The sequence below is a fragment of the Chlorocebus sabaeus genome, chromosome 1 (assembly GCF_047675955.1).
Source record: "Chlorocebus sabaeus isolate Y175 chromosome 1, mChlSab1.0.hap1, whole genome shotgun sequence".
Taxonomy (NCBI): domain Eukaryota; kingdom Metazoa; phylum Chordata; class Mammalia; order Primates; family Cercopithecidae; genus Chlorocebus; species Chlorocebus sabaeus.
This window is the reverse complement of record NC_132904.1, coordinates 12180973-12246138: the sequence shown is the minus strand read 5'-3', so window position 1 is coordinate 12246138 and position 65166 is coordinate 12180973. Positions and strand designations below refer to the sequence as shown.

The 65166-nt window shown below is 51.4% G+C and overlaps 1 long non-coding RNA gene and 2 pseudogenes across 2 annotated transcripts; all 3 read left to right on the top strand.

Moving 5' to 3' along the window:
• Positions 1 to 12911: 12911 nt before the first annotated feature.
• On the top strand, positions 12912 to 34506 carry LOC140711713 (uncharacterized). Of its 2 annotated transcripts, none has more exons than XR_012093004.1 (4): positions 12912 to 16848; positions 23749 to 23896; positions 26024 to 26161; positions 29790 to 34506. It is a non-coding gene; the product is annotated as an uncharacterized lncRNA (long non-coding RNA). The 2 variants fall into 2 exon arrangements; XR_012093006.1 differs by having other exon boundaries at positions 24832 to 26161.
• A 3072-nt stretch (positions 34507 to 37578) lies between these two features.
• LOC103234278 (large ribosomal subunit protein uL10 pseudogene) lies at positions 37579 to 39283 on the top strand (annotated as a pseudogene).
• A 14717-nt stretch (positions 39284 to 54000) lies between these two features.
• LOC119624509 (U2 spliceosomal RNA) lies at positions 54001 to 54138 on the top strand (annotated as a pseudogene).
• Positions 54139 to 65166: the final 11028 nt, after the last annotated feature.

Sequence of the window (65166 nt, the reverse complement as noted above, 5' to 3'; positions counted from 1 at the left end):
AGGTCTCAGTTTAGATGTTGCCTATTCCAGGAAGCCTTCCCTCATTTCCCCAGGGTTAGGTAGCACTGCTGTGTGCTCCCGCTGCTCCCAGGGCTTCCCCCATTAGGGCACAAATCACCTACTTTGTCATTGTATTTCTTCTCCTCAGACAGGGAGCTCTTTGAGGGTAAGGCTGTGCCTTATTAGCCTCTAATATCTATCCCCAGGCCCAGTGTGGAACTGAGTACAAAGCTGGCCCAAAGAGCTGTTTGTTGAATTGGTGAGTGACTGAATGGGCATCTATAGAGATCGACTATGTGCCAGGCCTGTGCAGGGGGTTCCAATGTAAAGGAGGCCAGAGCCCCATGGAGTACCCACCTGTGCAATGGCCCAGAATGCTGTCTGGACAGAACCTGGACAAGGCGAGGTGAGAGCTCAGAGAAGGAAAGGATAGCTTTGGAGTTGGGATACTGGGAAGCTCTGGGAGGAGGTCCAAGAGGCCTGGGATGACAAATTGTTTGGGGCAGGTTTAGGGCTGGGGGCTAGTTTAGTGACCTCAGAAGAGGCTGCTTTGTCCAGAGCCCAGGACTATGCCTAGGAACGGACCAGTGAGGGGGGCCGGCTGAACAGGGAAGCTGAGTCACGTTCTGGAGAGCCATTTCCAGGTGAAACCAGAAAGGGCAAGCGTCATGCTCAAGGCAACACAGATGGGCCACAGCTCCCAGCCAGGGCTCTGTGCCACCCATGCCCCACTCCTACCCCCTGGCAGCACCCTGGCTCTGAGTGAACAAGCTGCCCCAGTCCCTGAGGGTGCACGCAAACCAGGGGGAGGTGACAATGAGAACTTATCAAATGGCTTGTAGGAGGCAGCCACAAATTTCAGCGGCTACGTAATGTGGGTCTAATGTTCACTTAGCAGCTGAGTGAGAGTCTGAAAAGTCAGTGCCCGCGCTCTGACCCTGCTGCGGCCGAGGCTGTTGAAGCCACGGAAAGCGAGTCACTCAGCAGACATCAAGCTCTGCGCTGGGGCTGGTGTAGGTGGGGTGTGGGGCTGGAAGAAGTCTGAGTTTCCAGACGCCAGACCATGCTGTCGGCCCCAGCTGGCTGCTCCTGGGGGAGGAAAGGAAGCAACATTTTTGGTCTTGGAAAGGCCAAAAGCCCGGAGTCAGAGCTGCCCATCTACAGACGGGGAGGGGAGGAGGTGTAGCCCTGGGGAACCCACCCCTGAGTGACTCGAGTTTGGCTTTCCTCACAAGCCCCTGCTGTTTCTCTGAGTGCTCTGGGACCCCTAGTCGGGGGGCAGGAGGGGAGGGGTCCTTCCTTCAGCCAGCCCCCAACTACCTACCGTGGAAATGAGGCCCCACCTGGGCCACATGGGGAGGGACTGAGCTCAGGGCTTTCCTGAAGGTCAAAGCCTCTCCTTTCTGAAGGCCAAAGAGGCATCCTCACCTCTGAGCCCACACGCAGGGCCTGGGGTGTGCCTCTGCCCTATCTTCCTGTGCGACTCCAGGCAACTCCTCAGCCCTCTCTGGGTCTCAGTTTCCTCATCTGTTAAATGGCTGGAAAAGTCTCCAAGCTCTTGGCCTGCTATAGAATCTTGCAAATGATACATAAGGCAGCTGCCCACACTCTGGCCCTGCTCTGCTTTTCTGTCCTGCGCGGCATAGGGTCTTTGTTTTGTTCATGGCAGTACCTGTAGCCCTGGAGCAGTGCCTGTTGCATAGTAGGTGCTCAGTAAATACTGGTGGTTTCTAAACTCCCAAAAGCCACCCCACCTCCTCGCTGCAGGTCCCTTCCTCTTGGAAGGCTTTCTGATTCATCCCCTTCTCATCCTCCAGGTTCTGTTTTGTCCCCTCCTAGGCTGGGCTGCATTACAGACTCCTGTGCACGTGTTGGTATGCAAATCTGGAAACCTCCCCCCTGTTTCTATTCCACCTTCTCCTTTCCATCGTGGGTGCGTGGGAGCCATGTCTTCTTTTAGATCCCCCTGGCGCGGCTAGGATCAGTGCCAGGGCCTTGGTGGTACAGCCAGTGCTCTATAGAGCTGTTTACAGCCTGCCAATGATTCACCCACAACAACTGAGAGAAGGCTTTGCCCAGGCGGGGCCCAGGCCCAGGGGAAGCAAGGGAGACCATGTCTTCAAAGCCCACTGGGATCTGGAAACAGGGGCCTGAAAGACCTCTCAGAATAGCTTTAGCCTAGGAGAACAGGGATTGAGATTTGGGGGTCCAAGCTGGGCCAGGATTGAGAGAATTTGTTCTGGTTCAAGCCCACTGATTCATTCATGTCCAAGCCTTTGTCAGTAGCTCACTCTGGGCACCTTGGGTTGGGAGCTGGGGGATCTGCAATGAACCAACCCAGGTCTCGGGCTTCAGAAGCTTGCAGGTTGATGGAAAGGGGGCCGGGCATCATGAGCCACAATAGAGACAGCCGTGTGGGTACAGCCAAAGTTGTCATTCATTCAGTGGGCTGAGGCTTCGTCGAGGAAGGGCTGTCTTAGCAGAAGGAACAGCACATGCCAAGACACAGAGGCCACGCCCAGCAGTGAGTGGTTGGAGGTGAGGCCTGCCTTCCTGTTCTACATGGCTCTTGCCACCCCTCCCCTCTGGGGTCTCTGTTTTGTCATTTGTAAAAGTGGAGGTGGTAGCCAGGCGTGGTGGCTTACACCTGTAATGCCAGCACTTTGGGAGGCTGAGGCGGGTGGATCACCTGAGGTCGGGAGGCCGAGGTGGGCAGATCAGCTGAGGTCAGGTGTTCGAGACCAGCCTGGCCAACGTAGCGAAAACCCATCTCTACTAAAAATACTAAACTTAGCCAGGAGTGGTGGCATGTACCTGTAATCCCAGCTACTCGGGAGGCTGAGGCAGGAGAATCGCTTGAACCCAGGAGGTGGAGGTTGCAGTGAGCCAAGATCACTCCACTGGACTCTAACCTGGGCAACAGAGTGAGACTCTGTCTCAAAAAAAAAAAAAAAAAAGAAGTGGAGGTGATGTTGCTTGGGTAGGGGGTTAGAGGTTGTCCTAAAAGTTTCCCATCAGCCTCTCCAGCTCTGACACGGGTATTCTGTGGGAGTGAGAGGAGGTGAGTTGCTTACAGGGCAGGGATCTAGGTGACAATGAAGTTCTGGTGGCTGGGCAGGGAGGACAAACAGAGCTGTCTGTTTAGGCAAGGAGTGGAGCTGGGAGGAGGACACTGCCAGCCAATTGGACTGTCTCTCCAGGCCCAGTGTTTACTGATGGAATAAGGGAATCGGGTGTGTCAACAGTGGGGAACGAGGTGGCTCTGCACTACACACACATGGGCTGTCCCTGAACTAGGCCATCAAGAGGGCCATGTAGGGCACTGGCTGGTGGGAGCCCGTGGAGCCCAGTGCACTTGCCCATTGGGTGCTCAGATGGCTCAGCCCAGGCCTCGTCTCCAGGCCTCTTCCCCTGTCTCTCTGGCTCAGCTTGAGGAAAGGGGCGGGGCATAACCCAACCCACTCTGGGAGGGGAGAGAGCCCTCCACCTGCTCCTGACCTCTCCGGGCTTGCTCCCCTGGGGACATCCCACCACATGAGTTCTAGTCTTGACTCTGCCACCAACTTGATGAGTGGCCCTGGGAGTCCCTTCTCCCTCTCAACTTCAATTTCATTCTCTGAAAATGAGAGGCTGGGGAGAGGTTTATGGGACCCCACCTTTTTTTTTTTTTTTTTTTTGAGACGGAGTCTCACTCTGTCGCCCAGGCTGGAGTGCAGTGGCGCAATCTCCACTCACTACAAGCTCCGCCTCCCGAGTTCACGCCATACTCCTGCCTCAGCCTCCTGAGTAGCTGGGACTAAAGGCGCCCGTCACCATGCCTGGCTAATTTTTTGTATTTTTAGTAGAGATGGGGTTTCACCGTGTTAGCCAGGATGGTCTCGATCTCCTGACCTCGTGATCCACCTGCCTCGGCCTCCCAAAGTGCTGGGATTACAGGCGTGAGCCACCGCGCCTGGCGGGACCCCATCTTTGCTTCCACCAGAGCAGTTCCGATTTAAGCAGTTTGTCTAATGAGCTTTTTAGGCCCTAAGCAATTGCTGAGTGTCTACTGCATGCCAGGTGGGCACAAAGTCATGTGGGGCCGCCAGGCTTTCCAGTCTTAGTGTGTTCCTTCTTTAGAAGGGAAGTCTTCCGTCTCCAACTGTACACTGGGGCCACATGTGGCTCTGCGGTTTTGTGGGGAGACCCAGAGTCACATGCATTGTGGTTCATACCCCAGAGCTGCCATTTGCTAGTGGTGTGACCTTCTGTAACCCCTTTGTGCCTCAGGTCTCTCATCTGGGAACTGGGATGACAGCGCCAACCTAGCTGGATTGCTGTGACCGCCAGCACAATGTCTTCTAAGGGTTCAAGGTGGGTGCTCAGTAAGCCTTAGCTTCTATTGTGACTACCAAGGATCCTGATGGTCCTCCCAGTTCTAGGAAGGGGCAGCCATGCAGAACAAGTCTCAAAAGCCAGCAGGAGCAGGAGAGGGGGATTGAGAATCCCCAAATTGATGGACAGCCTGGGGCTGGGTGGGGCAAAAGGTACTAGGAGGCGATGCCTCTTCCTTTTCCCCTTCTACACCCCGTCCACACTCCATAGAAGTCAGCAGTTCAACTGTCCTCTAATGCACCCCACACCCCAACACACGACACACAGGCGCCCCAGCCCTCAGACGGGAAGAACACTGTCTGGCACTAGGTCTGGTTGGCTGGAGAAGTGGAGAGGGAGCCAGACAGCCCTTCCGTCATGCAGATGGAGAGACCTAGAGTCTCCGGCGTTGGGGAAACAAGTCATTTAACATCCATCAGGACCCAAGTCTCCTGAGCCCCCAGCCTGGACCCCTGCACCCCCTCTGGGGAGCAGAGTGAGACACAGAGCTCCCTAACACTACACCAGGTGTCCCTTAGCTCCACTCTTCTAGGAGGCTCCCTGAGCACACCCTCTGCGGAGCCTGACTCCCACAGGAGAAGCAGATGGTGCCAGAGTCTGCTGGGAACTGGCTGTCCTGGAGCCCAGCTGTTGCACAGATGTGAGGGGGGAGGGCGGAATGGGGGTTACGAAGGCAGGAACGCTTGGCAGCTCATGCCTGAGTCACCCGTCAGCTCCGGGAGTGGTAATGAGCAGATTAGGGTTATTATAGCCGAATGGCTCGGAGCGCACTTGCTCACCCGAGCAACCGTCGGCGAAGGGCTGATCGCCCACGGCTGCCATGGCCATCACGCCAGGCCCGCCTCTCCCTTGCCCTCTTATTGACTGCGCCACTGCCAAGGCAGCCTCTGTGGCCTTCACACACCTCATTAGAGCTGCCGGGGCGTGTCTACCAGCCCATGGCCCAGACATCACCCCACCTGCTCCTCTTCCCAGGTGTGTCGGGGACACAGGAGTCTGACTTGGGGCCTCGATAAGTGGACACAGTGATCCCTGACTAGGGAAACAGATGTATAGTTCCCCACCCACCTAGAATTGGGGCAAGGACAGGTGTGGCAGGGATTCAGCCTCCAGGGCCAGTCCTTGTCTGTCTGGTCACCTACCAGGGGTCTCAAACCAGTGAGATTCCTGTAGGTCTGGGCCAGGGACATGTCAACCTCCAGCGGGGGAGGCTCCTCCTTCCCCACTGGCCCATGTCGTCCCCTCTGCTCCCTCTCAGAGCAGGAAACAGAAACAATCTGTCCCAGCAGCCCAGGGCTGGAAGGCGGGGCTGAGTGTCGGGGTAGTAATGATATCGAGTACCGAATTGCAGAGACTGATGGGCGCTTACTATGTCCTAACAGGCACTGAGTGCTGGATGTGTGTCTATCCACTTTGTCTTCCCAACAGCCCCATGCGTGAACAGATTGAGCGTCCCGAACCCCCAAAGCTGAAATCCAAAATGCTCCAAAATTCAAAACTTTTCGAGTACCCACATGACTGATGCTAAAAGGACGTGCTCATTGGAGCCTTTTGGATTTCAGATTTGGGACGCTCAACAGATAAGAATAATATAAATATTCCAAAATCTGAAACCCAAAACTTGTTTTCGGTTTTTTTGTTTGTTTGTTTGTTTGTTTTTCTGAGATGGAGTTTTGCCATTATTGCCCAGGCTGGAGTGCAATGGTGCCATCTCAGCTCACTGCGACCTCTGCCTCCCAGATTCAAGCTTCAAGCAATTCTGCTGCCTCAGTCTCCCCAGTAGCTGGGATTACAGGCATGCACTGCCATGCCTGGCTAATTTTGTATTTTTAGTAAAGACAGAGTTTCTCCACGTTGGTCAGGCTGGTTTCGAACTCCTGACCTCAGGTGATCCATCTGCCTTGGCCTCCCAAAGTGCTGGGATTATAGGCATGAGTCACTGCACCTGGCCCGTTGTTTTGTTTTGTTTTGTTTTGTTTTGTTTTGTTTTGTGACGGAATCTCACTCTGTCGCCCAGGCTGGAGTGTAGTGGTGTGATCTCGGCTCACTGCAAGCTCTGCCTCCTGGATTCACGCCATTCTTCTGCCGCAGTCTCCTGAGTAGCTGGTACTACAGGCGCCTGCCACCACGCCCGGCTAATTTTTTGTATTTTTAGTAGACACGGGATTACACCGTATTAGCCAGGATGGTCTAGATCTCCTGATCTCGTGATCTGCCTGCCTCGGCCTCTCAAAGTGCTGGGATTATAGCCACGAGCCACCGTGCCCAGCCTGTTTGTTTTTTGAGACGGAGTCTGGCTTTGTTGCCCAGGCTGGAGTGCAGCGGCGCAATCTTGGCTCACTGCAACCTCTGCCTCCCGGGTTCAAGCAATTCTCCTGCCTCAGCCTCCCAAGGAGCTGGGATGACAGGTGCCTGTCACCAATCTGGCAAATTTTTGTATTTTTAATACAGATGGGGTTTCACCATGTTGGCCAAGCTGGTCTCGAATTCCTGACCTCAGGTGATCCACCCACCTTGGCCTCCCAAAATGCTGGGATTACAGGCGTGAGCCTGTTTTCTTTTTTCTTTTCTTTTTTTCTTTTTTTGAGACAGGGTATCACGCTGTCACCCAGGCTGGAGTGCAGAGGTACAATCATAACTCACTACAGCCTCAACCTTCTGGGTTGAAGTGATCCTCCTGCCTCAGCCTCCTGAGTAGCTGGGACTACAGGTGTGCACCACCACCCCCAGCTAATTTTTAAATTTTTGTAAAAGTGGGCTCCCACCTCAGCCTCTCAAAGTGTTGGGATGACAAGTATGAGCCATGATGCCCGGCTCTAAGTATTTCTGATAAGAGATATTCAACCTGTATTGTTGTCATCATTGTCATATCCATTTTATAGATGAGATGACTTAGTCCCAGATGGGTTAAGTAACTGGCCCAAGGTCACAGCGTTGGTAAGCAGCTGGGCTTCAATCCAAACATCCTGACTCCAGAAGCCTATTTGAACTACCACCTTCTGCACCTGCCCCGGGGCTTCTTCGCCTGAGCTGGTGCCTCGCTGCTGCCCTGCTCATCGTCTTCTGGGAAGACGCCTCTCATCTTGCCAGTCCTGCAGCCAGAAGCCTCGGGTGCTGCCCTAGGGCTCCCTGAATAGGCATCCCTCCTGGCATTCAAACGGCATCCTTCCTGACTAACCTTCCATTCCCCAAGGTGGCCCTCCACACTTTGGAGCCTCAGCTCACCTCTCACTCTCACGCTTCAGTTTCGCACTTCCCTGCCGAACGGTCCCACCTCTGTGCTTCTGCTTAAGCCGTGCACACTTCCCAGAGGGCTCTTTCCCCTATGTCTGCCTGGGCTCCAGTGCCCTATGCCTGAGCTGATCCATGGCATACAAGCACATGTGGAGGCCTGGGGGAAGGAGGCAGTGGTATGTGTGTCAGTGTGGGGAGGTCAGTGACGAGGTTTGGGGCTTTGGGGTCAGTTATGTGGCCTCAGGGCAAGTGCCCATCTCCTTGAGCCCCAGTTTCTGCAAAATGAAGATATCCATCCCAGCTTCTCCTGAGGTTTATAATGGTAATCTGTGAGGTTCGGCACACAATGAATCTATAACTACCTTTTGTGATAAGTTCCCCACTTGTGAAGTCAAGTGAAGGCCCCCGGTGTTGGCAGTGCAGGAAAACCTGTCTCCTGAGCCCCTTATCCCTAGGGAGAACCCTACCTTCAGTGCCTCCCGGAACAACAGGGCCAGGGAGGGGTCACTGTACACCAGTGGGTCCCTAGTGACCAGTCCTGGCAGAGGGCCTTTATCCCACTTCCAGTAGCCCAGCACCAACCATCCCCAGCTCCGGGAGGGGGTGGGCGGCACCCTCCTTCTTCCACATTGTTGCCACCTCAGAGAGTCAGAATCCAGGGAGACAGTCTCCTGGTAGCGGAGCTCCTGCTCCCCGCCATGGGTGTCTGTGACACTGCCGGGCCCACTGGGGGCTGCAGGCACTCCAGCATCAGGACTGACTAGGTCCTGGGAGTGGGAAGGGGACTCCAGCCAGGGACACTGGAGACAGGGCCAGTCTGAGTGCCTGCTCTCCCAGGGGCAGGTGCCAGCATGGTGCACCCCTCAAGGAGTGTGGCAGGTGAGATCGAGGTCCTGGCTGCCCTAGGCTCCTGTGCCATCGAGAGAGAAAGCACCTGGCACAGGTATACAGTAGGTGCTCAGTGATGGGGAGAATCTTCCCTTGGTGGAATTCTGAACACTTTGGGTCCCAGCAGAGTCAGAATTCCCAGGGGAGGAGGCAGGCGTTTAACAATGGCTGTCGGGAGGATATAGCATGTTCAACCTTCCCCTCTCCATGAGAGGAAGTAGTGACCCCAATGCCAGGACCCCTCTCTGCCCATTCACACCCACCCACTCCCACCTCTCTGCCAGCCTCAGTTGGATGTGGAGCAGAATGTAATGAGGACTTACCTGTCCACAAGGACTTCACAGCTGTTCCAAAGCCATGGATGAGCAGGGGCTAATGCAGCCCCTCAGTCTCGCCCTTCCCTAGCTTTTGGGGTGGGCTTGGGACCCCCGGGGGATCTTAACTCACTGAAGACACCAGGACCCAGCTTCTGAGTATTCCTAGATGCCATTTCTACCCCTAGAAACTTCACATGGAGCCAAAAGCCCATTTGAAGCTCAGTCTGGACCAGGAGAGGCTAGTCATAAAATGGATATTTTTTAAGTGTACAGAAATAAGAATTTATTTTTGAAGACATGATTTATATTTTGAATGGCTAATGCACTCACATGCTTCAAAATTCAAAATTCCAAAAGGACTGACAGTGCAAAGTCACTCCTCCTTTGGTCCCCACCACCCAGTTTCCCTCTGCAGAGGGAACCTTGTTGCCAGTTCTTGTGTGTTCTTCCAGAAATTTTCTATGTATAAACTGTCATCCTCATAGGGATTCTCATTTGTTATCCTTTTAAAATGCGCACACATCCTGCTCTGTACCTGGCTTTCTTCCCTTAAAAACACATCTTGATTATTGTTCTATGTCACTTGCAAAACAGGTTCCTCGTTCTTATTTTGCAGCTGCAGATGACTTCATTGTATGGAAGGACTGCACATTATTTAACTGATCCCTTATTTTTTGTTTTTTGTTTTTTGAAATGGAGTCTCGCTCTGTCACCCAGGCTGGAGTGCAATGGCGCAATCTCAGCTCACTGCAACCCCCGCTTCCCGGGTTCAAGTGATTCTCTGGCCTCAGCCTCCTGAGTATCTGGGATTATAGGCACACACCACCACGCCCGGCTAATTTTTGTATTTTTCATAGAGACGGGGTTTCACCATGCTGGCCAGGCTCTTCTTGAACTCCTGACCTCATGATCCACCCACCTTGGCCTCTCAAAGTGCTGGGATTACAGGCATGAGCCACCAGGCCCGGCTGATCCCTTATTGATGCACATTTAGCTTGTTTCCAGTGTTTGGTAGTTACATGAAACGTTGTAATAAATAACTTTGTACCCATACTACTTCAAATGTGTGCTAGCGGACCTGTAGGGAAATTCCCAGGAGTGGAACCGCCAAGTTAGACGTGGTTATGCACAGTTGTCAAGGAATGGAGAGGTCGGACAGCCCTCCTTGGAGGTTACACCAGGCTACACTTCCACTGGCCCTGTCTGCATCTGTCTGATCCTCATAGCTTTGCCAGCACAGTGTTATCAAACTCTGTGAGCTTTGCCAATCTGATATATGAATAATGGTATGTCAGCGTGGTTAGACATTTTAAAGTAACAATTATATTGGTGGCTGTTTACCGAGCAGGAGTATGCCATGCCAGGCACGTTTACATATGACATGCTGCTCATTTCTCATGGGGAGTCACTGGAGGCAGAGAGCAGTTGCTCCATTTTATACAGGAGGAAACTGAGGCCCAGAGAGGTTAGGGACTTTCCTACAGTCCTTACAGCCCTGAAAAGCAGCGTGGGGGTTCGAACCCAGTTTGTCTGACTCGGGCCAATGCTCCTTCCTTATTCCAGGCTGCCTTTCAGTGACAGGCTGCTGAGGATACCCTAGGCCAAGAGCCACCCCATCTGGCCCACCAAGGCTCTGGACCCTCCCAGGGCTATTGCTTCTCTGGAGTTGAGTGATGAACAGAGAGTTGGACCCCCACGGCCCTGCATGGGGGTAGAGGCCCTCCCTGAGAAGGATCTCCAGAGCCCAGCTCTGCTCTCCCAGGGTGCGGTTCCATGGGAGGTGGGCTCCACTGGTCCTAAACTCTGGCAAGTTGGCATCCCCAGAGGGCAAAGCTGACAACACCTCCCTTGGCACCCCTAAGGGTTCGTCTCTCGGCAGCAGCTTCCGAAGGCTGTTCCCCCAGGCCTCTGTCCCTTTCCTGAGCCCTTCCCTGGCCTTTTCCAGGCAACCCACAGCCCCAGCGGCCTGGTCACATTTAGCGCTGGACCCCTGATCCCTTGGGCTTGGCCCCACTCCTCTCTGGATCCATGCCCCCAGATCTCTTTGGCACAACCCACAACTGGCTGACAAGCCCAGAGATTGGGGAAGAAGGGCCCTGAGCCACGAGTGCACCTCACTGCATGTCCCTGGCAGGTTCCTCTGCCTCCCAGGGCCTCACTGTGTCCACAGCCTCCTGCATGCTGTAAAGCACCTCCCCGATGTGCCAGCTCCTCCAGTGCCAGCCTCATCCCAAGGAAGGTGGAGGCGACTCCCACTACTCAAGGGGTTGCTCCCCATGGCACCCCTCAGGCCGCTGTGGGAGACTATGAGCCCCTCACAACCAAGACTATTTTCCCCACTCCCCCACAGGCCCTAAATGGCCCAGCAACAACTCTGAACTCTGATCCCGGTCGGCCCAGCACGGGTGGGGCAGGAGGTTCTGTCAACAGTGAGAGAAACTCGTTAACTGAATGTCAATAGGATTAAAGGCTCTGATGGTCCAGGAGAAAAGTGTGACGTGACACATTATGACAGATGCATGGAAGGGCTCCCGGGGGTAGGGTCCCGTGTGTGTGTGTGTGTGTGTGTGTATGTGTGTGTGTGTGTGTGTGTGTGAGATATAGAGGGGGAAGGGAGGCATAGTAGCAAAGATGAGAGAGACAGAGACAAGTGACAGAGACAGAGAAAGAGAGAAAAGCCAGAGACAGAGAATAGAAGGAGAGAAAGGAAGGCATGAGAGACCAAGAAAGGAGAAAGTTTAGAAAAAAAGAAAGACTGAGAGAGACAGACTCCCAGTTACAACCAGAGAGATAGAGCAAGAGAAACCAGAGATTGAGGGAAAGAGAGAGACATAGAGAACGAGAGAGAGTGAGAGAGAGAGAGATTGAGCGAGAGAGTGCCTGTGCGCACATGCCAGCGAGTGCGACAGTGCAGAGGGACGGGGGAGGGGATGAGCAAGTTTGTAAATGAGAGAAAAATGAAGATTGAGCCCCGAGAAGGGTTCTGCCCTGGGAAGCCTTTTGAGGAAGCCATGGACGGCATCCCCAGGGACTCAGAATGGCAGCTTTGTCAGTCAGGCAAGGACGAGATATATCAAGCACCCACGGGGTGTCAGGCTCTGCTGTGGTTGCTGGGGGCAGGCAGGAGTTGGAAGAGCAAAGAGAGAGGGAGGTCGACTCTGCCTTGGGGGTTCCGGACTTACAGAGGACAGAGGAGCCTGAAGTCCAGAGAGGCTAGGTGAGGCGGAGGAGGTGTTGGGCCTGGGACTGCTGGCCTCTCACTCACCACACAGTACCACGGCACTGCACAACTGCATGGGACATGCGCACACAGACACACACACACACACACACACACACACAGCAAAGGTGTGTGACTCTCAGTGCCTGTTGTGAGGTTTGGAGGACATCGTTTCAGGTCTGCTAGGCTAAGCAGTTTGCAGAACGGTGGCCAGGAACGGTGGGTACTGAGTAAAGATTAGAGTCAGCTCCTTGAGCTGTAGGAAATGATAGAGACATGGATTTAAGTCCCGGCTCTGCCATTCTTTGGGGGTGTGATCTTGTCAGGAGGCTTTCTTCTCTGAACCTCAGTTTCCTCTCCTGGAATAGCAGGAGGATAAGAGCAGGGCTGTTAGGAGGTTTAAAGGAAAACCCCTGGCACAGAGGAGTGCTCCATGGTCCTGCCTCTCCCTCCCCTCATCCCAAGTCCCTGTGAAGATCAGGAAAGTCATTGAATGGAACTGGTCTTGGAAAGAAGCTGGGTGGAGCAGGATGAATGGGAAAGGGCACGGTTAGTGTCTAGTTGTTCTCCCCACGTCTGGCCCTTTCAGCCGTGGAACCAGGAGAGTTGAGGTTGGAGATCCCAGGCAGACAGCCCGCAACCCATAGGATGGACTGCGCTCATCCAGCTGGAGCAGACCTGCCCAGTCCCACCGAGGCACTCCCCCATGCACATCAGGGCTCTACTGGGGAGGTGTGCAGAGCAGTGGGGAGTCCCAGAGCTGTCCGCTCCAGCCAGGGCCCACAACATCTGCTGTGCCTGTGCTGCCCAGGCTGCTGGCTGGCATAGAAACAGGCAGGAGGCTGGCCAACAGGCACTCCAGGAGTGTAAATTCCACATTTGCATCATGGATGTTCCCAGCCCCAAGGGCTGCTGACCTTTACGGCTGCTGCCTTGGTCCTTCCTCCCCTTCCAGCTCCCTGAGTGCAGCCAGGCTGGCCACCGGATCCTGGAGCCTTGAAGGGGAAGAGGGGGCAGATGGTGGTGGCCAGGGGCTGTTTGGCATGGGGGACGGGAAGGTAGGCCCTGCAGAACCCAGCTTGCCCTCCCCTCCCCAACCCATGCAGGAGGAGCCCACTCTTCCCTGATTCTGCATCTGCTGCCCCCTCCCAGCCAGGACCCCTTCTACCCCCACTGCAAGTCAGCCTGACGCACACACACAAGGGCAGCTTGGGCCCCAGATTAGCAGTGTCACCAAGACATCAGTCGCCCCCGGCTGCCTGTGACATCTCCCTGGGGATTGCCCCATCTGTGCTGAGTGGCAGCGGTACTGAGCCAGCTGTCAGTTTTTCTGGGCTCAGCAGTCAGGCCTGCACCTTTGAGGGGTGAAAACCCCTCCCTGGGCCACCCCCAGCCCCGGCCAGAGGACTCTCATCAGGGGTGGCTTGGTCAGCCAGCTGGCTGGGCAGACTCCCTGTGATACATCTAAATGAAAATCCATCTACCTGCCCTCAGGAGAGCAGGCTCTGACCTAGGGCCCAGGACACAGAGATGGGGTGCTGAGCCCTGCCCCTGGGGGCTCACAATCAGAAGGATCTATTTATTTGTATCTGTTGTTCATCCCGCAGATATCTCTTGTGCCAGGTGCTGAGGATGTCTTGCAGATAGTCATGGGTTCAATTATATCCCCCCAAAGGAAATGTTGAAGTCCTTACTCCCGGCACCACAGAATATGACCTTATTTGGAAATGGGGCCATTGCAGATGTAATCAAATTAAGGTGAGGTTCTGCTAAAGTAGGGTGGCCCTTAATCCAATATGACTGGTGTCCTTCTGATTAGAGGGAAGACAGCCCTGTGAAGGCACAGACACACCAGAATGCCAAGTGGTGACAGAGGCTGAGATGAGAGTGATGCATCCACAAGCCTAGGAAAACCGAGCCAACTACCAGAACGTAGGGAGAGGCAAAGGAGGGTTCTCCCCTGCAGGTTTCGACGGGAGCATGGCCCTGCTGATGTCTGATTTCAGATGTGTGACCTCCAGGACTGGGAAACAATCAAGCTTTGTTGTTTCAAGGCACTCAGTTTGTGGTATGTTGTGATGGCAGCCCTGGGACACTGAGACAGTGAGTGACGCCGTTCTAGACCTGCAGGGCCTTACAAGAGAGCAAGGGGGAGATGGAGATGTGCAAACAGGTTAACAAATGTGTACGGCCGGGCGCGGTGGCTCACACCTGTAATCCCAGCACTTTGGGAGGCTGAGGTGGGCAGATCACCTGAAGTCAGGAGTTCAAGACCAGCCTGACCAACAAGGTGAAACCCTGTCTCTACTAAAAACACAAAAATTAGCCGGGCGTGATGACATGTGCCTATAGTCCCAGCTACTCAGGAGGCTGAGGTTGCAGTGAGCCAAGATCACGCCACTGCACTCCAGCCTGGGTGACAGAGCAAGACTCCATATCAAAATAATAATAATAATAATAGTAATACCTTCCAGGCACAAGTCCAAACATCCTAAAGTGGCCTAGAGCAATGGAGACACCCCACAGACAGATTCCTTTTTTTTTTTTTAATTTTTGAGACTGAGTCTCACTCTGTTGTCCAGTCTGGAGTGCAATGGCGCGATCTTGGCTCACTGCAACCACTGTAACCTCCGCCCCCTGGGTTCAAGCGATTCTCCTCCCTCAGCCTTCAGAGTAACTGGCATTACAGGGGCACATCACCACGCCCGGCTAATTTTTGTACTTTAGTAAAGACCAGGTTTCCCCATGTTGGCCAGGCTGGTAGTCTTGAACTCCTGACCTCAAGTGATCCACCCGCCTCGGCCTCCCAAAGTGCTGGGATTACAGGCGTGAGCCACTGCGCCCAGCACACCCCACAGACAGATTCTAATCTGTGTCTATGAGGAGCACATTTGGTCCCAAGACAAAGGAAACCCAAAAACTGTGACTTAAACACTTCAGGGCTTTCTTTTTTCACGTAACAAGGACTCTGGAGGCAAGCTGCCCAGAGCCAGTGTGCTGGCCTCAAGACGCCAGCTTCCTGCTCCCAGAGCTTTAGATGTTGACTTTCAACCTTATGGTGCCACAACGGCTGCTGTACCTCCAGACTTCACGTTCAGATTCCTGGCAAGAAAAATGGAAGTTAGGACCAAAAGAAACCCTATGAGCCCAGTCTGCCCCTTATTTTTAAAAGTGAAAACTCTCCTGAAATCCCACACCATCAACTTCTGTTTATACGGATGTGAGGTGGGGGAATGTGGCAACCCTGTACAAAATTGGAATCTGGTCAGCAAGTAGGGAGGGAGGGAAAAGGAATTTGGTGGGCAACCAACAGGGTCTGCACTGTTACACAATGGAGGGGGCTTGGAGCTGGTCATCCCCCAGCCAGGCCCCTCTATATATCAGGGCACCAGAGTATAGAGAGAGGAAATAACTTGCCCAGGGTCACACAGCAAAGCAGGAGCAGGACTGGAACCCAGGCCTCCTAAGGCTGCAGCCAGCACTCTTTCTACAGCCCCGCAACGTGATATGGCTGCTTGGTTGACAAGCCCCCTTTAGAGGACTAGGGGGCTGGACGTCTTCAAAGCTCCAGCACCCAGAAGCCTTCAGGAGGCGGGAGGCATTGGCCATATTGGGAGGTGAAGGAAGCCTTCCCCTGTTGTCATAACCTCCCAGGGCAGAGCCCGCTCCTCTGGGTGGCTAGCTGGTGGGTGGGTAATTACCCTTGTCACCCCCTCTTCCGGGACAGACCGCTATATAATCTGCCTGTCAGCTGGGGAGAAGGGGCAGCCCCTCTCTACCCACTGCTGAGGCTGACGCTTGGCAGACAGGGGTGGCAGGACAGCCAGTGAGGAAGAGGGTGTTGGGGCCAGCTGGTAGGCAGATGGACAAGTGAGAGAAGACAGTAGGGTCAGGGGACCAAAGAGGCAACTCTCTTGAGAATTCATCCACTGGGATGTGTGACCCATGGAAGGGCTGTACTTTCCTTCCGTCCCACTGGCAGACCAGGGGAAGAGGCATCCTTGGCCTCAGCTCAGGACAGCCCTAAACAGCCACTCCCATGACTAGCACCATCCATACCCCAGGGGACCACTTCTCCTCTTCTCTTGCTCTAGGTCCTGGATACGAAAGGTGATCTAAGTCTAGAATGTATAAAGGTTTGGGGGTTGTGCAACTCCTGAGCTGAAACACAGATTCTGCTTCTGAGGACAGGGTAGACTTGAGAGGCAGCAGTGCTTATGTGAGAGAAAAGCCTAAGATGAACGTGTTAAATCTTCACTCTCAGAGAGCTCAAATGCAGTAGATTCTTGCAAACCAAAGCCTTTTCTCGGCAGAGTCAACTGTCCATTTTCTTAACTTTTCTTCATGTACCAATTCTTGGTTCCAGAGTCTTGTGGATTAATGCAATATCCACAATGATGCCTATAGCAGCTGAGGAACCTTTTGCAATGTTTAAACCATTCACTTACTCTTGTATTTGTGTATATAAATTTAGATATAACATGCATGAAGTGTGATACTGATTATTTACAGTACCAACTAGATGGGTGTTTGATGTGGTTTGGCTGTGTTCCTACCCAAATTTCATCTTGAACTGTACTCCCGTAATTCCCACGTGTTGTGGGAGGGACCCGGTGGGAGATAATTGAATCATGGGGTTGGTTTCTCCCATACTGTTCTCATGGTAATGAATAAGTCTCACGAGATCTGATGGTTTCATAAGCGGAAACCCATCTCACTTGGCTCTCATTCTCTCTCTTCTCTTGTCTACTGCCATGTGAGATGTGTCTTTCACCTTCTGCCGTGATGGTGAAGCCTCCCCAGCCACGTGGAACTGTAAGTCCAATAAACCTCTTTCTTTTGTAAATTGCCCAGTCTTGGGTATGCCTTTATTAGCAGTGTGAAAATGAACTAATAAACTAATATAGTGTTAAACACTGGAATTGCTAATATGTCATTTTTCTAAAAATGGTTAATAAAATGTTATTACAATTTCAAAATATTAATAAAAATTCAGATTTAATATATTTTTTAAATGATTATTTTTTAGAGACAAGGTCTTACTCTGTAGCCCAGGCTAGAGTGTAATGGTGTGATCATGGCTCGCTGCAGTCTTGAATTCTTGGGCTTAAGTGATTCTCCCACCTCAGTCTCCTGAGTAGCTGGGGTCACAGGTGTGTGACACCATGTCTGCCTAATTTTTAAATTTTTTGTGGCGATAAGGTCTTGCTATGTGGCCCAAGCAACTCCTGACCTCAAGCGAACCTCCCACTTTGGCCTCCCAAAGCACTGGGATTATAGGTGTGAGCCACCATGCCCAGCCCCAGATTTAATTTAAAATGATGATTTAAAATGCTACCCTAGGCTGGGTGCAGTGGCTCACACCTGTAATCCCAGCACTTTGGGAGGCCAAGGTGGGCAAATAACTTGAGGCCAGGAGTTCAAGACTAGCCTGGCTAACATGGTGAAACTCTGTCTTTGCAAAAAATACAAAAATTATCCGAGCATGGTGACATGCGCCTGTAATCCCAGCTACTTGGGAGGCTGAGGCATGAGAATTGCTTGAGTCTGGGAGGTGGAGGTTGCAGTGAGCCAAGATCACACCATTGCACTCCAGCCTGGGTGACAACTCTGTCTCCAAAAACAATTACACTCATTATAATTTGTATTTTACCTTTTAATTTCAATAAATAATTTTGGATATTTTAGAAAAATACCTTTTAAAAAATATTTAAAATTTTACCTTTACTATAATTTACCTTTTGGATAAAAACTATATTTTATTTCTTTAGTCTTTTTGGATGGGCATTGTCACTAAAACACAAATTAGCAATTTTGGTGAAATAAAGGCCTGAACATTTTTATGGACTAAAACTATAAGAATTTATGAATTATGTATGTCTTTATTTGATCACTTGTCTAAACACAGCCAGCCCTTCAACAGAATACCCAAACACACCAGCTTTCGAGTATATAAAAACCAGAGCTTTACACATGCTTTGCAATTGTGCCACTATGAAGGTATATTTGTCAAGGTAAGAGAAGAGAACATATTTTATTTAACAGCTTCTTCGCTTGATTTTGAAATATTTAGACATATGGTATGTGGGTCTTCATTTGTGCTCTTGCAAGTATTAGAGACGAGTCTGGGAGGTTTTTTTAATAACAGCTTTATTGATATATATGTATATATAATTCACATGTAATTTATGGGTACCTTAGCTCCCCCTTCTGAAGTATACGCTTCAGTGGTTTTTAACATCTTCACAAAGTCATGCATTCATCACTAGTATCTATTTCAGAACATTTCCATCACCCTCAAAAGAAACCCTGCACCCAATAGCAGTCACTCCCCATTCCCTCCCACACCCAAGCCCTGAAAATTACTCATTTACTTTTTGTTCCTGTGAATTTGTTGATTCTGGACATTTCATATCAATGGAATTATATCAAATGTGTCTGGCTTCTTTCACTTAGAATGAGGCTTTTAAGGTTCACTCATCTTGTAGCATGTATCAGTACTTCATTCCTTTTTATTGCCAAATAATATTGCACTGTATGGATATATCCATCAGTTGATGGACATTTAACCTGTTTCCATTTTTGCCGGGGGCAGTGGCTCATGCCTGTAATCCCAGCACTTTGGGAGGCCAAGGCTGGTAGATCACCTGAGGTTAGGAGTTTGAGGCCAGCCTGATCAACATGGTGAAACCCGAGTCTACTAAAAATACAAACATTAGCCAGGCGTGGTGGCGCACGCCTGTAATCCAGCTACTCACGAGGCTGAAGCAGGAGAATCGCTTGAACCCGGGAGGCAGAGGTTGCAGTGAGCCGAGATCCAGCCTATGAACATTCAGATTCATAGGAGCACTTTTTTTTTTTTTGTGGGCTTATTTTTCAGGTATCTTAGGTATACACCTAAGAGTGGAATTGCTGGATCATATGGTAATTCATGTTTAACTTTTTGAGGAACTGCCAAATTATTTTCTACTGCACTGCTGTGCATTCCCAGCACGAGGCACAAGGGTTCCAATTTCTTCACATCCCTTCCACACTTGTTATTGTCTTTCTTTTTTACTGTAGCCAATCCTAGTGGTGGGAAGGGGTATCTCATTGTGGTGTTGATTTGTATTTCCACCATGACTAACGATGCTGAGCATCTCTCGTGTGCTTAGGGGCCATTTGTATATCTGCTTTGGAGAAATGCCTATTTAAATCCTTTGCCCATTTTAATGGGATGATTCAGGTCTGGGTTTTTTGGTTTTTTGTTTTTTGTTTTTTTTTGAGACAGGGTATCTGTCAGCCAGGCTGGAGTACAGTGGCACAGTCTTGGCTCACTGCAACCTCCACCTCCAGGGTTCAAGCGATTCTCCTACCTCAGCCTCCTGAGTAGCTAGTATCACAGATGCCTGCCACCATGACCTGATAATTTTTGTTTTTTGTTTGTTTGTTTGTTTTTGGAGATGGAGTCTTGTTCTGTCACCCAGGCTGGAGTGCAGTAGCACCATCTCAACTCACTGCAACCTCTGCCTCCCGAATTCAAACGATTCTCCTGCCTCAGCCTCCCAAGTAGCTGGAAATACAGGTACACACCACCATGCTCAGCTAATTTTTGTAATTTTAATAGAGATGGGGTTTCACCGTATTGGCCAGGCTGGTCTTGAGCTCGTGACCTCGGTGATTCACCCACCTAGGCCTCCCAAAGTGTTGGGATTACAGGCGTGAGCCATTGTGCCTGGTCTTAATTTTTGTATTTTTAGTAGATATGGGTTTTTACCAAGTTGGCTGGTCTCAAACTCCTGACTTCAAGTGATCTGCCCGCCTCAGCCTCCCAAAGTGCTGGGATTACAGGCATAAGCCACGGTGCTCAGGCTTCAGGTCTGATTTTGATACTTACAGGGATAAAGCAACAATTGTGAAGGCTCCAACACAGAAAGTTCATGCTTGCTTTGACATCAGCCTGTGCACTTTGGGGTTGGCAGGCTTACCTTTTCGTCTTTACAGAGGCAGTGTCTGCCACCTACAATGACTTCTCATCTCTTCAGCAAAGCCTTCTTTAAACCTTCTTCATAATCCTCTGATTGCAGAGTGGTAGCTGACCGTGTTGCAGTGGGCCAGAGTTAGCTATACCCTGCAGCTAAGCACACGGGCTCTGGAGCCAGCCTGCCTGGTTCAGATCCTGGCTCCCCTAAGCCTCAGCTGTGCAACCTGGGAGGCTAACTCTTCAGTTTCCTCTTCTGTAAAATGGGAGTGATAACACCTTCCTTATAGCGTTGTTGCAAGGGCTTGCTGAGAACATACGTGTAAATCCTGTTGCGTCTTGCCCCTGATCAATGCTTGCTTGATTTCCTTTTGGGCAGAGCATTTCCAATGGCAGGGGTCACTACCTTCAGGGCAAGATTTTCCATTTATGAATGGTTTTAATTGAAGGAATCCCTCGGGGTGTTTGGCTGAAAATTGCCTCCCTGTGATTCAGGCAGCCATCAGGTTTGTGGAGGAGCTGTGGGTTTCTCCCACCTCCGGCTCCAACTGTCCATCATTCCTCCCCTCTCCTCCCCTCTATCACCCACGCCTCCTTGCTCCTTCCCAAATGGCGTGTGACTTCTCAGGGGATGTGAAGGCGGCTGGAAAGTGACACCACACCCCTTAATTACCCTTGTTCCTTCTATGCCCCAGCACCTAAATTTAGCCGGCAGACCTGGGCACTAGGGACCCAGCTCCTCCCTCCCCAAGGCCCCACCCTCTCAAAAGCAGGAAAAGCGCTCCCAGGCACGACTTCTCACCATCCTGAGGGTGGGGGCGTCAGGGAAGTTGCTAAAAGGCCCGGGTGAGGGCACTTGGCTCCAGCAGGGACCCTTCCTGCTACAGTAGGCAGCTGGGCTGCGAGTTGTGATGGAGCAGAACGTCACCTGCCCACTCCCTGCCCTTTTTAATGATGGGGAAGCCTGAGAGGGAGCGTCAGTCAAAGTGTCCAGAATGTTAGGGGCACGAGCTCGAGAATCTGACAGCCACCCTCTCTGACATACGCCAACTGTGTGACCTTGGGGAAGTCACCAGACTTCTCTGGACATGCTTCCTCATCTGAAAAATGAAGACCTCCCAAGTAAGGTGACTGTGACATTTAAATGAGATAATATATGTAAAGCATACAGCACCAAGCAAGTACCAATCAGCCCAGCCATGACCATTATCCACGTTGCTTGACCTGTTAGCAGTGCAGTGGGGACCCAGGCCTCTGGACTCACACTTGAGTGCTCATTCCATGAAGTCACACTCCTTCATCAGTGACTTGATGCCTCTGTTCCAGATGGGGACATTGAGGCAAAGACAGGTTAATTACCAGAACCAAGGTTACCCAGCTAGGTGGCAGCAAGGCTGAGATCTGATCCCAGGTCTGCAGGCACTCGTTGCCTTTCATGAATTGTTTTGGCCAAAAGGCCCCATCTCTTCCAAGCCTGTCTCAAGGTCCACCATCTCCAGGAAGCCCTCCTGGCTGTCTCCAGGGCAGATCTCTCCAACCTCCCCGGCTACAGAATGTCTGCTCCAGACCATAACCTCCTCCCCAGCTCCCAGACAAGTTCTAGAAGGGAGGGCTTCCTTTTTACCTCTGTGAGTCTCTGAGGTTCCATGACAGAGTTCATAGGCATGAAAAATCACTGACCTTTTTTTTTTTTTTTTTTGAGTCTCGCTCTGTTGCCTAGGCTGGAGTACAGTGGCATGAGCTCGGCTCACTGCAACCTCCACCTCCCAGGTTCAAGCGATCCTCCCACCTCAGCCTCCCAAGAAGCTGGGATTACTGGCGTGTACCACCATGTCCAGCTAATTTTTGTATTTTCAGTAGAGACAGGGTTTCACCATGTTGACCAGGCTGGTCTCGAACTCCTGACCTCAAGTGATCTGCCCGCCTCGGCCTCCCAAAGAACTGGGATTACAGGGGTGAGCTTTCAGATACATAGAGAAAGCGGGGAACCAGCAAGTGGGAACAGAAAAGTGAGTTGGGGTGGAAAGTTAGACCTGAGGGAGGGAAAGTATGTATGACTGACTCTGCACCTGAGATGGAGGACAGTGGCTTCATCCCAGAGCAGGGAGGCCAAGGATGTCCTGGTGAGGAATGAGGCCACTCCAGGGTCAGTCAGGCCTGGAATTGATACCCCCATGTCTGGGTCTCTGGGCCTTAGTCCCTTGTCTGCAGAATGGGGCAGTAAATGCCAGCCTCCTGGAGGTAGGTATAGGGAGGCTTGAATGAGATGACCGAGTGGGGACCAGTGTGCCCCACCCTGTGCCCTGCACAGTCAGCAGCCTCCAGCTTGGAGGGAGCTAGACAGAGCCTGAACCTGTCTGGCCACCTGAGGCAGCCGCTCGGGCCCCCCTGCATTGAGAGCTCTTCGGGGAGAGGAGCCTATGAGGGAGTTATGGTGTGACTTTGCCACCCTCCCCCTCTTGGTCACACTGGAGCTCCTGGGCACAACCCCTTAGGGACACCAGCGGGGGTGGCCTGTGGCAGCCCCGACCCTCCTGCACCCAGCCCCTAGTCCACAGTGCCACCAATGCCAGGCCGTCACCAGGGCTCACCAGGCACACATGATCTCACTTAAACCTCGCAGATAGGTGCTTGCGTCTTCCCATGCCTCCAGTGAGGAAACTAAGAAACAGAGGGTTAAGGAAACTTCCAGCAGTGCAGAGCTCAGATTCAGACTCAGGCAGTCTGGCCCCAAAGTCTGCACTTAAAACCACTACACTCTTCCACTTCCCTAAACAGGATGAGACCCTCTTCCCGATGGGCTGGAGTGATTACATAACTTTATAGTGGTGCGGAGTAACGTTTCAAGGTGTGTGCTAGAAAGAGCATATCTGGGGTGGCATTTCAGAAGTTAATTCCTAACTAGTTCTCTTCCCTTAAGGAGCTCACTGAGTTTGAGTTGATCTCTTGAAATACTGTAACAATCCAGGTGCAGTGGCTCATGCCTGTAATCCGTGCACTTTGGGAGACTGAGGCAGACAGATCACCTGAGGTTAGGAGTTCAAGATCAGCCTGGCCAACATGGTGAAACCCTGTCTCTACTGAAAATACAAAAAAATTAGCCAGGTGTGGTGGTGGGCACCTGTAATCCCAGCTACCCTGGAGGCACGGGCTGCAGTGAGCTGAGAACGCGCCACTGCACTCCAGCCTGGGCGACAGAGTAGGACTCTGTCTCAAAAAAAAATAATAATAATACTTTAACAATAATCCTAACACTGATACTAATACTAACAGCTATTCTTCTTTGAGCAGGTTTTATGTGCCAGCACCATCCTAAACTTTGACATGTGTTAATTCATTTAATACTCATGACAGTCCTAGGAGGAAGGTATTATGAGTTTTCTTGTTATCCAAATGAGGAAACTGAGGCTCAGAGAGGTACAATTATTGGGCAGCTCCCAGAGCTGGTGGTGGAGTCAAGATCAAACCTAGGCGGTTCTGGGTCCAATCATTCATTCATCCCACACTCTCTTAACCTCAAACTTGCCACCTCTTCCTGCCTTGCCCGTGTGAATGTCCCCTCCCCATAGGGTGTTGGAAAGTGCGTCCCACTGGGTATGGGGCAGGACCAGGAGGGACCTTACTAGCAACCAGGGTAAGGAGGAATGACCAAGACATTCCAGCCCCAGCAAGGGGGGTAGGCTGTGGGTTGGGCCTTTGCAGTGTCAGGGATCTGGGGGGCCCCTCCTAGCTCACCTGCAGATCTCCCTCCACAGGCAGGACCCCCATACCCTGGGAACACCACAAGCCGCTCCTGAAGGCAAACAGAAGACTCAGAGACAGAGCAGCAGAGCCTGAGCCATAAGGTGGAGGGAAACATTCCCCAGCCACCTCCTGTTCTCGACACTGCGGGCCCCGGATCCAGTAAGTGGCATGACCATGCAGGGCGGTGCCTGGGCCCCTAACAGCTGCTCCCTCAGTTCCACATGGAGAAGGCTGTTCCCCAAAAGGGCTCCATTAAATCCTTAGCCAAGAGCCACATCCCCTCAGTTTCTGTCTCAGCCAGGGGGAGAGGGCACATGTCCAGGCCGCTCCTAGGGTGCTGATCTCGTAGGGGCACACGGTAGCGTCTTCAGTGAACGGCAGCTTCTTGTTCTTATGTAGTTATCGTGGCCGGGATAAGACCACACAACCATGTGTTTTGGAAAAGGAGACAAAGGAGCCATCCAGGGATGCCAAAGGGGTCAAATAAAGTTTCTGGGACCTCTGTGAGCCCGTGGCTCTCGGGGCCCTGAGTCACAGGGTCCAGAAAACCAGGCCTGTCTGGATGGGGGGCCTGGCATGGGAATCACGCTGTCATAGGATGTTGCATGTCATCTGCAACAAAGACAGCTCATTTTCAAGCATCCTACTGAAACTTCCTTCCCCGTATTGGGTGCTGTGGGATGCTAAGTACTTTGAGCTAAAGAAGACTGGAAGGTCTCAGAAGCAGCCTCAGAAGCAGTATCTCTCTCTCTGACCTGTCCCCCTTTTCTCCCTCAAAGCAGCCATAGAAATGAGAATTCCTCTTCCCTAAGGGAGGTCATAGAAAGTAGAAATATTGGGGGCTGGGTGTGATGGCTCATGCCTGTAATCCCAGCAGTTTGGGAAGCCAAGGAGGGTGGATGACGTGAGGTTAGGAGTTTGAGACCAGCCTGGCCAACATAGTGAAGCTCGGTCTCCACTAAAAATACAAAAATTAGCCAGGCATGGTGGCGCACACCTGCAGTCCCAGCTACACAGGAGACTGAGGCAGGAGAATTGCTTGAACCCAGGAGGTGGAGGTTGCAGTGAGGCAAGATCGTGCCATTTCACTCCAGACAGGGTGACACAGCAAGATTCCGTTTCAAGAAAAGAAGAAGGAAGAAGAAGAAGAAGGAGAAGGAGAAGGAGAAGAAAAAGGAGAAGGAGAAGAAAAAGGAGAAGGAGAAGAAAAAGGAGAAGGAGAAGAAAAAGGAGGAAAAGAAAGTAGAACTATTACTCTAACCTTCCCCTGCCTTTCTGTGTAGGAGCTGGTCATAAGGAAATTCTCTGAGCCTACTTGGTCTGATAGTAGGCCGTAAGACCCTCGCTCCAGCGGGGTCCTGCCCCATACTAGAAATAAGGAATATTTTCCTTCTGGCAGACAGGCCAAGAAGAATGTGAACACACAGTCATCGTTGAGTTCCCTCCCTTGGCCTATTACCCTTAAGTCATACTCTTTTGTTCCAATCACGTGTTTTTTTTAGATGGAATCTCACTCCGTTGCCCAGGCTGGAGTGCAGTGGTGAGATCTCAGCTGACTGCAACCTCCAGCTCCTGGGTTCAAGTGATTTTTGTGCCTCAGCCTCTAAAATAGCTAGGATTACAGGTGCCTGCCACCAAGTACAGATAATTTTTGTATTTTTAGTAGAGACAGGGTTTGACCATGTTGGCCAGGCTGATCTCGAACTCCTGATCTCAAGTAATCCACCCACCTTGGCCTCTCAAAGTGCTGGGATTACAGGTATAGAGCCCGTGCCTGGCTGGTCCAATCACATTCCTATATGACTGTCCATTCTGCATTGAACCTTTGCATAAAAAGGTACTGTACAGTTTTCTCTGGGTATTCATTTCTTTTCTTTTCTTTTCTTTTGGTTTGTTTGTTTTGAGACACAGTCTTGCTCTATTGCCCAGGCTGAAGTGCGATAGCGTGATCTCAGCTCACTGCAACCTCCACCTCCCGAGTTCAAGCAATTCTAATGTCTCAAGCCTCTCGGGTAGCTGGAACTAGAAGTGCGTACCACCACGCCTGTGTAATTTTTTGTGTTTTTAGTAGGGACACAGTTTCACCATGTTGGCCAGGCTGATCTTGAACTCCTGACCTCAAGTGATCCACCCACCTCGGCCTCCCACAGTGCTGGGATTATAGGCGTGAACCACCACCCCCGGCCTAGGTCTTCATTTCCGAAGGCCCCCGTGTCATGTAAAATTTTGATTAAATACATTTGTTATGCTCTTCTCTTGTTAACTTCTCTCTGTCTTTTGGTATAGGAGTGTTGGCCGTGACCCTTATGATGGAAGAGGTATCACACCTTTTCCATCCCTACACCTGGAAGGAAGGTTCTGCAGAGAGTTCATGAGAGACGATATCTGGAATGTAATCAGAGCATACCTCTCACTATTTAAGAGGTAAGGCTGGGTGCGGTGGCTCACGCCTGTAATCCTAGCACTTTGGGAGGCTGAGGAGGGCGGATCACAAGGTCAGGAAATTGAGACCAGCCTGGCTTACACAGTGAAATCCCATCTCTACTAAAAATACAAAAAATTAGCCGGGCATGGTGGTGGGTGCCTGTAGTCCCAGCTACTCGGGAGGCTGAGGCCGGAGAATCACTTGAACCCGGGAGGCGGAGGTTGGAGTGAGCTGAGATCATGCCACTGTACTCCAGCCTGGGCAACAGAGCGAGACTCCATCTCAAAAAAAAAAAAAAAAAAAAAAAAAAAAGATGTATAAAATGCCCCTGGGGTTTTTCTTTTTTTGTCTAGTTTGTGAATTTATTTCAGTGGTATAAGAGCTCTCGAGGTTAATTCCTTACCTGTATGTGCTTAGGTTATGTTCATCTGAAGGAAAACTTAAGAAATTATGTGGTAAACTATAATATAGAAGTTTATTTTTCTCTTGAGTAAACAATATTTGGAGGTTCTGGTCCAGGGCTGGTGTGGCAGCTCCACAAACATCAGAAACTCAGATCAATTCCTTCTTGTGGCTTGGTCATCCTTAACATAGGGCTTCTGCCTCATGATCCAAGATAGCTGCTTCTGCTCGAGCAGTCACATGCATATTCCTTTCCAGCAGAAAAGGAGAAGAGGTAACAGGGTGCAACCTCCTGCCTCTGAATGGCACTTCTTCTTATAACTTACACACATGGCCATACCTGGCTATAAGGGAGGCTGGGAAATATAGCTTATATTTCAGGGGGTTGTTTGCCCAGCAAAAAACCGGGGTTCCGTGGCAAAGAAGACAGAGAACAGATGTTGGGGAATAGTTAGCAGTCTCTGGCACACCTTGGTATTTCTCCATTCCACGTGGGAAAGATGGCCATATACTTTCTGGTACTCTGCTCCAGGTGACCTTGTTCTTGTATGTTACATGTTCTTGTGTGTTACTTTTTTTTTTTTAGATGAGGTCTTGTTCTGTTGCCAGGCTAGAGTGTAGTGGCACAATCTCAGCTCACTGCAACCTCTGCCTCCCAGGTTCAAGCAATTCTCTTGCCTCAGCCTCCTGAGTAGCTGGGATTACAGGTGCGCGCCACCATGCCCATCTAATTTTTCTATTTTTAGTAGAGACGGGGTTTCATCATGTTGGCCAGGCTGGTCTCAAACTCCTGACCTCAAGTGCCTCAACCTCCCAAAGTGCTGGGATTATAGCCATGAGTCACTGTGCCCGGCCTTGTGTGTTACTCTTAACTCCTCAACTTGAGTTTCTCTTAACTCCTCTTACTCTAAGAGCAAGATTCAGGCCTCCAGAACAAAGCCCTTAGCCTGACATTCACAGCTCTTGACCACTGGGTCTCAGGAACTGCCACAGCCCTGTGCAGCTTGCGTCCAGCCTCTTGGAGCCACCTGCCTGCTCCATTCCTTGCCTCCCCAGACTGTTCCCTCTGCCTGAATGGCCCTCCTGGACCTCCGATGCCAGGGGCAGTCCTATCCAACCTCGAAGACCCAGTGCTGAGGCATTGCTCTGTCAGTGCAACCTTGCAGGGCCTCGCTGGGGGAGAATCAGAATCCCTTTCTCCTGCCCTCCCTTGGGCTTCCGGAGCCTTCCGTCATCCTCTATTTATAGTTCAAGTCAGGTGCCCCTGGACACGTTGCTGGGAGGGAAGGGCCTCAGCTGGGAGAGCCGGTTCTGTGACCTGCTAGGGAAGGGCTGGGATTTTCCAGGACGGCTCCTCTAGCCCTATAGTCCCCCTGGCTACATCTGTCTACTGGGAGATGGAGTCCCCTACCTGGACAGCCTTAATCTGGTGCACCTGGTGGCTGCTTGTCTCCTTGGCTTTGCTGTGAGCCCTGGGGCCTGGGGATGGGCTTGTCTCCAGCCCTGGGCCTGCTCCTGCCTCTGCTGTGGTGAGGTGACCTGAGTAACGGGTTGGGTTAGGTGGTGTCTATGTTGGTAGGGGTCTGAGTAGGGTCAGGCTTGCTCTAGGGCAGGGTTCCTGTTGCAAGAGTTGGGTAGAGAGGGCAGGAGCCGGCTGTAACTTTGCAAAGCTCTGTCCCAGGACGCTCGGCTTCCCTCCTGTTGTCCTCCACCCTCCAGAAAGCCCAGCAGGGCAAGAAGAGCCCTGTGTCCCCATACTCAATGTCATTGTCACCTCCCCTCCCTCAGCCCAGCCGGTCCCAGTCAGCTCCAGACCAACTCGGAACACTCGGGAAGCTGAATCCTTCGACCTCCTCAAGCCATTGCTCGACATCCCCCAATCACAGCCTCCCTAACTCCCATCTCCAAAGGCCTCTCTCCTCCCCAGATCCCCGGCTGTCACCATCCTCATTCTTCTAACAAGCTGACAAACTTGAATTCTGAGCGAGCATGACCTGGGGTCTTGGGCCTGAGCCACAGCCCTCTGTCTCCACCCCATCCGCCACTTGCACGCCCACTTTCACATACAGACACCGACCCTGATGCCAAGGACATCCGCTGGCTGAATGCCTCCTCCTGCCCTTTCACGAGCCCCAATACCCGGTCCTGACTACCTGCACCCAGCCGTGGACCCTCAAGCAACTGTAGGAACCCCCTCTACAAGACTCAGCCCTTTTGACACCAGGGGGACTTGCAGGCCTAGCTGACCAGCACCTTCTTGCCTGCTGTGGGCCATGTGACCGGCAGAATTCCACCACATCTGCCCTGAGCCTCGCCTAAATCAGGACAAAGTTTAGGTGTTCAGAATCAGGTGGACCTGACTATGTGACCTTGGGCAAGTGACTAACCCTCTCTGAGCCTCTGACATTTGTAGCTGACTCCAATCTGATACATGGGCTCCCCAAGGGCCTGAGGAAGGGAACCAGTGGGCCCCATGTCCTCACGGGTTTGAAACCTCACTCTTCCCTCCCTTGCCCTTGGAAAGTGAGGGCAGGAGGCTCCTTCATGGGGATGGCTAGAATGAGGAGGGAGGACCAGGAAGCCTCCTGACCTTGCCCCAGGAGCTGGCAGCCCCCAGTCCCACCTTACCCAGAGATCACCCAGGGGAGACCACTCTGGCTGAGGGATGCAGGTGCTGGTGCCAACTAGGAGAAGCAGTCTAGGGCGCCTCCCAGTGGACACCAAGGGAACGTCACCCTGGCTGGCCTGTGGGACCCTGTGATTTCAGCCCTTGGCCTGCAGTCAGGCTCCAGTACTGATCCCAGCACCAGCAGTGGCAAATTCCACCTCATTTGAGGAATCTCAGTTTCCTCTTCCACAAAACAAAAATAATGATAACATCATCATATAAGACCACAGTGAGGCTTCCGTCGGGTGACCCAGGCGACCTGCCTTCCACACTAATGTTTTCCAGGTCTAGAGAGGCTGGGGCTTGCCTGGGGACCACAGCGAGCTGTGGTGAGGAGTCAAGGGTTCAGGCTGTCAGACTCCTGGTCCACTGCTCTTTCCACTCCTGGGAGGTGCGTCAATGTGACCTTGGACTCTCCAGGCCTATTAACTCCTCCGTGTGGCTCTGGAAGTTTTCAGATGTTTTAGTGCTATTAACACGCCTGTCCCAGGAATAAGCTTACAAATGCATCCAATTAACCTTCTGCCAACAATTCTGGGACGTGATTTCTTTTCCAGCCTTTGCAGGGAGATCTCTGTTCCCATCTCCTTCCTGGAAGACAGAAGCCTTGTGTGAGCCCCTTGTGTGATGCCACCCCAGCTGGTGCCACCGGATGTTGGTCCTCAGCAGGGAGAGGACCAGGACCCAGTTGGTCCTCCACCAGGACCCAGGGTTGACCTGCACGGCCAGGCCCCATGGCCTGGGTGGAACCTTGTTTCTGCTTCAGATGAGGAATTGCAGGGTTGAAGGTGCGGGGAGGAAAGAGGTCTCCACAGTGGGGAAGCGGGCTGCAAAGGGAATCCCAGCCCCAGCCCCAGCCCCAGAGGACCCATTTATTTGTGCTCTAACTGTGGCGAAGGGGCCCTTTCTGAAATGCATGCAGCGCCCCACCCGAGTTCCTCTACGGTGGTGTCAGGCTGGTGCTGGGCGCTGAGCGGGGCAGCAGGGGAATTCAGCCACGTCAGGCACTGTGGCTGTGCTGCAGGCTCTCTGTTTTCACTTAGGCCATGTGTTCCTCTGGTGGTGGCTGGCCGTGGGGCCCCTGGAATTGTGGGCTGGAGCTCTCCTGCTCCCTCTGGCTGGGTGTCTATTGCTGTAGCCCCTAGAATCACCTCTTACAGCCTTGAAAGGCCCGGGGAGACTTGACCCTGGGGCTGGGAACCCTCGGGCAGGAGGGATGTGTTCATAAACACATGCACGCTGTGCCATACCAGCTTTTAGACAGACAAAGACGGAGACTGGGTGACCACATGACCTTCAGGACTCACACAACAACAACAACACCACCACACACACACACACACACACACACACACACACACACACGGGTGAGGGGAAAGGAGAAGCATCCAGGCAGGCCCTGAGGGAAGAGGGCAGAGAGCCAAGGGTATGAACTGAGTGATAGTGGAAGCCATAGGGCCCCTGGGGGAGCAGAGAAGGAACATGTTCCCGTCCTGACCCGATCGCCTTGCCCAAGACCCCCACCAAGCAGTGGGGAGGTGGGGTGGGGGCGGGGAGTGAGGACAAGGGCCTGAAGCTGGTAACCTGCCCCTGGCAGAATGGCTCTGGGAGGTGATGGAGAGGCTTACCCACTCCCTGCTTCCCAGCTGAACTGGACTTTCACAGTCTCTCTGCTCACTGCCTCTTCCCACCCTCACCTTTCCCTCTTCTCCCAGCTCACCCAGCCCCTGCCTGCACTGAGGGGGACATACTCCCCAACACCTCCTTGGCTTTGCAGATGCTATCCCCCTTGCCTGGAATACCCCTGCTGCCACCGCCTTTTGCCTTCACCCTACTCTCCTGACAAACGCCAGCTCACTTGCAAGGCCCAGCTCAATGCCTCTTTCTCTGGGTAGCCTTCCCACCACCTCTCTCTTCCTGGCAGAATTCATCTGTGCCCCCGCCCCCGGTGCTCCCGGGGCCCTTGCACGGACCTCTGCTGCTCCAAAGGCTTCCTGTTGTAATACTCCATGTGCACAGCTGAATCCCTGACTCCACTCTGCTGAGAAGGTTGTGCTTTTTTCTATTTTGTACCGAGGGCAACGGGAGGCATTGGAACAGTTTTAAAGGAGCTGCGCAACAGGATCGAATTTGTGCTTTGAAAGATCACCGGGGCAGCCGCGTGGCAGACGGAGGCAGGGAGAGGACAGAGGCAGGGAGAGGGCGCGGGAGGCTTCTGTCATTGTCCAGAATGGAGTCGCAGCCGTGGAGACGGAGGTGGAGGTGGAGGTGGGAGAGGTGGAAAGATTCCAGAGATATTCGGGGGAAAGCTTCCCCGTAGCCAGTGGTCCCCAAGCCTGGCTGTGCACCCAAATTCCCTAGGCAGATTTTAAAAAATAGGTTTCTGGGCTCTACTCAGGATGCACTTAAATGGGATCTCAGGGGCTAGAGCCAGAATCTGTTTTTTTTTTTTTTTAGACGGAGTCTCTGTTTCCCAGGCTGGAGTGCAGTGGCTCACTGCAACTTCTGCATCCTGGGTTCAAGTGATTCTCCTGCCTCATCCTCCCGAGTAGCTGGGATTACAGGTATCTGCCACTATGCGCAGCTAATTTTTTGTATTTTTAGTGGAGATGAGATTTCACCATATTGGCCAGGCTGGTCTCGAACTCCTGACCTGGTAATTCGCCTGCCTTGGACTCCCAAAGTGCTGGGATCACAGGTGTGAGCTATGGAGCCTAGCCCAGAATCTGTTTTTTTTAAAAAAAAATTATCATTATGAGGCTGAGTATGGTGGCTCACGCCTATAATCCAGCACTTTGGGAGGCTGAGGCAGGCGGATCACCTGAGGCCTGGAGTTTGAGACCAGCCTGGCCAAAATGGTGAAACTCTGTCTCTACTAAAAATACAAAAATTAGCTGGATGTGGTGGCGCGCACTTATAATCCCAGCTACTCAGGAGGCTGAGGCTTGAACCTGGGAGGCAGAGGCTGCAGTGAGTCGGGAGCCACTGAGTCACTGCACTCCAGCCTGGGCGACAGAGCAAGTCTCTGTCTATCATTACGGTGGGGAAAAAAAAGAACATATAACATAAAATTTATCATCTTAACCATCTTTAAGTGGACAGTTCAGTAGTGTTAAGTATATTCACATCATTGTAAAGCAGACCTCCAGAACTTTTTCATCTTGCAAATCTGAAACTCCATACCCATTAAACAACAGTTTTCCATTCTCCCTCCCAACCAGCCCCTGGGCAACCAGCATTCTACTTCTGTTTCTATGGATTTGACTGCTTTAGATATTTCATATAAGGGAGTCATACAGGATCTGTCTTTTCGTGACTCAGAATCTGTATTTTTTTTTTTGAGACGGAGCCTCACTCTGTCGCCCAGGCTGGAGTGCAGTGGCCGGATCTCAGCTCACTGCAAGCTCCGCCTCCTGGGTTCACACCATTCTCCTGCCTCAGCCTCCCGAGTAGCTGGGACTACAGGCGCCCGCCACCTCGCCCGGCTAGTTTTTTGTATTTTTTAGTAGAGATGGGGTTTCACCGTGTTGGCCAGGATGGTCTCAATCTCCTGACCTCGTGATCCGCCCGTCTCGGCCTCCCAAAGTGCTGGGATTATAGGCTTGAGCCACCGCGCCCGGCCCAGAATCTGTATTTTTAAAAAATTCGGTCGTTACAGTGGCTCACGCCTGTAATCCCAGCACTTTGGAAGGCCAAGGCAGGCGGATCACTTGAGGTTAGGAGTTCAAGACCAGCCTGGCCAACATGGTTAAACCCCATCTTTACTAAAAATACAAAAGTTAGCTGGGCGCAGAGGTTCCAGTGAGCCAAGATCGTGCCACTGCACTCCAGCCTGGGTGACAGACCGAAACTCCATCTCAAAAAACAAACAAACAAGCAAACAAAAAACGAATTGCCAAGTACTTCTGTGCAGCTGGTGTGTGGTCTGCAGTTTGGGAACCACTGTCCACCTGGCTCAAGCTGAAAGGTACCCTCTGCCTGTGTCTTTGCTCTTAGGAGCAAAATCAGATCCTAGCACCCCCAGAACCTGGGGTGGGGGTTCCTTTTGACCTCTGGGGAGAATTTTCTCCTAGGCAGGCTTCTCCCAAAGTCTACTAGAGTCAGATCAGGTAGTAACTCCACACCCCACATTATTATTAATGTTCATGACCTACATTTATATCATGTTTTAGATGCTGCTACTCAAAGCGTGGCCTCGCATTCCTTGGAGCTGATTAGAAATGCAGGGTCTCGGGCCACCCCCACGGCTGAATCTGAATCAGCGCATTAAGAAGTTCCTCGGGGAATTCGTGTGCGCGGTGCATTGCGACGTGGGAGCACAGCTCCAGGGTTTACAGAGTGGCATCTGGCAGGAGTTGAGGGAGGGAGGCCTGACCCCAGAGAGGAGAGGTAGCAGGAGAGGTAGCTGAGAGGCTGGGAGGCGGCCCATGCTGATGTGAGCCTGGTTTTGTCTCTCTCATCCCACTGCCTCAGTTCCCATTAAACGAAGCTGTCCCCACGGACCTGTCAATGGCATCCTGGTGGCTTAGTCCCTGGACCTCAGTCACAAGCAGCCCTCCCAGGCCTCAGCCACCAATTCCCAGGGCTGCCTGGCTATGGGAAGATGGGCCTGTGCTTGGCTTTCTTATTCCACTGCTTGGCCTGCCACAGACCCTTCCGGCAGGGCACCTGCTCTCGTGACGTCCCAGCAAATCCCATCTGTTTGCACTAGTCGCAACAACTTATTAGGCACTTACTAAATGCCAGGGACTGAGAAAAGGACTCTGCAGGCACCAGGTCATTTGGTCCTCACAAAACCCCATGAAGTTGCTGCAAAGATTATCTGCATTTGGCAGACAAGGAAACCAAGGCTCAGAAAAGTAAAATAACTTGTATAAGCTCCCATAATTAATAAGTGCTCAAGGTGGGATTTGAACTCTTGTCGTTCTGCTGGGCCTGAGTCCTTAACTAGAATGCCTCCATTTTTGCTGTTTTTATGGAGGACACTGAAGTTCAGTTTTGCAATCTGCCCAGGGTCATATGGCTGTTAAGTGCTGGGCCTGGGGCTTGAACTCAGGATGGTATATTCCCAAACCTCAAATTCTTAACTGCTGGGCTGGTTTCTTTATCCCAGGGGTCCCCAGCTCCCAGGTTGTGGACTAGTACTGGTCTGTGGCCTGTTAGGAACTGGCCCACACATCATGGGGTGAGTGGAGGGCAAGCGAGAGAAGCTTCATCTATATTTACAGCCACTCCCCATCACTTTCATTACTGCCTGAGTGCCGCCTCCTGTTAGATCAGCAGCAGCAGTAGATTCTCAGGTGCATGAACCCTACTGTGAAGGATCTACATTATGCACTCTTTTTTTTTTTTTTTTTTTTTTTTTTTTTGAGGCAGAGTTTCGCTCTTGGTGCCCAGGCTGGAGTGCAACGACGCGATCTCGGCTCACCGCAACCGCCGCTTCCTGGGTTCAAGCAATTCTCCTGCCTCAGCCTCCCGAGAAGCTGGGATTATAGGTGCTTGCCACCATGTCTGGCTAATTTTGTATTTTTTTTTTTAGTAGAGACAGGGTTTCTGTGTGTTGGTCAGGCTGGTGTCAAACTCCTGACCTCAGCTGATCCACCTACCTCGGCCTCCCAAAGTGCTGGGATTACAGGTGTAAGCCACCGCTCCTGTTCTTATGCACTCCTTATACAGGTCCCTGATGCCAAAAAGTTTGGGGACCCTGCACAGAGATGCTGAGAAAGTCAGCCTGGGTGTGTGAGGGTCTCCTATTGCTGTTCTGTCCACTCCAATTCCAGCTGCCTGGGCTCACTGTGGTATCAACCTTCTCTGTCTGGGCTACCTCAGCAATAACCAGCACTGGGGGCTGAGTAATCCCCGCCCTGTGGGAGGCTGAGGCCGGAGGATCTTTTGAGTCTAGGGGTTCAAGACCAGTCTGGGCAACGCAGCAAGACCTTGTCTCTACAAAAGATATAAAAATTAGCCAGGCGTAGTGGTGTGTACTTGTGGTCCCAGCTACTTGGGAGGCTGAGGTGGGAGGACAGCCTGAGTCTGGATGGTTGAGGCTGCAGTGAGCTGTGATGGTGCTACTGCACTCTAGCCTGCACAACAGAGACCCTGTCTCAATAAATAAATGAATGAAACCAGCACTGATGAACCAGAGTCCTTGGAGCCACACCTGCAGCTTAGGATGCCCAGGAGCAGACCGGGTGCGGGGACTTTTGCCTATAATCCCAACACTTTGGGAGGCCGAGGCAGGCAGATCACAAGGTTAGGAGTTCGAGACTCGCCTCGAACTAAAAATACAAAATAGAGTCAATAGATAATAGAGTCAAACCCCGTCTCTACTAAAAATACAAAAATTAGCCAGACTTGGTGGCACATGCCTGTAGTTTCAGCTACTCAGGAGGCTGAGGCAGGAGAAACACTTGAACCCAGGAGGTGGAGGTTGCAGTGAGCCGAGACTGCGCCACCACATTCCAGCCTGGGCAACAGAGTGAGACTCTGTCTCAAAAAAAAAAAAAAAGAAAAAAGAAAAAAAGAATGCTCAGGAGTTCAGCACGGTGGGGAGAAATGGAGACGGACACTTCTTGGCCCCACAGCTCCATGCCCCAAGTGGGGAGCTGACTGCAGACCTGGGCACAGGAGGTGGTGAAGTGCACCAACTGCTGGCAGATCAGGAGGTGGTGGAAATGGGAACTGACAGTGTGGGTGGAGCTTCTCACCCTTCTAGGCACTGCCAGGTGCCCACCACAGCTGGGATGGTGGCCAGGGCAGGATGGGGGCTGCAGAGCTCCTGGGATGGCCCTTGGCCAGCCGGGCAGGAAGGGGAGGGTCTGTGGGCTCCTCACTAGCTCTACAGCTGCAGGTGAGTTGCTTAACCTCCCCAGACTTTACGCCTCATCTATAATGTGCCTCATCTATAATTTTTTTTTTTTTGAGACGGAGTCTTGCTCTGTTGCCCAGGCTGTAGTGCAGTGGCACAATCTCGGCTCACTGCAACCTCCACCTCCTGGGTTCAAGCGATTCTCCTGCCTCAGCCTCCCAAGTAGCTGGGATGACAGGCATCTGCCACCGTGCCCAGCTCATTTTTGTATTTTTAGTAGAGACAGGGTTTCCCCATGTTGGCCAGGCTGGTCTCGAATTCCTGACCTCAGGTGATCCACCTGCCTCAGACTCCCAAAGTGCTGGGATTACAGGCGTAAGCCACGGTGCCTGGCTTACAATGGCTTCTTGTACGGCTGAGAGCCTTCAGAGCGTCACATATCTAAAGTGCCTAGCACCCAGTTCACATTATCACATGGGCTGGCCAAATCTAAGAGAGGCAATTTACACCTGGCTCCTGTGAGGGACAGGTGAATTACACAGTATATGGGAAGAATATGCAGTGCCAGCTACACAGTAAGCTGTGTGTCAGTAACAGGTATTATCATTATTAGGAACAGGGACAGCTACATACTTTGCAGAGCCCAGTGCAAAATGAACTTGCGGGGCCCTTGCTCACACATCATGAAGAATTTCAAGGTGGCGACAGCAGAGCATTAAATCAAGCTCGAGCCCTTTGGAGTGTAGGGCCCTCGCAGCTGCAAAGGCTACACAACCATGAGGCTGGCTGTGATTGGGACACAGGACACCAGAATCTTTTTTTTTTGAGATGGAGTCTCGCACTGTCACCCAGATTGGAGTGCAGTGGAGTGATCTCGGCTCACTGCAAGCTCCGCCTCCCAGGTTCATGCCATTCTTCTGCCTCAGCCTCCCGAGTAGCTGGGACTACAGGCACCCGTCACCACGCCCGGCTAATTGTTTTTTGTATTTTTAGTAGAGTCGGGGTTTCACCACGTTAGCCAGCCAGGATGGTCTTGATCTCCTGACCTCATGATCCACCCGCCTTGGCCTCCCAATGTGTTGAGATTACAGGCATGAGCCACCGTGCCCGGCCCAGACTCTTTATAATGGGCTCAGCTGTCTGTCCTTGGGAGGGTTGCTTGTCTGCTCAATGCTGGCAATGAGTGAGGCTTTGGGTTCCATGCCTCCCCTGGTCTCCAGATTATTCTGGGAGAGCCCCTTATTACCTAGGAACTCCTAATAGCTGCTGCTCAGCCCAGCCCCAGATACATCTGTCTGGAATAAGAGAACAGGATCCTTGAGTATGAGAGCAGAAGACCCTTTGAGATCATCCCCTTCCCACCCCAAAATGGGGAGGACCTGCCAAGAACATGTGGGCCCCAGTGATGGGGCCGGACGAAGACCCAGCCTCTGACTCCCAGCCTGGAAGCCCCATCTGGAAGAAGCAGCTCAGGCCTCATGAGGACGCCAGGGGTCCATGGCAGGAGGAGGCTGTGCTGGGGAGGAGGGGTGTGGGGAGGACGGTGCCACACCTGTCAGCCTGGGCTGTCCCTGCAGGAGTGGAGGGAGGAGTTTTTGTTCTCTTGGCTTCTCTGTGTTTTTTTGCAGTGGCACAAATTGCTTTTGTAATAACAGGAAAAAACGATCCACGGACCTTCATTTAAGAAAAAGCACAGCGTTCTCATGGGAACCAAGAAGACAAGGCCTTAATGCAAAGTATATTCTGAGAGAAGAAAACAAGAAGAACAGAGACGATTGGATTACAGCAATTGCTCTTATAACTCCTCCCCGCCCACCCCCTCGATGAGAAGCTGGTTTGAAGAACTGAGTATCAAATCCCTGCTGAGCTCTGAGGTTCCAGGTGTGGATGGGGTGTGGGGCCCACATATGTGTCAGTGTGCGTGGGTGTGACTATGTGAGCAACTGGGTGTGTGAGATTCAGGCCCAGTCGGCTTGTCCAGAAGCCAGGCCTGAGATGCCCTGGGGGTGCTAACAGGAGTAGAGAGACCCCAAAAGAACACAGGCTTTGAAACGAGGCAGAATTGAGTTGGAGTCCCAACCCTACCAACCCCACCTCTCTTCACTCCCCAGGCAGCATAGAAAACAACGCCTGCCTCTCTCCAGGCGTCCTCGTGGAAGTGACATAGTCTTTAAATCCTGCGCGGCAATCCCTGACGCACTGCGGTGATGCCTAGGGAGGACAAGGCAGCCTGGAAACCCAACCACTTCCTTAAGATCATCCAACTATTAGATGATTATCCGAAATGTTTCACCGTGGGAGCAGACAATGTGGGCTCCAGGCAGACGCAGCAGATCCGCATGTCCCTCCGTGGGAAGGCCGTGGTGCTGATGGGCAAGAACGCCATGATGCGCAAGGCCATCCGAGGGCACCTGGAAAACAGCCCAGCTCTGGAGAAACTGCTGCCTCGTTTCCAGGGGAAAGTGGGCTTTGCGTTCACCGAGGAGGACCTCACTGAGATCACGGACATGCTACTGGCCAGTAAGGTGCCAGCTGCCACCCATGCTGGTGCCGTTACCCCATGTGAAGTCACTGTGCCAGCCCAGAATACTGGTCTGGGGCCCGAGAAAACCTCCTTTTTCCAGGCTTTAGGTATCACCACTAAAATCTCCAGGGGCACCATTGAAATCCTGAGTGATATGCAGCTGATCAAGACGGGAGACAAAGTGGGAGCCAGTGAAGCTAAGCTGCTGACCATGCTCAACATCTCCCCCTTCTCCTTTGGGCTGGTCATCCAGCAGGTGTTCGACAATGGCAGTATCTACAACCCTGAAGTGCTTGACGTCACAGAGGAAACCACATTCTCGCTTCCTGGAGTGTGTCTGCAATATTACCAGTGTTTGTCTGCAGATCGGGTACCCAACTGTTGCATCAGTGCCCCATTCTATCATCAACGGGTACAAAGGAGTCCTGGCCTTGTCTGTGGAGACTGATGACACCTTCCTGCTTGCTGAAAAGGTCAAGGCCTTCTTGGCTGATCCATCTGCCTTTGTGGCTGCTCCCCCTGTGGCCGCTGCCACCACGGCTGCTCCTGCTGCTGCTGCTGCAGCCCCAGCTAAGGTTGAAGCCAAGGAAGAGTCGGAGGAGTTGGATGAGGATATGGGATTTGGTCTCTTCGACTAATCACCAAAAAGCAACCACCTTAGCCAGCTTTATTTGCAAAACAAGGAAATAAAGGCTTATTTAAAAAAAAAAAAGAAAGAAAGAAAAGAAAAATAAAATCAACACCTGCTTCCACGGTTGTGGCAGTGGGGTTTAAAGAAAAGGAGCAGGCAGAAAGAGCACACGGTAGTGAAGCACACCCTCAGCCTCTTAAAGGCCACGACAGCCTCAGAGCAGGCAGGAGGAGCACACAGCAGGTGTTCAGCCAGTGTGAAGCCCCCAGCCCCTGACAGGCCACGACAGCCTCAGAGCAGGCAGAAGGAGCACACAGTAGGTGTTCAGCCCTTATGAAGCAGGCCCCCAGCCCCTGACAGGCTATGACAGCCTGAGGCAGGACCTCACGGTGATCTGTAACCTGACCCCAGAGGAGGACAGCAGGGAGGACGAATGGCACCCCGGGAGGCCAGAGCCTGGCGTCCCACCCTGTTACCCTCGTGCCCAGTGTCCAGGGGCTGCGAGTTAGCCATGGCCTGCCGCGGAGCCTTAGGAGAGACCCTCCAGCCATTCGGTGGAGCGTGGAGACCCCTCGTGGCCACACGGATGACTGCAGCTGCAGCGCGTGACCTCTCGCCAGCAGCGGAGCTGCTCTACAGCCCTGGCAGAGCTCCGCGAACATTGCTTGAGCTCCTTTTTATTTTATTTTTATTTTTTGAGACAGGATGTCACTCTCGCCCAGGCTGGAGTGCAGTGGCACAGTCTCAGCTCAACACAACCTCTGCCTCCAGAGTTCAAGCGATTCTCCTGCCTCAGTCTCCTGAGTAGCTGGGATTACAGATGTGCGCCACAACGCCCGGCTAATTTTTGTATTTTTAGTAGAGACGGGTTTTCGCCATGTTGGGCCAGGCTGGTCTCAAACTCCTGGCCTCAAGTGATCCACCCGCCTCGGCCTCCCAAAGTGCTGGGATTACAGGCGTGAGCCACCGCACTCGGCTGCTTGAGCTCCTTTTAAGGTGCCAGGGTTTATGCTTGGTGTTATGGACAAAGAAAGGAAGTGATTCCCACCCCAGAGAAGCTACCACCGGGAGAGTTAGAGAGGCTGGGCCGCCCTATTCCTACCTCCCACCCCTGTATACATCCATATAGAAGAGGACTCAGGGTTCAATCAGGGGACCTAGAGCAAGACACCCATTTTCCCATGCCTTGCTCCCTGTATCGGCCTTATGGAGGTGGTACCCTGTAGAGTACCTGGAATAGTCAAAAGCTCAAAAATTCTTATGATTATTGAAGGTATAAAAGGACAGGTAAATTGAAGCCAAGTGCAGTGGCTTATACCTGCAATCCCAGCACTTTGGGAGGCCAAGGTAGGAGGATGGATTGATTCCAGGAGTTCAAGACCAGCCTGGGCAACATAGTGAGACCCCCATCTCTACAAAAAATTAAAAAATTAGCTGGGTGTGGTGGCACTCACCTGTAGGAGGCTGAGGCGGTAGAATTGCCCGAGCCCAGGAGTTCTGAGGCTACAGTGAGCTAGGATCCTGTCACTGAACTCCAGCCTGGGTGACAGAGTGACGCCCTCTCTCAAAAAGATGGTGGGGGCAGGTAAATTGGGTCAGAGTCATACTCCCTTACTCCCCTCCAAGCAGTAGAAATTGCTAATAAAATGCTTAAAACAAGGCTTATGATGTGCCAGACAGTAGGAGAAGCCCTCTGCATGTGGTGCCTCATCTGATCCCCGAGGAGCAGGTACTATTCGCCTGGATGAGGAAGCTGATGCCCAGAGAGGTTTAGGCAATTAGGTTAAAGTGATAGATTTGGAATTTGAACCCAGGCCCACGTGGTTCCAGAGCCCAAGCTTTGGTGCACAAAGCAATGAGTCTGCCTAGCAGTGTCAGAGGTGTTGGAACCAGAGCGACTCCATCTTGAATAGGGGCTGTGTAAATGAGGCTGAGACTCACTGGGCTTCATTCCCAGGAGGTGAGGCGTTCTTAGTCATAGGATGAGCTAGGTCGGCACACGGCACAGGTCACAAAGACCTTGCCGATAAAACAAGAGGCAGTAAAGCAGCCAGCCAAATCCCACCAAAACCAAGATGGCGATGAAAGTGACCTCTGGTCATCCTCATTGCTCGCTATATGCTAATTATAATGCATTAGCATACTAAAAGACACTCCCACCAGTGCCATCACAGTTTACAAATGCCATGGCAACATCAGGAAGTTACCCTATATGGTCTAAAAGTGGGAGGAACCCTCAGTTCCAGGAATTGCCCACCCCTTTCCGGGAAAACTCATGAATAACCCACTCTTGTTTAGCATATAAGCAAGAAATAACTGAAAAAATAGCTAACCAGCAGCCCTCAGGACTGCTCTGCCTATGGAGTAACCATACTTTATTTGCTTACTTTCTTAATAAACTTGCCTTCACTTTACCGTATGAACTCACCCCGAATTCTTTCTTGCACGAGGCCCAAAAATCCTTTCTTGGGGTCTGGATCAGGACCCCTTTCCAGTAACAATAGGGCCGCCCATGACTTACTAAGCAAATGCACTCACCTCTCTGGGCCTTGGGGTCCTCCCCATTCAGGCCAGATATTTAGTTTCATTTGTTTTGTTGTTGTTGTTTTAAGACCATGCGGGGGCTAGCTCCCAGCCCTGGATGCCCTTTGAATTCACTAAGTTTACTTGGTCTGGGTGCATCCTGGAAACTGAGATTTTTTAAAGCTTCACAGGTGGTTTTAATGAGCAGCAAGGTTTGCAAAGGGCCTTGCAGGCCATAGTACAGAGATTAAACTTGATTCTGCTGGGTGACAAACCAGTGGTGGCTCCTCACGTCCCCCCAACCCTAGGTCTACTCAGTTGCCTTTTGCTATTTATTTATTAGATAAAATTGACCCCTTGGAAGTAAATAATTCAGTGGGAGGTTAGTATATTCACAAGGTTGTACAACCATTACCATCAGATTCCAGAATATTCCATCCTCCCATAAAGAAACCCTGTAGTGGCCAGGCACGGTGGCTCACGCCTGTAATCCCAGCACGTTGGGAGACCGAGGCTGGTGGATCATGAGGTCAGGAGATTGAGACCATCCTGGCTAACATGGAGAAACCCCATCTCTACTAAAAATTAGCCGGGTGTGATGGCACGCACCTGTAATCCCAGCTACTCAGGAGGCTGAGGCAGGAGAATCTCTTGAACCCGGGAGGTGGAGGTTGCGGTGAGCCGAGATGACGCCACTGCACTCCAGCCTGGGTGACAGAGTGGGGCGCCATCTCAAACAAAATAAAAAAGGAAGAAGAAGAAGAAAAAAGAAAAAAAAGAAAAAAAAAAAGCAACCCTGTAATGATGAGCAGTCACTGCCCATTTCCCCTCCACCTAGCCCTTGGCAACCCTAACCTACTTTCTATCTCTACGTATTCGCCTATTGTGGGCATTTCATATAAATGGAATCATACAAGATCTGGTCTTTTTGTGTTTCATTTTTGCTCTTTTGTATTCTTCCACTTGGCATAATATTGTCAAACTTCATCTATGTCATAGTATGCATCAGGACTTCATTCCTGTTTACTGCTGAATAATATTCCATTGTATGGCTGGACCACATGTGTAAAATCCATTCATTGGTAGACTGATGGCTTTAAGGCTCTGGCCTTCTCTTAGACAAGAGAAGTGACCCAGTTGACACAGGTGGTAGGGCTGAGAGAGGCACCAGAAAGCCCAGACCCTGCCTCTCGAGCCTGCAGGAAGGAAGGCAAATCCAGAGGAAAAGGGGTGTGAAAACCAACTCCAGGGAGTTCCAAAGGAGCACATCAAGGTAGAACCTGAGCAGCCATGAGGGACGGGCCACACTTGTCCCCTCACCTCCCTCAGCAGAGGTAAACAAGGGATCGGGATAAAGCTATATCCACCAGGCTGCATCATCGAAGTATTGCCGAAAACAGAGAAATAACCTAAATGTCTAGCGACAAGGAATTTATCCAACAAACTATGGCGTATCCATCCAAGGAAATACCAGGCAGTCAAAAATGATGCAGCATCGGCTAACATTTATTGTGTGTGTGTGGGGGGTAGATGGGTGTATGTGTGGGTGGATGGGGTGTGTGTGTGTGTGTGTGTGTGTGTGTGTGTGTGTGTGTGTGTTTAGATGGAGTCTTGCTCTTTTACCCAGGCTGGAGTGCATGGTGCAATCTTGGCTCACTGCAACCTCTGCTTCCTGGGTTCAAGCGATTTTCCTGCCTCAGCCTCCACAGTATATGAGATTACAGGCGCCCACCACTACGCCTGGCGAATTTTTGTATTTTTAGTGGAGATGGGGTTTCACCATGTTGGCCAGGCTGATCTCAAACTCCTGATCTCAGGTGATCTACCTACCTGGGCCTCCCAAAGTGCTGGGATTACAGGTGTGGGCCACCGCGCCCGGCCACATTTATAGTGTTTACTGTGCCAAGCTCTGTTTGCTCGTTTCATGTGTCCTGATGCACTCAACTCTCACAATAATTCTACAGGTAGGTGCTTTTATGATCCTCATTTCACAAAGAAGAAATTGAAGCCTGGAATACTTACATAATTTGCCCAACATTGCACAGATAGACAGCAATGGAGCCGAGATTTGAACCCGGGTCCATTTGCTTAATTAATATCTCTGTTCCGTTGTCGCTCTGAAGGTATAATAAAAAAATATTTACTGACATGAGACAACGCTGTTCACAAAATATTGGTGGAGTGAATAAATCGGGTTCTGGAACAGTATGCAGGGTATGAATCAAGACTTGAGGGAAATATGCCAGATTGCAAATCTGGGAGGTCTCCACACATTCTGATTCTGAGTAATTTTTACTTTCTGCTGTGTGATTGTATTTCCCAGTCCTCCATGAGGACTATGTTTTTGTTTTCAATAAGAAAAGTATTTTATTTGGTTCCCTTAAGAAAAATAAACCTTCGTATGTTGCCGGTGGGAATTCAATGTGTTATATTCCCTACAGAGGGCAATTCTGCAATATTTATCAAAGTTGTAAATGCATTTGCCCTCTGAGTCAGCAGTCCTGAGTCTACATTTTATTCTTATAGGTAGAGCTGAGCAAGGATGATGTACCAGGTAATTCACGGTAGTATGGCTTCTAATAACGAAAGATTGGAGGCCAGGCGCGTTGGCTCATGCCTGTAATCCCAGCATTTTGGGAGGCCAAGGCGAGTGGATCACTTGAAGTGAGGAGTTTGAGACCAGCCTGGCCAACATGGCGAAACCCCGTCTCTACTAGATATACAAAAATTAGCCGGGCCTGGTGATGTGTGCCTGTAATCCCAGCTACCTGGGAGGCGGAGGTTGCAGTGAGCCTAGATCGTGCCACTGCACTGCAGCCTGGGCAACAAGAGTGAAACTCCATTTCAAAAAAAAAAAAAAAGAAAAGATTGGAGCCGGGTGCAGGCACTTTGGGAGGCTGAGGCAGAAGGATTGCTTGAGCCCAGGAGTTCGAGACCAACCTGGGAAACATAGGCCCCATCTCTATGAAAAAAAGAAATTAGCCAGGCATGGTGGCACATGCCTGTTGTCCCAGCTACTTGGGAGGCTGAGGTGGGAGGATTGCTTGAGCCTGGGAGGTCGAGGTTGCAACAAGCCATGATTGTGCTACTTCTTTAGCCTGGGTGGGTATCACAGCGAGAACTTGTCTCAAAAAAAAAAAAAAAAAAAAAAAAAAAAAAATTGGAAACAGTATTAAGTGTGCATTTTACCAGGGTCTGATGAAACAAAGTATGGAAGGAACACTATTCAACTGAAAAACAAACAAACAAACAAACAAACAAAAACAAAAGATCTTCTTATACTGATAGGGAAGGACCCCGGGATAGTTTAATAAAAAAGGCCAGATACAGAACAGTGTGTTTATAATGTTACTTCTGTGTGAGAAAGAAGGGCGTTATCGTCATCAGTTTGAGATGCTATAACAGAATACCATCAACTGGGTGGCTTGGAAACTATAGAAATGTAGTTCTCAAAGTTCTGGAAGCTGAAAGTTCAAGACCATGTGCCAGCATGGTTGGGTCTGGTGAGGGCCCCTTCTGGGTTGCAGACTGCTCACTTGCTGCTCTGTCCTCACATGGCAGGAAGAGGACCAGAGAGCTCTCTGGGTCCCTTTTATAAGGACACAGATCCCATTCATGAGGGCTACACTCCCATGACCCACTTACCTCCCAGAGTCCCCTCCTCCCAATACCATCACACGGAGGGTGGAGATTACACCACAGGAATTTGGGGGATAGGAACGTAGGCATGTGAGGAACAGAGGAGACACAAACATCCAGCCCATGGCAGGAGGCAAGAAAAAAATCTATTTTTGCATGTCCTTGTTCTTTGTCTCAGAGACGCGGGAAGTCAGGGTGATAATCAAAATATTTAACAACCAGTGCAGAGCAGACCACAACAGCAGCAGCTCTAAGACAGGGACTTCCAAGGAATGGAAAAGGGGGTCATCTTAGAGATGGGAGACAAGCGAACAGGACGGGATGGAAACAAGACTTCACAGTCCCTGCTTTTTTTTTTTTTTTTTTTTTGAGACGGAGTCTCGCTATGTCACCAGGCTGGAGTATACTGGCGCGGTCTCAGCCTCAGCTCACTGCAACCTCTGCCTCCTGGGTTCAAGCAATTCCCCTGCCTCAGCCTCCGGAGTAGCTGGGACTACGGGCACGTGCCACGACACCTAGCTTTTTTTTTTTTTTTGTATTTTAGTAGAGACGAGGTTTCAACATGTTAGCCAGGATGGTCTCGATCTCCTGACCTCGTGACCCACCCGCCTTGGCCTCCCAAAGTGCTGGGATTACAGGCATGAGACACCAAGCCTGGCCCAGTCCCTGCTTTTTCATCCTGTTTTGATGTTTGGACCATGGGACTGTATTACCTGGTGCAAAAATCATCGTTCTTTTAAAAAGCACTGTACATGGAGGAGTAGCCTTCCTTCCCTGTTCCCCACATCACAGAGGCATGGGGAGGCCTTGGGAGAGGAGAAGGCTTGCTGGACGGCAGTGAGCTCTGTGTGTTCCTGCAACACCTCTGCTATGTCTGTCAGTCTGTCTGTCCGGTGCTTCAGCTCAGGGGTGAAGCCTCGGACTTCCTCTGGGGGTGTTGACCTCCATTATATTAGCCGAGGTATATGGAAGATGACACAGGGTAAGGGACAGGGTGCTTCTCCCCTCCTCAAAGATTCCTCAAGCCTTCTGTTGGGGGCAAAGACCCTGGAGCTTCCTCAGGTGCAATGCCCAGCACATAGTAGGCACTTAGTAAGCCTCTGTTTAATTAACCGCTCCCCCATCTGCCTGGTTGTTTCACCCTTTGGGTGGTAAGCCTCTTACTCACACAAATCTGCCCCTGTGGCTTAAGCCTCAGAGTTGCTGGTACAAGGGACCATATTACCATAATCAGATCATCAGATTACTTCCTCTTTGCATCTGGCAGAGATCAGTGCACTGAGCAAAGGGAAATGAACGCACGAAGCATCCATCCCATCGGGCAGAAATTTATCAAGTACCCGCTAGAAAAGAAATGTGTCAAGAACCCAGGCCATGGGTCTAGGTTCTGCGACACAGCACGCCTCAGACTACCTTTGCCAGGGCACTCCGTTTGCTGTGTGCACTCCCTCTGTGGGGGTGACAAGTTGTAGCTAACATTTACGGGGCACTCACAAGTGCCAGGCCCTGTGCCGAGCACTCCACACACAACGTCTCACTCAATCCTCACAAGTGCTTTCGTTATTAGACGTGTGCAGGAGCAAGCAACAAAAACAAGACCCAAACTGGCTTAAGCAAGAGGAGATTCTACTGGCTCACACAACCGCAGGTTAGTAAGCCTCAGCTGAGTATGGTGGGATCAAAGCTCTGGCTGTTTCTCTGACTCTTTTTCACGCAGGCTTCCCTCATGGCTGCGAGATGGTCACCAGGAACAGCCGGACGGAATGCTTCCGATTCCTGTCCAGCAGGAGAGAGACTGACCTTCCAGGGCCTGCTTTCCAGAATGAGGAAGAGGCCTTCCCAAAAACCGCAAGTAAGCCGCCTCCCTTTACGTCTCATCTCGTTAGCCCAAATTGGCTTACACCTGCCCATCTCATAATCCAATAATTCTTTTTTTTTTTTTAAGACGGAGCTTGCTGTGTCACCCAGGCTGGAGTGCAGTGGTGCGATCTTGGCTCACTGCAACCTCCGCCTCCTGGGTTCAAGCAATTCTCCTGCCTCAGCCTCCCACGTAGCTGGAACTACAGGCACATGCCACCACTCCCGGGTAATTTTTTGTGTATTTAGTAGAGACGGGGTTTCACTGTGTTAGCCAGGATCTCCTGACCTTGTGATCCGCTTGCCTGGGCCTTCCAAAGTGCTGGGATTACAGGCGTGAGCCACTGCACCTGGACTCCAATAATTCTTAACCCTGACTGCCCATCAGAATTCACAGGAAGTTTTTGAAAAAATATTGATGCCTAGGCACCACCCTGGCCCTATCAAATCAGAAACTTTGTGAGTGAAGCCCAGGCCTCAGCATTTTTTAAAACTTCCCAGATTTTTTTTTTTTTTTTAAGACAAGGTCTTGCTCTATCGCCCAGGCTGGAGTGCAGTGGCGTGATCTCAGTCCACGGCAACCTCCACCTCCTTGGTTCAAGTGATTCTCATGCCTGAGCCTCCTGAGTAGCTGGAATTACAGGCGCCTGCCACCACACCCGGCTAATTTTTGTATTTTTAGTAGAGACAGGGTTTCCCATGTTAACCAGGCTGGTCTCAAACTCCTGACCTCAGGTGATCTGCCCGTCTTGGCTTCCCAAAGTGCTGGGATTATGGGCCGAACCATCACGCCTGGCCCTTCCCAGGTATTTCTAATGTGCAGTGAGTGCCTCAGGGTTAGACCTTGGGCATTGTCTCCAAAGGATGTTGCCTGCTCAGTGACGGGGAACCTGGCCCAACTGATGACAACATTCATTGGGAAGCTTCATATCTGTGGCCCACTGCCTGAAGTGTACCGGCAATTAATAATTCAAATAAATCCTATACTTTTCTTCTGAATAGCATAATTATATTTCTTGGCAATTTGTGTGTATGCTAAAAGCATTAATTTGTTAAATATAAACATCTAAAATATGTCACAATCATTGTAAGCGGTATTAGCATGTCTTGATTTTTTTAAAAAAACCAGGAGTGGCCGGGGGCTCACACCTATAATCCCAGCACTTTGGGAGGCCGAGGTGGGCGGATCACGACGTCAGAAGATTGAGACCATCCTGGCCAACATGGTGAAACCCCGTCTCTACAAAAAATACAAAAATTAGCCGCGTGTGGTGGTGCGCACCTGTAGTCCCAACTACTCAGGAGGCTGAGGCAAGAGAATCCCTTGAACCTGGGAGGAGGAGGTTGCCATGAGCCGAGATTGCACTATTGCACTCCAACCTGGGCAAGGGCATGAGACTCCATCAAAAAAACAAAAAACAAAAAACAAAAAAAAACAAAAAAAAAACCCAGGAGCTTCCAAAACTGGAAGAAGCTTGGAGCCTCCCTTGGCTTCTAGAGATTTCCCAGCCTGATATCTGACCACAGGCTGGGTCGCCCAGCCCTGGGCCCTTCCTTTCTGTGAAAGTTTGAGTTCTTGATCCCAATTCTTTATTACCCTGTAGTGGTGTTCAGCATTTTATCCATCAACCATGGCCTCCTGGTGCGTGGAGTGTACTCTCTTCTTCTAAATTTTGAGCTTGATCATGTGACTTGCCAGGACTTGCTGTTCAGAGGTGAACAGAAGCTGAAACCAGCTTTCCTGGTTCCTTGTGCTTTTGCTGTAGCCACTGGAAGAATAAATACCTCCCAGATGGCTGCTGCAGCCCCTTCAGTCTGGCCCTGTGATGGTTAATTTTACGGATCAGCTTAACTGGGCTAAGGGTATCCAGATAGCTGGTATTATTTCTGGGCGTGTCCATGAGAGTGTTTCTGGAAAAGAATAGCATTTCAACCAATGGGCTGAGTAAAGAAGGTTGCTCTTAGGCCAGGCGCGGTGGCTCATACCTGTAACCACAGCACTTTGGGAGGTTGAGGCAGGTGGATCACCTGAGGTCAGGAGTTGGAGACTAGCCTGGCCAACATTGCAAAAACCCATCTCTACTAAAAATACAAAAATTAGCAGGGTGTGGTGGTGCACACCTGCAATCCCAGCTACTCCGGAGGCTGATGCAGGATAATCGCTTGAACCTGGGAGGCAAAGGTTGCAGTGAGCCAAGATCGCACCACTGCACTCTAGCCTGGGTGACAGAGTGAGACTCCATTTAAAAAAAAAAAAAGAAGAAGAAGAAGAAGAAGGTTGTTCTCGCCAAAAGAGGTGGGCAGCACCCAGTTCATTAAGTGCCTGAATACAACAGAAATGCAGAGGAAGGGAGAAGTCTGTCTCTCTCTTCTTGAGCTGGGACGTCCATGTGCTCCTGGCTCTTGGACCTTCAGATTCATACTGAATGATATATATGACTGGCTTTCCTGGTCCTCAGCTTGCAGACAGCAGATCACGGGACTTCTTGGCCTCTATCATCACATGAACCAATTTTCGTAATAAATCTCCTCATCTGTATACACATACACGCTATCGGTTCTGTTTCTCTGGAGATCCTTGACTATTATTGGGCCCCAGGGTAAGACATGCAGCTGGGCTGAGCTGGACCTACTGTCTGCAGCAGAGCCACACAGCTAAGTTCGACCAAGTTACAGGCCTGTGGGCCTGAGAATAGATGACTGCTCATTTAAGCCACTGAGCTTTGAGGGCGCTGTGCAGCATTAACACAGCATTAGTTACCTAATATGCCTTTTCAAACTGTGCTGTGCACAGACATATCAGCCCTTTGACCTCAGAGAACTTAATGGGCCTAGCACAACAGAGGAGAATGAGTGGACAGAGAACATTTCCCTTTTGGGACCTGTGATAGCATCTAGCCTTTCCAAGGGTTATGGCCAGGTCATAGTCTATTACAAGCTACCTTTTTTTTTTTGAGACAGTCTCACTCTGTTGCCCAGGCTGGAGTGCAGTGGTGCAATCTCGGCTTACTGCACCCTCTGCCTCCCGGGTTCAAGCGATTCTCCTGCCTCAGCCTCCCAAGTAGCTGGGATTGCAGGCACCTGCCACCACCACCTGGCTAATTTTTGTATTTTTAGTGGAGACAAAGTTTCACCACGTTGGCCAGGCTGGTCTTGAACTCCTGACCTCAGGTGATCCACCTGCCTTGACCTCCCAAAATGGTAGAGTTACAGGCGTGAGCCACTGCACACAGCCCTGGCTGATTTTTGTATTTTTAGTAGAGACAGAGTTTTGCCATGTTGGCCAGGCTGGTCTTGAACTCCTGACATTAAGTAATCCACCTGCCTCAGCCTCCCAAATGTTGAGATTACAAGCATGAGCCTCCGTGCCTGGACATATAAGCATCGTTTTCAAAGAAAAAAAAATTGAGACAGGGTCTCATCACTCTGTCTCCCAGGCTAGAGGGCAGGGATATGATCGTAGCTCATTGCAGCCTTGGGCTCCTGGGATTACAGGTGTGTGCCACCGAGCCTAGCTAATTTTTTAATTTTTTGTAGGGACAGGGTCTTGCTGTGTTGCCCAGGCTGGTCTCAAATTTCAGCCCTCAAGTGATCCTCCTGCCTCAGCCTCCCAAAGCACTGGGATTACAGACATGAGCCACCATGCCTGGCCCCACAAACATTACTTTCTTTTGAAACCAGACTATCTGCCGAATTTGAAGCCCAACTCCACCACTTACATGCTGTGTGAACTTGGATAGGTTGCTTAACTTCTCTGGGCCTCAGGATCCTAATCTGTAAAATGAGAATGATAATAATAGTACCTACCTCTGTTGTACAAATTAAATAAATCTTTGTGTAACGCATAGAACAGTGCCTGGCACATAGTAAGCATCATATAAGCATGAGTTTCTGTTATTAAGTACTCTACATGTATTTACCTCTCTCAACAAGCCAACCAGTGAGTTTTATCACTATTTTTGGATAATGGAATTGAGATTAGGAGAGGTCAAATGACTTGGCCAACGTCACACAACACGTAAGTCACTGAGCCAAGTATGAAAACAATTCCATCTGATTCTAAATCTTTATTTTTATTTTTTATTTATGTATTTATGTATTTATTTTTTGAGATGGAGTCTCACTCTGTTGCCCAGCCTGGAGTGCAGTGGCGAGATCTCAACTCACCGCAACCTCCGCCTGCCAGGTTCAAGCAATTCTCCTGTCTCAGCCTCCTGAGTAGCTGGAACTACAGGCACCCGCCACCACGCCCAGCTAAGTTTTTGTATCTTTAGTAGAGACGGGTTTCACCATGTTGATCAGGCTGGTCTCGAATTCCTGACCTTGTGATCTGCTCGCCTTAGCCTCCCAAAGTGCTGGGATTACAGACGTGAGCCACTGTGCCCGGCCATCTAAATAATTTTTTATCTATATATCTCCCACATTTAGTGGGAGCTTGGCCCACATTGGGCAGCAATGAATGTCAATGAATGTCAATGAATGTCTGCGTGAACAGGCCTGGCTAGGTGGAAGGCAGGCTGGGTTGTGACTGGAGTTCACCCGGTGCCCTCTGTACTTCACCTGGCTTCTAACTGGACTGGGGACTGGTTGGCCAGAGGGGACCTCCCCCAGGATGGTTTGCGGGGCTGGGACATAATGGAAGCTGCCCTGGGTTGCGAGTGAAGTCAAGCCATATCGCTTGGGCACAACCAGCTCTGCCGTATCTGGCTGTGTGTCCAGGGCTAGTTGCCTTCCAGGCTCTCTAAGACTCAGTGTACTCCCGAGTCAGGAAGCAGAACCAGGGAGCAGCAGGACAGACAAAGCTGGGGCCACCTTCAGAGCCCCAGAGCCTCCCACTGTGTCCTCTGCTGCCTGCAAAAAGGCTACATCCCTCTCAGAGGGAAACATGAGACCTGCTGAGCCAGCAGATTCAGAGGCCCAGACAGCTGTGTCCCCTCCCCGCCCCCTGGCCCAGAGTGAAGTCCCATCCCTCTGAAAGGCAAGGACAGGTGCTGGGCTTCCCTGGAGCCACAGCACGCCCTGAGCACCCAAGAGCCAGATACACTAGGCCTCTCCTGATGCAGAAGGTCAGGCAGAGGCCCGGGGCCTGGCACAGGGGAAATGGAAAGCATGTCCCAGCTCTGGTCCCTTCACCCCTAGGAGTGTCAGTTTCCTTAACAGAGAAATCAAAACTCCTTGGCCAGGCGCAGTGGCTCACGCCTGTAATCCCAACACTTTGGGAGGCCGAGGTGGGCAGATCACCTGAGGTTGGGTGTTCGAAAGCAGCCTGACCAACATGGAGAAATGCCTCTACTAAAAATACAAAATTAGCTGGGTGTGGTGATGTATGCTTATAATCCCAGCTACTCAGGAGGCTGAGGCAGGAGAATCGCTTGAACCCCGGAGGCGGAGGTTTCTGTGAGCCAAGATCGCACCATTGTACTCCGGCCTGGGCAACAAAAGCGAAACTCCATCTCAAAAAAAAAAAAAAAAAAAAAAAAAAGAAAAGAAAAGAAAAAAGAAATCAAAACTCCTGCATCTTGGGCCTGTGGAGAAGCCCCTGCAGGTTCAAGAAAATCCTCTATAAACTGCAAAGGCTTGTGCTCCAGAAGGCTGCTCTTGGGTCCTCCGTTTCCATGTCTGTAAAATAAGAGCAAGGAGCTCACAGGGGCTTCCAGCCAGGAAGGCCTCCAATCCAGTCCTGTAGGAAACCATCTCCCTAGCTCAGTATCACGCCCGATGTGAGGGTGCTTCTGGTGTCACGCAGCGTCGCACACCACCATCACCCACGGTGTCTTTTTACCCAGAATGCCTAATAACATGGGTCCAATAATTTCCAGTTTACCAGAAATACAGGAGACTAAGGAATAAATGAAACAAGAGAAAAACAACACAATAAACCCTGAAGGTGAGGCATTTTGCAAACTACTAGTCCAGTTTTATGACATGTCATTGTCATAAAAAAGGACTTGCCAGACTAAAAGAGACTTAAGGGCATCCAACCAGAGGCTTTGCAGAGTCCTTGACTGCACTCCTGTTTTCAGGAGCCAGCATATAGGACATTTTGGGAGCAATGAGAGAATTTGAATGTGGGCTGAGCATTAGATAAGATGGAGATGTATTGACAGGGAGAGGCTGAGATAACTGACAAGGACAGCATGATCTCATTTTGATTTAAAAAATTGCATATGGCTAGGTGCAGTGGCTCACACCTGTAATCCCAGTACTCTGGGAGGCTGAGGCAGGTGGATTACTTGAGGTCAGCAGTTCAAGACCAGCTTGGCCAATACAGTAAAATCCCATCTCTACTAAAATACAAAAATTAGCTGGGCATGATGGTGGGAGCCTGTAGTCCCAGCTACTAGGGAGGCTGAGGCAAGAGAATCACTGGAACCTGGGAAGCAGAGGTTTCAGTGAGTCAAGATGGCGCCACTGCACCCTAGCCTGGGCAACAGAGCGAAACTCTGTCTCAAAACAAACAATCAAACAAAACACAAAAAATTACATATGCAGGACTGGGCGCCGAGGCTCATGCCTGTCATCCCAACATTTTGGAAAGCTGAGGCAGGCAGATCGCTTGAGCCCAGGAGTTTGAGACTAGCCTGGGCAACATAGTGAGACCCTGCTTCTGAAAGAAAAAAAAATTACATAGGCATAAAAAGAGATTCAGGGCCAGGCACAGTGGCTCATGCCTGTAATCCCAGCACTTTGGGAGGCCGAGGCGGGCTGATCAGTTGAGGGCAAGAGTTGGAGACTAGCCTGGCCAACATAGTGAAACCCGTCTCTACTGAAAAAATACCAAAAAAAATCGCTTCTCGGCCTTTTGGCTAAGATCAAGTGTAGTATCTGTTCTTATCAGTTTAAGAAAATACAAAAGTTAGCTGGGCGTGGTGGCATGTGCTTGTAATCCCAGCTACTTGGGAGGCTGAGGCAGGAGAACTGCTTGAGCCTGGGAGGTGGAGGTTTCAGTGAGCCAGAATTGTGCCATTGTACTCCAGGCTGGATGACAGAGACGATTCCGTCTTTAAAAAAAAAAAAAAAAAAAAAAACTTTAAGAGATATGGGAGGATAGAAAATGAGGATACTCCCTGGGTGGTAGGAATAGAGTGGTTTTGTTTTCTTGGTTTTGCTCATTGGCAAGTTCCGACTTTGTACAATGTACATGCACAGCTGTTGGGGCTCAGAGAACGATACTGCAAAGTATGGTGCTATGGCAACCTGAGTACTTTGGACTAAAGGAAATTGGAAGATCTCAAAAGCCAAGTCTCTCTCTGACATTCTCCCACCCTCCTGTCTCCTGCCCCTGTTTCGCCCCCAGAGGAAGCCATAGACACCAGAATTCTTTTCCCCCAGTCATAGAAACTAGAACCCCTCTTCCCTAAAGCAAGCCATAGAACCTAGAAAGGGTCACTCTCTCCCTTCTCCCCTGCACAGAGAGGCCAAGAGGTATCTCAATAGACGGGCCTTGCTGGGCGTCCCCACTCAGTCTATTCCCATGAATCATGCTCTTTTGTCCAATCACCTTTCTGCACGGCTGTCTGCTTCGCATAGAATCGAAGCATAAAAATAGACAGGTTTCCCTGGATCTTTGGGCCTTCATTCTGAGGTTCCTGTGCCTTGTAAAACTTTGATTAAATAAATTTGTTGTGGCCGGGCGCGGTGGCTCACGCCTGTAATCCCAGCACTTTGGGAGGCCGAGGCTGGTGGATCACGAAGTCAGGAGATCCAGACCATCCTGGCTAACATAGTGAAACCCCATCTCTACTAAAAATACAAAAATTAGCCGGGCGTGGTGGCGGGCACCTGTAGTCCCAGCTACTCACGAGGCTGAGGTAGGAGAATAACACGAACCTGGGAGGCGGAGCTTGCAGTGAGAGGAGATCGTGCCACTGCACTCCAGCCTGGGAGACAGAGCAAGACTTTGTCTCAAAAAAAAAAAAAAAAAATTGTTACGCTTTCCTCTTGTTAACCAGTCTTTTGTTATAGGAGTGTCAGCCATGACCTTTATGATGAATGAGGCAAGTTAGCACATCTTTCCACCCCTACACAGCTTTGCTGATAATAAAAGTTTTTATTTTATTTTACTGTTTTTGAGATGCAGTCTCGCTCTGTCACCCAAGCTGGAGTTCAGTGGCGAAATCTTGGCTCACTGCAACCTCCACCTCCTGGGTTCAAGCTGTTCTCCTGCCTTAGCCTCCCGAGTAGCTGGGTCTACAGGTGTGTGCCACCATGCCCAGCTAGTTTTTGCATTTTTAGGGTTTCACTATGTTGGTCAGGCTGGTCTCGAACTCCTAACATTAAGCGATTTGCCTGCCTTGGCCTCCCAAAGTGTTGGGGTTACAGGCATGAGCTATCGCATCCAGTCAAAGGTTGTTTTAAAGTAGATAAGTTCTTGGCATAGTCCCGGGCTCTGATGGTTTCCTGTGGCCTCAGCTTCCTTTTCCAGCTCCTGCCCCATCCAGGACTTGCCAAAAACATTAACCAGGCAATGGCATCTCGGGTCACAGCTTTCCGCCCCTCTGAGCACCGCCTTTCCTTCCTCCCCTCCCTCCCCGACATCATGGTGTCCATGGGGAAGTGTCCATTGAATTACAGCAACGCCATGTGCTCACTCCCTCCTTCTCCCCTGTGGAGAAGTGACTTACCTGATGGCCAAGCCTGGGAGGAGCTCCTGGGCATGCCCAGCCCAGCGCTCCATCTCTTTTGAAAGCCTTTATTGGTCTATTGCTGCCTGGCAGTTAGCCTCTGGTATCCCCACTGAGCCAGGGACTGGGCATTTTCAGTGGGTGAATGTCAAGTTCAAGGGTAGGATAGCAGGAGGCCAACTTGGCCATTGCTCTTAAGTCACAGGAAAATATTTTGATCTCTCTCTGTCTAACTGTTGTGTGTCTCTCTCAGTCGCTTTCAAACTTAGGTGGCGAAGAGGAATGTCCTTTACTGGATCCTCTAAAATCCAACATCTATCTCTTCCCTGCCCCAGTGGCCCCTTCTCCTCTGCCCAACTTCACGCCCAGGTGGAAGCTGATTTTTTCTTTTCTTTTCTTTTCTTTTCTTTTCTTTTCTTTTCTTTCCTTCCTCCCTCCCTCCCTCCCTCCCTCCCTCCCTCTCTCTCTCTCTCTCTCTCTTTCTTTCTTTCTTTCTTTCTTTCTTTCTTTGAGACAGAGTCTTACTCTGTTGCTCAGGCTGGAGTGCAATGGCATGATCTTGGTCAGCTCACTGCAACCTCTGCCTCCCAGGTTCAAGCGATTCTTCCATCTCAGACTCCTGAGTAGCTGGGATTACAGGCGCACACGACCACACCTGGCTAATTTTTGTATTTTTGTAGAGACAGGGTTTCACCATGTTGTCCAGACTGGTCTTGAACTCCTGACTTCAGGTGGTCCGCCCGCCTCGGCCTCCCAAAGTGATGGGATTACAGGTGTGAGCCACCTTGCCTGGCCTAGAAGCTGATTTTCTAGAGACATCTTCAAGACACCAGGAACTTCAGGACTGAGTTTCTAATGAAGAGAAGAATTAGAAGTCCTTGGGGACAGTAAAAAATGGAGGTGAAGGTGCAGGGGGTGCGGGGTGGTGAGGGTGCAGGGGTGCAGGGAGGTGAGGGTACAGGGGGGTGCATGGTGGTGAGGAGGCAGGGGTGAGGGATGGTGAGAATGCAGGGGGTTGTGGGGTGGTGAGGGTGCAGGGGTGCGGGGTGGTGAAGGTGCAGGGGGTGCGGGGGTGGTGAGAGTGCAGGGGTGTGGGGTGGTGAGGGTGCAGGGGTGCGGGGTCGTGAGGGTGCAGGGGTGCAGGGTGGTGAGGGTGCAGGGGATGCGGGGTGGTGAGGGTGCAGGGATGCGGGGTGGTGAGGGTGCAGGGGGGTGCGGGGTGGTGAGGGTGCAGGGGGTGCAGGGTGGTGAGGGTGCAGGGGTGCGGGGAGGTGAAGGTGCAGGGGGGTGCGGGGTGGTAAGTGTGCAGGGGGTGCGGGGAGGTGAGGGTGCAGGGGGTGCGGGGTGGTGAGGGTGCAGGGGGTGCAGGGTGGTGAGGGTGCAGGGGGTACGGGGTGGTGAGGGTGCAGGGGGTGCGGGGTGGTGAGGGTGCAGGGGATGCGGGGTGGTGAGGGTGCAGGGGGTGCGGGGTGGTGAGGGTGCAGGGGTGTGGGGTGGTGAGGGTGCAGGGGTGCGGGGGTGGTGAGGGTGCAGGGGTGCGGGGTGGTGAGGGTGCAGGGGATGCGGGGTGGTGAGGGTGCAGGGGTGCGGGGGTGGTGAGGGTGCAGGGGGTGCGGGGTGGTGAGGGTGCAGGGGTGCGGGGAGGTGAAGGTGCAGGGGGTGCGGGGTGGTAAGTGTGCAGGGGGTGCGGGGAGGTGAGGGTGCAGGGGGTGCGGGGTGGTGAGGGTGCAGGGGGTGCGGGGAGGTGAGGGTGCAGGGGGTGCGGGGTGGTGAGGGTGCAGGGGGTGCGGGGAGGTGAGGGTGCAGGGGGTGCGGGGTGGTGAGGGTGCAGGGGGTGCGGGGGTGGTGAGGGTGCAGGGGGTGCGGGGTGGTGAGGGTGCAGAGGTCCGGGGTGGTGAGGGTGCAGGGGGTGCGGGGTGGTGAGGGTGCAGGGGGTGCGGGGTGGTGAGGGTGCAGGGGTTGTGGGGAGGTGAGGGTGCAGGGGGTGCGGGGTGGTGAGGGTGCAGGGGGTGCGGGGGTGGTGAGGGTGCAGGGGTGAAGGGTGGTAAGTGTGCAGGGGGTGCAGAGTGGTGAGGGTGCAGGGGGTGTGGGGTGGTGAGGGTGCAGGGGTGCGGGGTGGTGAGGGTGCAGGGGGGTGAAGGGTGGTAAGTGTGCAGGGGGTGCAGGGTGGTGAGGGTGCAGGGGGTGAGGGGTGGTGAGGGTGCAGGGGGTGAGGGGTGGTGAGGGTGCAGAGGTGCGGGGTGATGAGGGTGCAGGAGGTGCAGAGAGGTGAGGGTACAGGGGGGTGTGTGGTGGTGAGGATGCAGGGGTGCGGGGAGGTGAGGGTGCAGGGGGTGCGCGGAGGTGAGGGTGCAGGGGGTGTGGGGTGATGAGGGTGCAGGGGGTGCGGGGGTGATGAGGGTGCAGGGGGTGCGGGGTGGTGAGGGTGCAGAGGTGCGGGGTGGTGAGGGTGCAGGGGGCACGGGGGTGGTGAGAATGCGGGGGAGGTGCAGGGGGTGCGGGGTGGTGAAGGTGCAGGGGTGCAGGGTGGTGAGGGTGCAGGGGTGCAGGGTGGTGAGGGTGCAGGGGTGCGGGGTGGTGAGGGTGCAGGGGTGCGGGGTGGTGAGGGTGCAGGGGATGCAGGGAGGTGAGAGTGCAGGGTGGTGAGGGTGCAGGGGGTGAGGGGTTGTGAAGGTGCAGAGGTGCGGGGTGGTGAGGATGCAGAGGTGCGGGGTGGTGAGGGTGCAGGGGGTGTGGGGTGGTGAGGATGCAGGGGGTGCGGGGTGGTGAGGGTGCAGGGGGTGCGGGGGTGGTGAGAGTGCAGGGGGTGAGGGGTGGTGAAGGTGCAGGGGTGCGGGGTGGTGAGGGTGCAGGGGATGCAGGGAGGTGAGGGTGCAGGGGGTGAGGGGTGGTGAGAATGCAGGGGGGTGCGGGGGTGGTGAGGGTGCAGGAGGTGAGGGGTGGTGAAGGTGCAGGGGTGCGGGGTGGTGAGGGTGCAGGGGATGCTGGGTGGTGAGGGTGCAGGAGGTGAGGGGTGGTGAGAGTGCAGGGGTGTGGGGTGGTGATGCAGCATTCCAGACAGAGGGAACAGCATGGGCAAAGGAGCAGAGGCTAGATGCAAAATGAGAGAGGAGGAGTGAACTGAGCTGAGGCTTTGCCCTGCATATAGCTCAAGGGACAAATGTAAATCATGGGGGACGTGGGCCACGTGAGTGTTTCAAGCTGAGAAGTGTTGATATGCTGGGAGCGTCTCCTGGGGCCACTTGGTGGAGGACAGGTCCAGGGGAGAGGCCTGGGAGCAAGAGATTAGAAATGGGGTCATGAACCCAGAACACTCACAGGGAAGAGGAAAAAGCGATTGCAAAGACTAGAGGGCAGCAACGGCCTGCACCTCTGGGCACTTCATCTCAGAAGCAAATCACTCCCGGTTGCTGAGAGTTCAGAAATGGATTTCTTTTTTTTTTTTTTTTTTTTGAGACGGAGTCTCGCTCTGTTGCCCAGGCTGGAGTGCAGTGGTGCAATCTCGGCTCACTGCAAGCTCCGAGTCCCGGGTTCACGGCATTCTCCCGCCTCTGCCTCCCGAGTAGCTGGGACTACAGGCGCCGGCCACCACGCCGGCTAATTTTTTTTGTATTTTTAGTAGAGATGGGGTTTCACCGTGGTCTCGATCTCCTGACCTCGTGATCCACCCGCCTCGGCCTCCCAAAGTGCTGGGATTACAGGCGTGAGCCACCGCACCCGGCCCAGAAATGGATTTCTTGAATTATGCAAAGGTAGAGAAGTCAGACCCCACCCCTGCCCCCCAATTATAAATATTTTGTAATGTTCCCTTCACCAAGCTGAAATGAAATTCATAAATAAACTAACCTACCCTCACACATGCTTTAAAAAAAACCAATGATATCCTAACTATAATATGAAGGAGAAATAAAAGGAGGGTAATTTCTAATAAAATAATATCAATTTCAGGATGAAAATCTGCAGGCAGGCTGGGCGTGGTGGCTCATTCCTATAATCCTAGCACTTTGGAAGGCTGAGGTGGGCGGATCACGTGAGGTCAGGAGTTCGAGACCAGCCTGGCCAACATGGTGAAATCCCGTCTCTACTAAAACTACAAAAATTAGCCAGGCATGGTGGTGGGTGCCTGTAATTCCAGCTACCTGGGAGGCTGAGGCAGGAGAATCGCTGGAACCTGGGAAGTGGAGGTTGCAGTGAGTCAAGATTGTACCACTGCATTCCAGCCTGGGCAACAGAGTGAGACGCTGTCTCAAAAATAAATAAACAAATAAAAGAAAAAGAAAATCCACAGGCTGACTACAGCAGGAGATGAGGTGGCCCCACACTTGTTCCTAGAGGTGGGGCCACAGGGACCATGGTGGCCACAAGGCAGATGGACACAGGTAGTTGTGATGGTGATTCAGACCCCACAAGCGGTGTTGTTGCCAGTGACATGAAATGGGCAACGAGTCTTGGCCAAATTCCAAACAAAACAAAGGACAATCTTCTCTTTGTGTACACAATAGTCACGTTCCTAGAAAATTCTGTGTATGTTGAAAGCATGCAAAAATTATTTATTTTGTGTTTATATATAAACAGGTCTCTGTCTCCCATTTTGACAAAGAAAAATGCCCTTGCAGATTTCCCAGACTTCTCTGAGGGGACCGTCTTGGCCTCATTGGGTGTCATTGTCTTAGAGCCTTTTCTGTAATGATAGCAGCTGAGACCAGAATGCAGATGCCCTGTAAAACCAATTTTGCATCTTCTTCTGGTGGCTGAGAGGCGGGCGGGAGGCTGTGGAACTTAGAGGACGGTTGGGAGAAGGGTCCAGAGAGGTGGGAAGTGAGCAGACTGCAAGAAATGGCAACAGGCCAAGGCCAGAGGAGATGGCAGGCTGCTGAGATGCTTCCTGGGGTGGGGACGGACAAGAGGTGCTAACCTGTAAATCTGTAATCCCCCTCTGCTGTTTCCAAACTGTCCATCAAAGTCAGTTACACAGGCTGGGTGTAGTGGCTTATGCCTGTAATCCTAGCACTTTGAGAGGCTGATGCTGGTGGATCACCTGAGGTCAGGAGTTTGAGACCAGCCTGACCAATATGGTGAAACCCTGTCTTTACTAAAAATACAAAAATTAGCGGGCCATGGTGGTGCACACCTGTAGTCCCAGCACTCGGAAGGCTGAGACAGGAGAATCACTTGAACGTGGGAGGCAGAGGTTGCAGTGAGCTGAGATTGCACCACTGCACTCCAGCCTGGGTGACAGAGCCAGATTCCATCTCAAAAAAAAAAAAAAAAAGTCAATTACACACTATAGTGCTTGGAGGAGGATCAATTAAAATGATGGCTCATATTCCCTAACTAACTGCTGAAGCTTTACTCACACTAATTCATGTGGCCTGCAGCAAGGCCTAAGAGTTAGGGGCCACACTTACCCCCAGTTTATAATGAGAAAACCAAAGCCCAGAGAGATGGAGACCATTGCCCAAGGCCAATCAACTCATCATTTGCAGAGCAAGACTGTGAACCCAGGCAGTCTGGCTCCTGTGGCCCCAGTTTGATCACCCACTAGCAAGGGCCAGGCCTGTGCTCTAATGAAGCATTGCGAAGGGAAATCACAGCAGTATGCAGGGAGCTGGGGTGGGTTTGAAGAAATCTGGGCTGAGAGGTAGCAGGAGATCATAGGTGTCCAGTGGAGATTCTCAGAAACATTGAGAAGGATGCTAGCCTTCCCTTGTATGAAGGACAGGGACTCAGCCATTTTCACTGGATCTTACAAGGAAGGGTGACTCCAGGTCCAGGGAGGTGGAAGATCAGAAGCATCCTGTCCCAGTGGAAACCCCAAAATGGCCATATTGGTTTATATCCAGGGCCCATCTGAACTCTGTTTGTTTCTGAACTCTTAAATTTCAACAGCTTCACCTATTTCCATCCCATTTGTTAATAGCTATATTTTAATATATTCATTGGCTGAGAAAATACAGCACAAAAGACTACTTGGAATTCAGAAATGCTTTCAGCGAATTCGAATGTTATTAATCACAGTGGCATCCACATTCATTTGAAAAACATTACATCTGTAGAAGCCAAATGCTTTCCAGAGACAGTGCTTGGGGCACTCACGGCCAATGCTGAGTAAAAGTCATAGGTGGGAACTGGGAAAAGGCAAGAAAGGAGTGATTGATGCACCAGCGCCACAATCCCCCAGGCTCCAGATCAACCCCCTGGGGTGGCTCAGGGTCACTACCACAGTCCTGATCAATGTCACCTACTCCCTGCTGGTATATGCGCTGAGAAAAGGCTTTGATTGGGCCGTCCTAGTGCCACTCATTATGGAGCAACTCCACGGGGCAGAGCTTAGGCCAGCCTCCACCAAGGGGCTAGCTGACCTCCTGTCCAGCCCAAATGAAGGCGCTAGACAGATTGGAGGTCAGTCTAGGGCAATCACCTGTGCCCAGTGGGCCCCTTGCAAGGGATGGATGAAGTGTCAGAGGCGTTTGAACCAGAGCAACTCCATCTTGAATAGGGGTTGGGTAAAATGAGGCTGAGATCTACTGGCTCTATTTCCAGATGGTTAGGCATCATTTGAAGTCATAGGATGAGATAGGTCAGCACAAGATACAGGTCATAAAGACCTTGCTGATAACATGGTCTGCAGTAAAGAAGCAGGGTAAAACCCACTAAAATCAAGATGGCAATGAGGCTGACCTCTGGTGACCCTCACTGGTACACTCCCACCAGTGCCATGACAGTTACAAATGCCATGGCAATGTCAGGAAGTTGACATTTCTTCCTGAAATGTCAGGAAGGCATGAACAATCCACCTCTTGTTTAGCATATCATCAAGAAATAACCAGTTGGGCACGGTGGCTCACTCCTGAAATCCCAGCACTTTGGGAGGCTGAGGTGGATGGATCACCTGAGGTCAGAAGTTTGAGACCAGCCTGGCCAACACGATGAAACCTTGTCTCTCCTAAAAATACAAAACATTAGCCTCGTGTGGTGGCGGGTGCCTGTAATCCCAGGTACTCAGGAGGCGGAGGCAGGAGAATCTCTTGCACCTGGGAGGTGGAGGTTACAGTGAGTGAGGTCGTGCCATTGCACTCCAGCCTGGGCAACAAGAGCGAAACTCCATCTCAAAAAAAAAAAAAGAAAAAGAACATGTATGTTTATAGCAGCATTATTCACAATAGCCAAAGTGTGGAAACAACCCAAATGTCCATCAATGAATGAAATTTGGCTTTTAGACAAGGATGAAAATATGATACATACGTCCAGGCGCAGTGGCTCACGCCTGTAATCCCAGCATTTTGGGAGGCCAAGGCAAGCAGATCACCTGAGGTCAGGAGCTCAAGACCAGCCTGGCCAACATGGTGAAACCTCATCTCTACAAAAATACAAAACTTAGCCGGGCACGATAGTGGGTGCCTGTAATCCCAGCTCCTCAGGGAGGCTGAGGCGGGAGAATCACTTGAACCTGAAAGGCAGAGTTTACAGTGAGCCAAGATTGCACCATTGCACTCCAGCCTGGGCAACACAGCAAGACTCCATCTCAAAAAAAAAAGATAAAAGAAAATATGATACATACAACGGAATGTTATTCAGACTTAAAAAGGAATGAAATTCTGATACATGCTATTACGTGGATGAATCTTGAAGACATTATGCTAAGTGAAATAAACAAACCAGTCACAAAGGATAAATATTATATGATTCCAGGCTGGGCACAGTGGCTCATGCCTGTAATTCCAGCACTTTGAGAGGCGGAGGCGGGTGGATCACCTGAGGTCGGGAGTTCGAGACCGGCCTGGCCAACATGATGAAACCCCATCTCTACTAAAAATACAAAAATTAGCTGGGCATGGTGGCAGGCACCTGTAATCCCAGTTACTCAGGAGGCTGAGGCAGGAGAATCACTTGAACCCAGGAGACGGAAGTTGCAGTGAGCCAAGACTGCACCACTGCACTCCAGCCTGGGTGACAGAGAGAAACGCTGTCTCAAAACAAACAAACAAACAAAAAATATATATAATTGATTCCACTTCTGTGAAGTATCTAGAATAGTCAAATTCATGGACACAGAAAGTAGAATCCTAGTGGCTGAGGCTGGGGGGAAGAGGAATGGGAGTTAGTGTTTAATGGGAACAGAGTTTCAGTTTGTGAAGTCGGAAAGTTCTGGAGTTGTGTGGTGGTAATGATAGCATAACAATGTGTTTTTGAGATGGGGTCTTGCTCTGTCACTCAGGCTGGAGTGCAGTGGTGCAGTGTCGGCTCACTGCAACCTCCACCTCCTGGGTTCAAACGATTCTCCTGCCTCAGCCTCCCAAGTAGCTGGGATTACAGGAGTATACCACCACGCCCACCTAGTTTTTTGTATTTTTAGTAGAGACTCCAGCCTGGTCTTGACCTCCTGACCTCAGGTGATCCACCCACGTTGGCCTCCCAAAATGCTGGGATTACAGGTGTAAGCCACTGCACTGGCCTCAGTTTCTTTCTTTCTTTCTTTTTTTTTTAAGATGGAGCCTTGCTCTTGTCGCCCAGGCAGGAGTGCAATGGTGTGATCTCGGCTCACTGCAACCTCCACCTCCCGGGTTCAAGTGATTCTCCTGCCTTAGCCTCACCAGCAGCTGGGATTACAGGCACCCACCACCACGCCCGGCTAATTTTTTGTATTTTTAGTAGAGACAAGGTTTCACCATGTTGGCCAGGCTGGTCTCGAGCTCCTGACCTCAGGTGATCCACCCACCTTGGCCTCCCAAAGGGCTGAGATTATATGCCCGCCTCAAATTCTTTTTTAAAGCTACTAAGAGAAAGGTTCTGAGAGCCGAGGCTGCCTGAGATTTCCTGGATTTCCCCGTCCTCCTCCAGCCCGTCCTGTTCTTTGAGACCCCATCACAAACCGCCTTCAGTGCTCTGGAGTCCAAGGGCTTGCGGATCCTTCTTGACATCAACTTCCCAAGGCAGAAAAGTCTCTGAAAGGGGCTTTGGCCCCTTTGGGGGCCCATTAGGAAGCCACTGTCATTCATGAATTTACCAAAAAGGCTACCTTCTGGCTGACACCTCAGGAGAGGATGGGATGACTTCAGTTTGCCCAATCAAGGGATCACCCTTGAGTTTCTGCTAACTGCTCAAGCTCAGCCTTGAATGTCGCCAGAACCCCAGTGCAAAAGCTCAGGGAAAGCACCTCGACTGAGCACCTACCGTGCACCAAGCACCACACCTAGAATCCTTTCCAGCACCCAAGGAGGACATTATTGAACCCATTTCCCTGATTAGGAAACTGAGCCTCATAGAGTCCCACAACCAGAAAATGAGGGATTCACACTTTAGAGCCCGCTCTAAATCCCAGTTACGG